Source organism: Cornus florida, unplaced genomic scaffold, assembly GCF_030987335.1.
Source record: "Cornus florida cultivar Cherokee Brave unplaced genomic scaffold, ASM3098733v1 CherokeeBrave_3.0.0_Hap2_Chr06, whole genome shotgun sequence".
NCBI lineage: Eukaryota > Viridiplantae > Streptophyta > Magnoliopsida > Cornales > Cornaceae > Cornus > Cornus florida.
In genome coordinates, this window is record NW_026775576.1 from 61,632,113 (window position 1) to 61,704,201 (window position 72,089).

Consider the following 72,089-nt stretch of genomic DNA (forward strand, 5'->3'; position numbering starts at 1 on the left):
CTCGGCGAACCAAGTATCTTCTTTCCCTAACCATTCTCATCGTGCATCAAATGAAACATGTATGACTTGTTCTAGTGTTCTTTATTCTACTTCTCATTGTCCTCATGGACAAGTGCAAAATGAACCTAATGAACAAGTCAATGCAGCTTTTGTGAACCAAGGGAACAATCCTTATAGTACTCACTATAATCCAAGTTTGAGGAATCATCTGAATTTCTCTTGGAAAAACCAAGGAGAGGGCTCAAACCCTTCCCAAAGCAGTTTTCAAGGGAAGTACATTCCACCTCCACTTCAAAACCAAGGATCCCAAGGTTATAGACCTTATCAATCACAAGGGAATCAATTTGCTAATTCTCATTTTCCCAACCAATCTTATTCCCAAGGTAATACAAGAAGTCTCGCCTTTGAAGAAAAAGTTTTGAATGCTTTAGGCACTTTAGAGGCTAACACTCAATTGCTTCATTCTCACTCTCAATCTATTGTGAAACTTGAAACCCAAGTAGGGCAAATAGCAAGCACTCTCAATGCAAAAGAGAAGGGAAAGATGCCTATGAATGCCCCACTTAAGCAACAATGTGCTGTGGAAACCCATTCCTCATCGGAAGGCCACACCATTGAACATGTTAATGCAGTGACTACCTTGCGGAGTGGTAGGATTGTGAACAATCAAGTTGGAATGTCCAATGAAGAGAGTGAACCGGTGCAACCTCAAGTTGTCACCCATCCCGTTTCGCATCCCATTCCTCATTCATTGCATATACATGATCTTGTAAATGAGAAAGTTTTTAAAAATGTGTTTGAAAAAGAAGTTTTGAAAAATGATGTTGAAAAAGTTTTGTTGAAAAATGATTTGGAACACAATGATTTGAAAACTTCTTGTGTTGAAGAAAGCTCAAAAGAAAATTCTAAAAAAGTGTTTGAACCAAAAGTCCCATTTCTGGATGCCTTAAAAGGATCCATTTTAAAAGACAAACAAAAGGCAAAAACCAATGAAATCATGGAAATGTTTAGGCAAGTGAAAGTTAATCTTCCACTATTGGATGCAATCAAGCAAATTCTGGCTTATGCCAAATTCTTGAAAGACTTGTGCGCCCAAAAGCGGAAGAACAAGAGCCAAGTACCAAGGAAAGTGGTTTTGACCGAGCAAGTAAGCTCAATTTTGCAACATAACACTCTTCTAAAGTTTAAGGACCCCGGTTCACCCACTACATCATGCATTATTGGTGATCATATCATTAACCGGGCGCTTCTTGACTTAGGAGCAAGTGTTAACCTTCTTCCATACTCGGTTTATGTCAAATTGGGCCTAGGTGAATTGAAACCGACGTCGGTAGTTTTACAACTTGCCGACCGATCCATTAAGAAGCCTAGGGCTATAATTGAGGATGTTTTGATTAAGATTGATAAATTCTTCTTCCCGGTTGATTTCATTGTCATCAACACGGAACCGGTCCCCAATCCTAAGAGCCAAATTCCCGTTATCCTTGGCCGTCCTTTCTTGGCAACCACTAATGCCAACATCAATTATAGGAGGGGGATAATGAAGATCTCATTTGGCTACATGAAGGTGAAGTTGAATATCTTTAATCCCACACCCAATTCATTTGACAAATATGAAGGAGAGGTTAATGTTGTAGATAAATGTCATGATCTTCAATGTCAAGAAAATAAGCTCTTGTGTAAGACCAAAACTTCCAAAGGATCATCTTCAACCTTGCATTCTCAAAATCTTGTTTCAAATTCTTGTTTTGAAAGGGCATGGAAGCCCAAAGGTTGTGATTGCATAGACAAAGGATCAAAAGTTTCTTTAGAACTTAATCCAACAAGGAGGGGATTCATTATAAGATCTTTGATCCGGGCTAAAAGAGTCCAATGTCTTGCTAGAGACGTTAAAGACAAGCAAAAGCATTTGTAGGGTGTCAAAACCCTATTCCTCCCTCATTTCTATCTTTCATTTCATTTCTTGCGAAGTCTAGATACTTGTTTTTGGTTCTTATATGCATTGAAAGGAAGTTTGGTGAGGATTGTATGAGCTTTCATGTCATTATTGAGCATTCTGTATAGTTTGATCGATCTCAAACCTGAGTTCGATCGACCGAACTCCATTCTGCATCCAACACTTGGAAAATTTTTCGACCTGTAGAAACCTGCATCCAAATCACCTCTCTGTCCCATTGTTCGAACTAACTCTTAGATCGATCAGGAGGCCTTCGATCGATCCAACTTCAAAGTTCGATCGATCTCATGATTCAATACTTAGAAAAATTTTGAGCTTGTATCAACTTGCATATTTCACCTCTCTGTCTCATCGATCGAAACATTCCAAGATCGATCTGAAAGTTCTTCGATAGATTTAACTTCCAAGTTCGATCGATCTCATGTTCCAACACTTAGCCAATTTTCTGAGCCAAAAACCTGTATATTTTTGCTCTCTGTCTGATCGATCGAACTCTTGTTTCGATCGATCTTAGTTCTCCATTTCATTATTTTGACTTTTCATATTTTCAAAAATCCAAAAATATTTTCATTTTTATTTAGTTTATTTTATGTTTTTTTTCAATAAAGTTTTCAAAAAGTTCATCAAAGTTCGATCAATCTCAGTTGAAGTTCGATCGATCGAACTCTATAGGGAATGTTTTTAAAAATAGAACCGAAGGTTTTCTAGATCGATCTCACCCTCTCTGCAAACCCTAACCCCCTTCTCCATCGCCATTGTGCCATCACCTCTCCCACCTTCGGTGAACCTTCCGGTGAGCATCTAAGCATCAATCTCTCTCTCTCCCTTCTCGGATTCATCTTCACTCTTCCACATCTCCACTTCTTTCATTATTTGAGGTACGATCCGAGAATATCCTTCATGATTTAAGCTTCAATCTTGTGCATACATGCTTTATATGTTGAATACATGCTATATACATGACAAAATCCTCCATTGTTGAAGTTTGAAGCATTTGTGTCTATATATATATATATGTGTATATAAGTGCATATATTTTTGATGATTTGATTCGATTTGGGAGTATGGGCTTTGAACAGTGGCTATGTTTGCTTGATTTGTTGTATTGATGGGCCCACAAACACGTTCGTGTGGGCCCCATGCTTCCAAAGTCACAAATCTGTGACCTTTGAGTTTTCATCATCATATAGTTCGATCAATCGAACTTGTATCTCAGATCGATCTTAAGAGATCGATCTTAAAAGATCGATCGAACTCATGTCCCCGATCGATCGAAGTTGTGAGATCGATCTCACTTATTTTCGATCGATCCAACTTTTGTGATCGATCTCACTTCTTTTTCTGATCGATCGAACTTCACAAATATCACACACAGACTTCATTTTTCACATCTTATGTTCATGTTATCTCATATATACCCAATGCTTGTGATATTCCACATTGGATGCATTTCATACTTACATTATTTAGCATGTTTCATATCCTGCCACTTGCATAGATTCATGTCATATTTGTTTTTTCTATTTTACTTGATATACATGTTTTTATAACGTGCTTAAAATTACTTATTCTGGCACTAACTCCCATTGCAAGTTTTTCTTTTTCTTTTTCTTTTTGCAGGCCATGGTAAAGAGGAAGACCGTTGGCAACAGGCAATACGGGCCCCACCGACATATTAGGCCATAGACAGAGGAGCCAACAGAGCCCTCTTATGCACAAGAGGAGCCAGCACAGGCTACCCCACCTCAGTCACCATCTCATGAGGCCGTGGATGACTATATACCATCTACCTCTGCGGCTCATCCTGCATTTACACCATCACCATCTCCACCGCATACTGGAGCTGAGCATTCACCTCAGCTAGCTCAACCTACTCAGCCAGCTCATCTAGAGCGTGATAGGCCCACGCCTCGATATACTCATATGACGGTCAACTATGAGTCAGTGACACGGCCTTTTTCTCTAGATCGGTGCTGACCCGATCCGCCTACCATGACATCATTCAGAAGGGCCTGGCCGTTATTCTTGCCCTCGTCACAGACCTGGTCTACCTGCGGCTGGTACGGTTGTTCTACTAGAACCTCCGACGGTACCACAGCCGAGCTAGTCATTTCTGTAGATGGCCATCCGATCACCATCACAGTGGACTCTCTAGCCCGCTCTTGCCGCTGTCCACACCGCTATCCTCCGGAGCTTCAGGACACATATCCGAGGCTATACAGGCCTTCTTATGCTAACATGGCGGTTTTTCTTACAGGTCACCATGCCAGTGGCGAGACCTTCGCCACCTGGACATTCCTTCCAGACGACCTATGGTTCACCGATTCCATTCTCTATCGAAACATATACATGGCCGGGCACAAGATTCAGAGGAGGGGCGATTATTTGATAGCCCTCTACGCCTTCTACACCGGGCACTGGGTGTCTATTCCCGCACTCATCTGGAGCGTGATAAGGAAGCTTTATGACGAGTACATCAGCAAGGAGACGCCCGGACGGGCTAAGTCTCTTCCATTCAGCCACCTCATTACCTAGATTCTCATAGACCAGTGCTATCCTATTCACCCTCGGGAGCACCCTGAGAGAGGTTCATGTCACTTCCTGAAGAAGGACTAGGACAAGAGCTACTGATCCATCATTACTCGCATGTAGGACCATGCAGTAGTGGCTGCAGTAGAGTTAGAGGAGGAGGAGGCCCAGGCAGAGGCACAGGCAGGCAGCAGCAGGTCCCGCAGCGGACGACGCACCAGTCGATCCAGCTACCGATCATATAGATATTGACTTGGAGTGCCCTACAGACGATACAGAGCAGTACTTCTAGCTAGGTCGCCTATTCACAAGCAGGAGCAGACTCAGGAGCTTTCTTCTGATTCATTTATGCCTGAGGCTTCAGATTGACCCCCGACTTTGGAGTATGGTTGCAGACGCTTGAGGATGTTGTTGTTGCCATACGAGCTGATCTCACAGCCCACAGAGCTGATTTTGCTGCCTTTCGCACGGATGTCGCGACTATGTTCTGAGATCTATCCAGAGATATCCACAGAGCCCGACCTGCCCGTCCTACCTCATCCTCCTGAGTTCCCAGTTCCTTCTATCTCATGATCCCTTTCTCCTATTGATACTTTACTTTTGTCACTGTACATTATTATTTTTACAGTCGGTCTGTCGGCTTTGATATTTTTGTTGTACTTGCACTTTATCTATTCTATATATCTATTTTTGCTATGGATGTCATATGATTATACTCTCATATCTGTATGTTTGACTCCATCAGGTGCATCACAGTGACTTCAGTGAGAGAGTGCTACCCAATTTTCAGGACCACCCTTATACCTCTCTCATTTCTTTATCTGTTTATCCCATTTACACTTGCATGTCCACTGTACACTAATTATCCCATTTTCTAATTTGATGAGTTTATCCAAGTGCCAATTTTCAGGACCACAGTTCATTCCAAGTTTGGGGGGGCCATGCTACCTACTTCGGATACTTCAGTCCCGATCATTCTATGCCTCAGTTGCACTGGTATACTCTTTCCTTTGTTCTCTTTGCACATTGAGGACATTGTGCCATTTAAGTTTGGGGGGAATGGTGCTTTACAGTGTTAGTTAGTTTTAAATTCAAAATTTTGAGAATGACTTGTGTAATTGACGGATATCTCTATGATTGGTCCATATCTAGCTATGATTTTGATCTTTTGAGGCCTATATTGCTTAAAATTTAAAAATTGCTTGACTTGAGAGTCCAATACTCCTTGTATGCCTTATGAATGCCATTTAGGAGTAAATTTTTTGAAAGATTGATATCTTGCTTGCATTTGTGGTCCACATCATCTTGATTTTGTTATTATTTTGAGATTCATTCTAGAATTCTACACTAGCACAGGCGCACACTAGCATTCATTAGTGGGGTACATGCTTTGTTGATTATTGAATTGGTTATATCCCAATTGGACTAGTAGTGCATTGAAAGCTTTCATTCTTGATTAAGGTGGATAACAACTCCTTTTCACTAAGTAGCAGGAATTCTAGCCTCATCAAGCATTGAACTTCTCGCGCCGAAAGGTGGAGGGCCCAAACTCTAGGTTAATAATTGAACTTGCTATTCAAAAAAAAAAAGAAGCAAAAGCAAAAGCAATAAAAAAGTGAGGACTTCTCCCAAAAGGTGAGAAGTGGGAAATGATTAGATGGTTGTTGTTTTGATTTGTAGCCTAGTTGATTTGAGCTTATAAGTCCGTAGGGGTGTTTAAACGCCTAATGCCCTAAAGCCATCTGGTTTGGGAGTCATTGACCCAACGCTCGACCTCATAAATCGCTAGAAAACTTAATAGATCAACACATTGTACCATACTTCCATCTTTGATCCTATAAAAAAAAAAAAAAAAATTCGAGTGAAAAGAATAAGTGCACCTAAAACAATAAAGCTTTAATAAAAGGTCCACTTTTTGTCTTGACGATCGGTACCAGATTTGTGTGCTAGTTTGAGGGTAAGGATGTGATTAATTCTTTAGTTGGCTAAGATAGTAACACATTTGATACCGGTCCACTCAAAAGGATTCTAGAGTTGTTTTGATTTGCATGATCATTTTCTTGATGTGTGGAGGACTATACTTGCTTGCTTAATGTTGAGATTTTGGGAGATTGCTTAGAAATGTTTGAAAAATTGCATACTTAAGGTAGTTTTCTCCCAATGCTTGTTTGCAACATTGGTACCTCTTTTGAAAAAATAAGCTTAATGTTTGCGGGTATCATTTCTGGAAACCCTCACGAGACTTCACTCGTCCAATAGGGTTAACCTAGGGGTTTAAAAGGCTTGTTGCATATGCTAAGTGCAATCGTGTTCTCGATGAAAGTGGCGTTATCCATTTATTGTTTTCTAGCTTATAGTTGTATAGTTGTTCATTTCATTCCTTTACTTTCTAGTTCATTGCTAGGGACTAGCAATATTTAAGTTTGGGGGTGTGATGAGCGCTGAAAAGTGCGTATTTAAACCCCTTAAGCTTAGGCATTCTAGTACCTTTATCTATCTTACTTTACCATTTTAGATTGATTTCGTATTATTTTCATTTTCAGGCACTTATCCCGAAAATAAGCTAACTCAGCCAAATAAGAGCTTAATTGAAGCAATTCTGGGATTAAACAAAGAAAGGAGCGAAGTTGAGAAAGAAGAAAGTAAAATAAAGCCAAAAGTGGGAACCAGCAAAGTTCGATCGATCCAATTTCAAGGTTCGATTGATCGAACAATGATCGATTTCAGTACTTCAAGATAGATCCAAGCCTTGGCCCAAAAGCATAAAGTCTAAAAGTGCGATCGATCGAACACCACCCTTCCATCGATCGAACACTTTTGTCCTTATTCAAATGATTGATCCTACCCACAACTGTACCACCCACTAACTACTTTTGTCCTTTTTCCAAAAATATCTCCCCAAAATATCTCGGATTTGTCTTTTCCCAAAAAGCTCAACTAGTTGGATCGATCTACCCTAAGTTCGATGGCTCTCAGCCAGTTCAATCGATCCAAGTCCAAAGTTCGATCGATCGAACTTCCTCTAGTGCGAAAAAGTTAAATTTCCATCTCATTGAAAGTTGTCTTCTATCCAATCATTAAGGAATATTGTGTGTACGACCCCAGCTCATTTTGGGTGTCATTTTGACCTACCTATATAAGGATAAGGATTGCTTTTTACAAGGGGAGCCAATATCATTTTCATATCATCTCTTGGAGAGCAAGCTTAGAGGAGAAGGAGGCTAGAGACGCCATTGGAGGTTCTTCATCAACAAGGAGCAGATTTCAACCATGGAGTTAGCCCTTGAGGGTTGGAGCAACATCACCATGAGTGGCTAGACATCCTCTTGGGGCTAGAGTTAGCCCCAAGCATGCTTTCTATATCTTAATCTTATGTATTATTGAGGGACTAGTGTTGTAATTAATGCTTTAACACTTTGATATATATAGATCTTGTTTATTCAATTATTTATGTGGTTTAATGCTTCCAGTTGATCATTTCATTCTATCCATATGTCTATGTATGTTAGAATAGATGTTAAAGTGCTTATCTCTAGATTTTGTGTTATTGATGCATGTCTATGTGTATTGATGCTATAGATTTGTAGATTGTCAAGACATAGTGTTTAAAAAAAATGCTCTTGTGATTTTCTTGATGGTTCATACTTATTCCTTGATGGATTGTGCCTTTCCTTTAGTTTATTTTCATGCTAGTAGTGTAGATGTAGTATAGTTGTAGTGTAGTGTTAAATGGGAGGACAATCCATGCTTGTTGTTTGATGATCCAAGCTTTTGAATGTAAGTAGCATATGTGTCTAACCTTGTATTGTATTTGGATTGTGAGCTTAATGAAAGGATTAATGACTTGTTTTGATCTATTGTACCTTTCACACGTTGTTTAGACAATATATGCTTCATTATTTCGATATATTGTGCCTTTCACATGATGTTTAGACAATACATGCTTAACTAGTCATCCTTGCTTGTTGAATCAACCAAACACTCACACACACCAATAGTGCAACACACCATTTGCCCTCATTAATCACTTGTCAATGGTATAGAAATGCATTACTTGGTGGTGATCTCTAAAGCCCAAGATTTTCTTACTTACTCTTAATTGCATTCTTTTGTTATCACTTAGTTTAATTTAGTTGTTATCTAATCAACCAACCAACCAATTGTCTGATCACTCGACCTATTATTCCTAATAGCGATTCCACGACCTTGTTCGATCCTCACAATCCCTTGCAACGATCCCTACTCGCTCTAGTTATATTTATAGTGAAAGGTAGTAGTGGCTTCTATAGATGTAAAACTCTTAGCCCTCGCCTTAAAACCCACACACTCTTAAACTTGACGGTAGGGCGACAGACCGGTCAGCACATGAATGGAACATGTTTGAGAAGAATTGGCAGACTATACGCGGATAGAAAGAGTGAGCGCGTGGCTTGAATAGAGATTAGAGGCCATAATTCATCAATTCTTGGACTGCCCACGCCATTTCTGGATTGACTTCAAAGCCATCTTGGATGACAAATTTAGCCTCGGTGGCAATAGGCCAATCCGCCCAATTTGGCGTGGGGGCTTCCCCAGAGGGTCCCTCGGAAGAATGAGCACGCTTTGAAAAGGTTTTGGGTGCCATTCGAATGAAGAAGTTGGCTCAAGCAATTTAACGAACACCTGGTGTACACAAAAATTAGGAAGAGAGACAAAAGGGGATTCGAGATGAGAAAATCCCAAAATTTTGACCTGCAATAGACAAACTACCACCTCTAAACAATCACCAATCCTCCAAATATGCAATCCCATCCTCCATTGATAAAAAATTTAGAGAAATATAGAGAAGAGAACATACCAACAATGGAAGAATCCAAACAGCCCCTTGTGCTTGGTGATGGAAGATGAGAAGAGATTAAGGGTGAGGAAGATGAATGTATGATGGGTAGAAGGATGATAGAGATGAGAGACGAGGAGATTGAGGTGGGAGATGAAGTTTAGAGGGTAAGGGAAAGAGTTGGGGCACAAAAATGAGAGAAAGAGGGAGTTATGATATGTTGAAATGGGCTTGCAATAGCCCATTTAAGGAAACAGCGAAGTTCAGCGGGTGCCCGCAGCCGCAGGGCGGGCACTCGCGGGTCCTGAAGAGCCTACTGCCCAAAATGGCAGGCGCTCGCTTTATTGAAGGGACTTTTAGCCTAACGGAGGCCGAGCAAGGGTCGAAAAATTCCTCAATTTGATTTTTAAGCTCCCATTAACCCCAGACACCTTGTAGAACTGTAGGAACGGGAATTGGCGCTCAAATGCAAGAGCAATATTATTGATGCCCAAATTTCCTATGATTGTTGGACTAGATGAGAAAAGTGCTGGAATGACCTTGAAAAATTCTGAAAATGGTACCGAGACCGTAAAATGACTAAGAAAACCACATGTGACTTTTGGAATGCAATTCGAGAAAATTCTGTAAGAAGTCACAGTTGGGCTATACTTAGCTAATTTCTAGAAAATTCTTGGCTAAGGCAACTTGAAGGAGAGGGAAGCTTGGAAGTTGAAAGAATTACTTCCCATGAGTACTAAATTTAACGTCGATAGCTAGACGACCAAGAGTTCGCATTAGTCCTCGTAAATTAGGTCCGTCAATAGGACTTTCTTCACTTTGTGAATTGGGACTATGCCATCAACATAAGGCTTAAGCCTTTGGCCATTAACCTTAAATAAAGATCCATCGGTAGGATCTTGGAGTTCAATTGTACCATAAGGAAAGATGGATGTGATGATATATGGACCATCCCACCGTGAACGAAGTTTACCGGGAAAGAGTCTCAATCTAGAATTGAAGAGCCAAACCTTTTGTCTAGGGGCAAAAGACTTGTTGACAATGTTCTTGTCATGAAAAGTTTTAGTCTTTACCTTATAGATTTTGGCGCTTTTATACGCATCATTTCAAATTTCCTAGAGCTAATTGAGCTGCAATTTACGATTAGAGCCGGCTTGTTTAAAATCAAAGTTGAACCTTTTTATGGCCCAATAAGCGCGGTACTCTAACTCGACCAGGAAATGACAAGCTTTGCCAAAGACAAGTCGATATGGCGACATGCCAATGGGCGTCTTATACGCTGTTCGGTAGGCCCAAAGTGCATCGTTTAGTCTCAATGACCAATATTTGCGGTCCGATCGAACCGTTTTTTCCAGGATATGCTTGATTTCCTGATTAGATACTTGCACTTGACCACTTATTTGAGGGTGGTAAGGTGTGGCAACCTTATGAATGACGGAGTATTTAAGGAGGACGGATTTGAGATAACGATTTCTAAAATGAGATCCGTCGTCACTGATGAGTGCTCGGGGAGTACCAAAACGACTAAAAATGTTCGATTGAATGAACTTGACCACAACTTTATGATCATTGGTTTTGGTAGCCTTGGCCTCAATCCACTTAGACACATAATCCACCGCTACAAGAATATACTCATAGCCATAAGAAGATGGAAATGGTCCCACAAAGTCGATCCCCCACACATTCAAAAATTTCTATGATTAAGATGGGAGTGAGGGGCATCATGTCTCTTTTAGACATGGAACTGAGCTTTTGGCAACGCTCACAAGATTTACAAAAATTTTAAGCATCCCGAAACAAGGAAGGCCAATAGAATCCGCTTTGAAGGACTTTGTCAGCGGTCTTCTTGGCACTAAAGTGACCCCCACAAGTAAGAGTGCGGCAGAAATTTAGGACACTTGTGAATTCATTTTCGGGAATTCATCTCCGGATGATTTGATCCGGGTAATACTTGAATAATTCCGGATCTTCCCAAAAGAAATGCTTGACTTGGGAGAAGAACCTGTCTTTCTCTTGTTTTGACCATTTGGAGGGAATTTTTCTCACTGTGAGGTAGTTGACAATATCTACGAACCATGGAAGATTTGAATGAGAAATCTGAACAGTTGCTCATCCGGAAAGGAATCGCGAACTGCGGCAAATTCAGAAGATTTCTCAATGAGCAAATGAGAGAAATGGTTGGCGACAACATTTTCTGTTCCTTTTTTATCCCAGATTTCAATGTCAAACTCTTGAAGTAAGAGTATCCATCGAATTTGGCAAGGTTTGGTCTCTTTTTTAGCTAGCAAATGCCTTAGAGCGGCATGGTTTGAAAAAATAATGACCTTGTATCCTAGAAGGTAAGAGCGGAATTTATCTAAGGCGTACACCACAGCTAGCAATTCTTTTTTAGTGGTGGTGTAATTTAACTAAGCATCAGAGAGAATCTTGCTAACATAATAGATAGCATACGGTAGCTTGTCCACACGCTGGTCCAAAACCGCACCTAATGCATAATCGGATGTATCACATATGATCTCAAATGGAAGAGACCAGTTGGGCGGTTTCATGATTGGGGCTGATGAGAGAAGAGTACGGAGCTTCTTGAAAGCTTCCAAATAGGCTTCATCAAAATTGAACGGAACATCCTTGGCAAGAAGATTACACAAGGGCCGAGAGATTTTGCTAAAATCTTTGATGAAACGGCGATAAAAGCCGGCATGACCAGGAAAGGAATGGATTTGTCGGACAGAATTTGGGGGAGGGAGATTAGAGATCAATTCGACTTTGGCCTTGTCGACCTCGATTCCCCTTTTAGAAATGACATGTCCTAGAACAATGCCTTCTTGGACCATAAAATGACTCTTTTCCCAACTTAGAATCAAATTTGTCTCCTTACATCGTTGAAGCACAAGGGATAGATTGTGGAGACAAGAGTCAAAGGAAGATCCAAAGATGGAAAAATCGTCCATGAACACTTCTAAGAACTTTTCAACCATATCAGAAAATATGGACATCATGCAACTTTGGAAAGTTGCCGGTGCATTGCATAACCTAAAGGGCACGCGCTTATATGAAAATATTCTAAAAGGACATGTGAGTGTAGTCTTCTCTTGATCTTGCGGATCAATTTCCACGTGGTTATAGCCAGAATAACCATCAAGGAAATAGTAGTAGCTTTAGCCAGCTAACCTCTCTAGGATTTGATTAATGAATGGGAGTGGGAAATGATCCTTCTTAGTGGTAGAATTTAGCTTCTGGTAATTAATGCGCACACGCCACCCGGTGGTGGTGTGTTATGGCACGAGCTCACCTGCTAAATTTTCAACAATGGTAAGACCGAATTTCTTGGGAACAACTTGAGTGGGGCTTACCCACTTGCTATTTGAGATGGGGTAGATGATTCTCGCATCTAGTAGCTTGATCACTTCTTTTATGACCATTTCCTTCATGTTGAGATTCAACCGGCACTGCACCTCTCTAGAAGGTTTAGCGTCGTCCTCCATATGAATGCGATGCATGCAAATAGAATGGTCGATTCCTTTCAAATCAGCCACTGTCCAGCCATTAGCTTCTTTGTGCTTTTGTAGCACCGCTAAAAGGCTGTTTTCTTAGTCCTTTAAAAGGTCTGATGCAATGATGACCGGAAGAGTTTTGTTTGCTCCATGAAACGCATACTTGAGGTGGATCGGGAGCGGCTTTAACTCAAGTTGTGGTGGAGATTTTAAGGAAAGGACCGAAGGAGTAGTGGACAGTTGAGGAAGTGGTTCTCTTAGCATTTTCCAAGGAGGAAAGTCCATGACAGCACCAATGTCAAGCAAAGAATTTACTTCTTAGATGGCTTGGTCAATTTCAAAGTTTGAGAAGTCGAAATGAGACATGCAAGTTTCAAGAGGATTTGTACTTAGAATGAAGGGGAGAGAGTCTTTGACCACTTCATCTATCACATCAACAAGAAAACAATCATCCTCATCGGAAGAATGTTGAGTTGCATGGAAGATATGCAGTTTGACTTGCATATTTCCAAAGGCGATGTCCATCACCCCAGTTCGGCAATTAATTGAAGCATTAGCCGTAGCTAAGAATGGCATACCGAGGATCACGGGAATATGCTTCTTTGGATCATGGACCGGTTCCGTGTCAAGAACCATAAAGTCTACCGGGAAGTAGAATTTATCCATTTTGATTATGACATCTTCAAGAATGCTTCGTGGGTGCTTGATCGATCTGTCGGTAAGCTGCAAGACCACATAGGTTGGTTTTAGATCTCCCAACCCAAGTTAGAAGTAAACTGAATATGGGATCAAGTTCACACTAGCTCCTAAGTCAAGGAGGGCCATCTTTATCTTGTTGTCGCCTATGACACACGAGATAGTTGGGGCACCCGGATCCTTATACTTTGAAGGAGCACTGTGTTGAATGATTGCACTCACATTTTTAGTTAATCTTACTTTTTTTGGCAAATGATTTTTGGAAGTGCGCTTCTGAGTGCACAAATCCTTGAGAAATTTTGTATAGGGAGGGATTTGCTTGATAGCATCCAAGACAGGCAAGTTAATCTTTACTTGTTTGAAGACTTCCCACATGTCTTGAATTTTACAATTTTTGTTCCCAAAATGTGTTGACCCTTGGAGACGTTGAGGAAACGGAGCCATAGGCTCATAAGAAATCTCCACATTTGGGGTAACAAGCTTGAAATTTTCAGCATTAGACTTTGGATTTACAGGAGTGAGATTTGGATTAGAAGAGCAGAGATTTGGATCTCTGGGAGGAAGAATTTTGTCATTGTTTCTTCCATTAACCTTATTGTCCACAACTCGACCACTCTGAAGGGTGGTGATTGCTTGGACTTGTTTATGAGTAGGCCCACTCAGAGGAGGGCTTCATCAATCACATGCATCCCTCTAGGATTCTCAAATGGTTGAGCGGGACGTTTCGCCTTATCTCTTTGAAGAAGTTGGTTCATTGAAGTAACTATTTGTCCTACTTGATTCTCAAGTTTAGCTATTGACTGAGTATGAGAATGAACCATTTGGAGAGTGGGCTACAATGATGTCAAAAGTTGCTTGTTGGATTCCAACATTTGCTTGTTTAGAGATTCCATCATTTGCTTGTTTGCAGCCTTTTGTCATCAGTTGGAAACACAGGAGGTTGATTAGAGACATTTGGATTATAAGGGGGACGGTAACTTGAAGAGGCCTGAAATTGCCTATTTTAAAATTGAGAAGAGGGCTGATTTTGATGCCTTTGATTTTGAAAATTTAAATTTTGTTGGGCGGGTTGCCTCCACGAGAAATTCGGATGATCTCTCCATACCGGATTATAGGTATTGGAATAAAGATTATTTCTGAGCCTAGAAAACATAGCATTTGCTTGCTCTTGATTGCTACTAGGAAATTGCTCCGGTGTGGGGCAATCTTCCGAGAGATGGAAAGGACTAGTGCATGATGCACACACCGCACTGGCTGAATTTTGAGACAAGGAAGGAGGGAGATGTGGTGCCATTAATTGATAAAATTTATGAGCTATGGCACCTACTTGAGAAGACTCTTCCCTCATTGTCTTCGGTTGACAAGGGTTGGTGTTCTTTGTATTGGTTGAGGTCGGAGCACTACGAGAATTACGTTGCAATGAGTTTTCACTCAAATTCTCAAGTAGGGTCTATGCCTCATCCGCACTTTTAGACATGAACATCCCTCCACATGATGAGTCAACCATGAATCTATAGGTGTCGGTTAAACCAACATAGAAAGCTTGCACCAATTGCCATTTTGGAATTAGGTGGTGCGGACATTTCCTAAGGAGATCTTGTAATCTTTCCCCAAGTCTCATGGAGTTGTTCCCCATCGCTTTATGAAAAGCTAAGAATGGAACACCTCATTAGGTTGGTTTTACTGACTGGATAATACTTTTTTAGAAATTCTTGTTACAATTGTGCCCATGTATTGATAGAATTTGCAGCAAGGGAGTTCAACCAATATTTTGCCCTATCTTTAAGGGGAATGGGAAGAGATGCAAATGGAAAACATTTTCAAGGAAGCCCCTCAGTTTGATGGTTGAACAAATTTCAAGGAACTCATCAAGGTGCTTATAGAGATCCTCATGTTCCAAGCCATGAAAGGAAGGAAGCATTTGAATTATACTAGATTTGATTTTATATTGGGCTGCATCGATGTTTGGCATCACTATGCAAGAAGGGGAGGCATAAGTTGTAGGGATAAAATGGTCCCTAAGGGTCATAGGAACAACATTTGGAATTTCATCCTTATTATTATTAATTCCCTCATTCCCAATATTTTCTTCATTATTAGCCATTGGATTAAGCTCAAGATCAAGTCCTCTTAAATTTTCAGATTCCCTAAGGTTTTTTCTAAGAGTTCTTTTAAGTGAATTTATATCAATTGGCACTTCAAGAGTAGGCAAGGATAGTGACCTACGGCCCAACATCAATAACACAATTCACAACAAACATAATATCCCTTCACCATCACATCCACATATGATGTTCCCGTTCTCCTCAATTATCAATCAAGACAGAAAAGTAAATGGCCACGACAAGGACTGATGTTTTGTAATATAGAGAAACAATAAATGGCCTCGACAAGGGTTTCACAATGTAACTATCTCTAATTTAACCACATGCAAGATATTCACAATTTTTGAAACTAGAATACTGAAAAACTTACCTGGAGTCCTCTAGACTTACGATATTTTCAATTCTCCCTTGGTAAGCCTTGTGTACCTAGAATCTCACAAGAACACTTAAAACACAGATTAATCGAAACCAATAAGAAAATATCCACAAGAACACAATATTCACAATCAAACCAAAGTTAATCTTTGAAACCTCGGTTACAAAACCATTTGCAATCCCTGGCAATGGCGCCAAAAAATTAATTGGGTCTCGTCGACTATCAATAATAATCAACCCTTTGCAATATCACAAATCATTGTAAAATAGGGCTATTGGACGGTTAAGTCGAACCACTGGGATTGTTAGTTTATGGCAACCAAGGTTGTAAAATCACTTTGAGTATGATAAAAAGGGGTATAGAGTTTTGGTTGGTTTGTTACTAGAATTAGGAATTAAAATTGCATAAAACAATAATTTGCTAGAAATTTAGAGGAAAAAAATCTAGGTAGAGAGAACTAGGGAAGTGAATTCACTACCTACCCTATAAACATACTAGAGAACGATTTACTTGGGATAACAACATAGACATATGACTATGGAATGCAACAACACACGATTGCTACATTACCTTCAAGAAATTCATGAAATCAATAGGCAAGAATAACCTATCAAAGTTTTACATGCTTTGACCACCTAAACTAAGTTGCAGCCTTAGACATGCCCACTAAGCTTTAGATTATCAATCCTTTAATCATATGATAAAAGCACGTGAAGTTAGAAATCAATAATAGTTTATCAAATGAAGGCCCTAAGCTATAGACTATCAAACTTCCTAAACATCATGCCATTAAACCATTCCACAACCTTATTTCCATTGTCACTATGAAAAAGTAAGCCATACAATCATGAGAAATTAGAATCTAAGACAAGACAATAGCTTCAATATAATCATTTATAGAGATTAGAATTCATTACATCAAAATGAATGCTCTAAATTGTGAAAAAAATCATAAATATATATTATTTCTCCCAAAATAAACCAAGACTAGAACTTGCTTACTAGAGAAGGCTTCATCACCTCCCTAGATAGGGAGTTAGTTGCCCATAGATGCAATAGAGGAAGGAGAAAGGATGAAGAACCCCTCCATTTTCGTGCTTAGAGCTCCAAGACACAAAAACCCCCTGACCTTATAATATTTCTCTCTCTAAAACTTACAAAAATGAGATATATGATAATACAAGCCTCAAGCCCCTTATCTAGCCAAAATATCCTCATTTTTCCTCCATTTTTTGTGGCTTAACAACCCTAGGAGAAATCAGGACCACGCAATGGGTTAAGGGGACAGCCTTGAAGGAAACAATGCAGACCTATACCCACTTGTCTGCAGATCGGCGGGCACCTGCAGACACGGGGCGGGCGCTCGCGCCTCTCTGGTCATTTTGGCAGGCGCCTGCGGGTTTCCGGCGGGCGCCCGCGAGTTTCCAGCCGGGGCCCGCGCCTTCATAGCTTTCGGCCCATTTTGGTGGGCGCCCGTGGGTTTCCGGCTGGCGCCCGTGGGTGCATGAAGTCTCGGCCCAAAACGGCGGGCACCCGTGGGTTTTTGGCGGTCGCCCGCACCTTGAAACTCATGCTTTGAACTTTTTACTCATGACTATTCTTGCGGCGGACCATCGATGTGATTTTTCTTCCTGGAACTTTTTGCATAGATCATCATGAGTTCCACGGATCATTAACTTGGCTAAAATTAATGTCCTTGGCAATGGCGTACTTTGATCTTCAAAACTTGTTAAAGCATCACTTTTGACTCTCTTTGGGGAACCAACCTGAAAATAGACCAAAGTATGCAATTAAAGCTAAAATATACAATATAATCTACTAATGGACTTAACTAATGCAAATAAGGGCGCTTGAATATGCAATATTCGGCGCTTATCAAAGTTCCCTAAGAAAGTGATGTCGAATGTCAATGTGCTTAGTCCTAGAATGCAAAACTGGATTCTTTGAAATATTTATTGTACTAGTGTTATCACAAAAGATAGCAATAGTACCTTGATCAACTCTATAATCCGGAAGCATCTATTTTATCCAAAGCAATTGCGTACAACAATTTCCAATAGCAATGTTACCATGAAACGAGATTAGTACCAATATAAAAGAATAAAGATAATAAAGATATGTAATTTTGCTTCTTGCTGTACCATGAAACGAGATTAGTACCAATATAGAAACTACCACCTAAAGTACTCTTTCTATCATCCTTGTTACCAGCCCAATCGTCATCAGTATAGCCTACAATCTCAGAGTTAATTAGACTCAGAAGAATAACGCAATCCATAATTCAATGTACTATTGACATAACGAATAATGCGCTTGACTGTAAGAATATGTTGTTCTTTAGGATCAGTTTGATACATAGCACAAACACCTACACTAAAAGAAATATCTGGCCTAATTGCTGCAAAATATAATAAGCTACCAATCATATTCCTATACAAGAAATGATTAACCTTGTTAGGGTCAGAGTCTCTATACAATTTGGATGAAGTACTCATAGGAGTTTGAATATACTTTGAATCTTTCATACCAAATTTCTTAACTAGCTCTATAGCATATTTTGATTAAGATATGAAAATCCCATCATCAAGTTGTTTCACTTGGAGACCTAGAAAGAAAGTCAGTTCACCAACCATGCTTATTTCAAAAGTATTACTCAAATCTTTAGAAAAATTATGAACAAGGTTATCACATGTAGCACCAAAAACAATATCACCCACATATATTTGAGCAACAAGAAAATCTTTTCCTTTCCTGAAAATAAACAATGTTTTATCTGCTCCTCCTCTTCTGAAGCCCTTGTGCATTAAGTAAGAAGTTAACTTCTCATACCATGCTCTAGGTGCTTACTTTAAACCATAAAGAGCCTTTTTAAGATGAAAAACAAAATCAGGATTATGTGGATCAATAAAACCTTTTGATTGTGTTACATAAACTTCTTCCCATAAAATACTATTTAAAAAAGCACTTTTTACATCCATTGGAAACAATTTGAATTTAAAGTAACATGCAAGAGCAAAAAGAAGTCGAATAGACTCAAGTCTAGCAACAGTTGCAAAAGTCTCATCAAAATCAATTCCTTTAACTTGAGTGTATCCTTGTGCCACTAATCTAACTTTATTCCTCATCACAAGACCATATTCATCAAGTTTATTTTTAAAGATCCATTTGGTCCTTATGATATTAACATCATTAGGTTGAGGCACTAATTCCCAAATATCATTCTTCACAAATTGAAGCAATTCTTCTTGTATAGCCATAAGCCAATCAGAACTTTGAAGAGCTTCATCAACATTCTTAGGTTCAAACTGAGCCATGTGATATAAGTGTCCTATGTCATCTACAATGCATGAATGTCCCGTATGATCACGGACTGTACTCCTAGTACCATGCTGATCCCATGGACCTATCACTTTATCAACTGGATGACTTGATCGAACTCTAAAACTGCTAGATGTGTCTAAAGATGGTGCAAGAATTCCTACAGGTTCATTAGTGGTGACCTCTAATTCCTCATCCTCGTCTTCTTCAACCTCTTCACCTTCTCCACCTAAATTCTTAACTCTTTATTCCTCATGAATTATAGGTTCTTTCTTTTCACTAACTTGCAATTTCAAAATTAGTTTCTTCTTCATCAAGTTGAGAAGAGTTTATCTTAGATTTTGTATCATCAAATACAACATTTATAGACTCTATGACCATTTTGGTTCTAAGATTAAAAACTCTATAAGTCCGACTTGTTTGTGGATAACCTAAAACTACTCTTTCATCACTTCTAGAGTCAAATTTTCCTCTGAGTTCCCTATCTCTAAGGATATAACATTTACTTCCAAAGACTCTAAAGTATTTAATAGTAGGCTTTCTATCATACCACAATTCATATGAAGTCTTTTTAGTTCTAAACCTAAGATAAACTCTATTTGGGATGTGACAAGCAATATGTACTGATTCAACCCAAAAGTGACTTGCTATTTTATTCTTATGAAGCATAGTACGTGCCATACCTGCAATTGCCCTATTTTTCCTTTCCACTACTCCATTTTGTTGTGGTGTTTTAGGTGCTGAAAATTCATGCTTTGATACCAAAATGTGAAAATAGAGTTACACGGAGTGCAAAAATAAGTAGTTAATTTTAATTGTGATTAACTCCTTTAATGACCTAGATCTGATTATTAGGTCAACTTGCCCAATTTGTGATTGATTAAATTATTTAAGCAATATGATCAATTTAAACATCCACAATCACAAATTTAAATACTATAAAGTAAAACAAGTAAAAGTTTAGAGAGATTGCACCAGGATTTTTAGCGAGGAAACCCCAATTAATAAAATACGTCAACTGTTTGCATGGGAAAAATCTCATGGACTATTCAATCTTAAGTAAACCAATCCACTATGTTTGAAACAAAGTATACCGAACTTTGACTCTAGCTCACACCTTATCGTTCTACGAAGCACCAATTGCTGACAATCCTCTGGCTTTGCGACTCCCCGTCCAATGAGATAGAGAATAACACTATTAAATCACTCATGAATATATGTGTATGCTCTCATAAATAAATTCAGAACAATCAGATTTGATTTTCTGAATTATCTCTCTCTAAAAAGCTTTCTCAAAATATAAAATTAATTTTCCCTAAAGCCATAAAATTAACCTATGTGTATGACAAGCCCCTCTGAAAATATGAAAAATTTCGTGCATAGGACTTGGAAAGATTTTGGATAAAAAAAGAAACAAACAGCAAAAAGGAAACTAAAATCCAAGTGGTGCTAGGAGACCTTGAACTGGTTTAGAGGGGCTGAACCGGTTCAAGAAGGCCAGTAAAGAATCCCTCGGATACTAGAACCGGTTCAGCCCACTTGAACCGGTTCAAGATGGTCAGTCTTAAAACTTAGGCAATTCTGCTGATATTGAACCTATTCGATAAATCTTGAACCAGTTCAAGATGGACAAAATGTAAAAACTTGTTCCGAACCTTTTAAAACCCTTCCTAAGGTTTCGTTTGGATACACAAGAGAGAAAAGAAATGAAAGGATTATGAGAGAAAAGAAAAGAAAAGAAAGGATAGTTATAATTTATATTCATGTTTGGATAGATAGGAGAAAAAAGAAAGGAATTGTCAATATTGTTGTTTGGATAACACAGAGGAGAGAAAAGAAGGGAAAGGATAATAATTGTGACGGCCTAAGTGTTTAAACCAGGTACGTCAGTGATGAACCGAAAGATGACCCGATAACGGATCCGGAATGCGGAAGCAAAAAATAAAACAATGGTCTCTAGAGATACAACATGGCTCTAAGACACCATTATGACCCTCAACGAAGTCACGGAACCCAAAGGAATCAAATGGGGAAGCAAAGTTTCAAAAATGAACAAAAATGAACCTAGGGGAAAAATCATCATTTCTAACTTAAAAGTAGGTGCCACCGAGCACACCATTGGAAAGACAACAAAAAATCAATGAACTTTGACTCAAAAATCACTTGATTCGGAGTCCGGATGAAGAAGATATGGCTAACGGAAGAAGAAGGGGTAAAACGGTCCAAAAGAGGCAACCCATGAACATCTAACCGGTTAGGAGACCTTCCTAACCAGTTAAAAGACCAAGAAACACAACCAAGACACTGCCCCAAGCCATCTAACCGGTTACGAGACCCCATCTAAACGTTTAGATGTGAAGGGGCAGTAAAGGTGCGACCCAAAAACCTGGCAGCATGGGTTTTTCCGGGAAAAATGGAAATTTGAGGGCCAAGATGACATTTTTTAGAAAAATACAAAGAAGATACCCCCCTCAAAATTGAGTTTTCTACATGACTCAAGGGGAAAATAAAAAATACGCAATGTGAAATGCCCAAAATGCCCTCCCAAGAAAACTGGTCCAGAGGGTCCAAAAAGCTGCTAAATTTAAAAACTGAGAGTTGAACTTCGGAAGCGATTTCTGATGTCAAGATGACATTTTCTGGAAAACTATAAAAAAGAAACCCCCCCTAAAATCATGTTTTCTATTCAACCATGTAAATAATGGAATTTATTTCCCAAATAAAATTCCCAAAATGCCCTTAAGTCAGAATATGCAACAAAAGTGAAAAATGAGTCCGTAAGAGGCTCATTTCACTAAAGAAGAAGCTTTTCCCAAAAACGACCATGCACGCAAATGTAACTTACCTAGTAAGATGTGCTACAATGGTCCATGGCCCAAAAATATGGCCGACACAAAATATGACCCCCCAACGGCCAAAATGACAAAATGAAGTTTGGAATGAAAACTTGAAACCTAAAATCATGAAATGATTTCGAAATGCCGTTTGACCCTTGGCCACACTTTATGCATGTTAAATGAATGCTAATGGAAGAAGTTCATACACAATGCACGCTCCGGTGCAAAATAACATACTAAAACGCATGGTTTTCCATATGTTCTCATTGAAGGCAAAAATTAACATCCATGACATAAATGTAATTTCAAAATGAGTTTGGCCATTGGCCTCATGTCATATACATAAAATAAGAATCAAAAAGTGTGCTTAGGCACACATTACAAGTCTAGAAGCAAATATACACATTTGAAATTTAAGGTTACAAATGGCTTTTCAAGCCAACCTTCACAAGAATTGAACCCTTCAAGTTCCCAAATCATCCAAGCATGGTGAGAATCTCTAATCTTGAATCCTGTACCTGAAATATGCCCCAGTATCGTAGGGGTGAGTAACATAAAGCTACTCGTAGGAAATGAGCATGCATTGACCTACGTTTTACAAGTTTGCATGATTAATTATTGTGGTTCATTCCACCTAACGTCTACGTCAAAGGTGAGACTCAAGGAGCATCATAGCTACCTAAGATAATTTCTAGCGTCAATCACCTCATTCATTCAATTTTAGCAATATAGGGTCATGCTTACACAAAGCAACAACATAGGAGCATGCTTACACAAAGCAACAAACATAGATTCTCAAAGTCATCAATTTGAAATCTAAAGAACGAAAACGACATAAGTGATCATGCCACCTAACGTCTATGTTCCAAATGAATCTATAGGATCATTCCTACTTTACATTTGAACAACACAACATGAATGTACTTGACAACATCAAAAGCTTATAATGATTCATTAAAATCATAAAACAAGAATGTACTTAACAACATTAAAAGCCCACAATGATTTATTAAAAATCATGAACATGAATGTACTTAACAACATTAAAATGATTTGTTAAAATCATAAAACATTGATGTACTTGGCAACATCAAAATCTACAAAGATCATAAAGCATGGATGTACTTAACAACATCAAAATCGCCGATTGCCAAAACCACAAGTTATAATATAAACATGATTGCTAACTTGGAATTGAATGCGAAAATAAATAATGGAAGACTTGGACATCTAGACCCGAAATTCTGCCGAGATCAATGGTTGTTCTGGGCACTAACCCGCAGGGAAAACCACCCTAAATGCACACTATCTCAATTGAGGAGAACTCATACCTCCCACACTAAAGCCGAACTTTAGCCATATCATAGTAACCATGTCCCAAGTGACTCCAAAATAAATAAGTTAACAACTTATATATATACGAAACCACATCCCATGCATAAGTAGTTTGTAACCACACAATACATGCTCTAAATCTACAACTACTATAGGATGACAAATGTCGAATCTTTAGAGCGCGATTCGTTACGCGCTATAATAACATCACATGTCGAATCTTCAGTGTGCTATTCGTTACACGCTATAACAAGATAATCCAATATTGAAACGTAATCTCATAAATTCATTACAAGTCTAAAGTCATGCTTTAGATATACAATCAACGTCAAACACATGATTTAAATCCATAATGCAATAAAAACGAAATTTAATCAAGTAACTAATTAATTCCTCTAAGTTGCAATTCTCAACCAAATGGCCTCAAATTACACATGTTAAACAACATAGCATGGTCATTGCATATACCAATTCCAAAACTTGATTAGGCCAATTGAATAACAAAATGGAATTTAATTAAATCATGATAATCAAATCCCTAAATTCTAAAACAACATAAAATGGTCCCATATTAACATATACTAATATACAAGTCCTAGTCATCTCAAATATCAAGTCAAAACTTAATTAAGCTAAAGGAACCATTAAATAGATTTTAATTAATCATTTTAATTAAAGTCTCTAGATTTTCATACTTATCCAAATGCTCTCAAATTTAAGTATGTTAAACAACATGCCTAGACTTAATTTAAAAGCATGCTATAAGTCAATTTCATGCAAGGTACATCCAAGTAAATTTAATCTTATACAAAGAATTAAATATTACTAATTTTCTAGATTTGATACAAGTCATGCAATCAAGTTGTACAATCATGGAAAACACCCCATACAACACATACAAAATCCTAAAACATCCCCTACCTCCATTTGAGATGAAATCTCAAATCCCCACCGAAATGAACGGCTCTGAATCCGACGAAACTTCAAGGTTTTGTCGGGGACAACACGATCTACATGAACCCCCAAGAAGCCCCATGAAAATCCAAACTTGACCTCAATCCCGAACTCGAGATTTGGTCAGAAATTGTTTCTAATAAGGGGGAAAGGTGCACGGCGTTAAGGCAAGCATTAAACGTTAAAGCCGAAGACTTTTCATCAAATAAAAGTGGATCAAATGAGGAGAGAGAAAGTGGCAGCCATGGGAGGGAGCTTGGCCGGCCATGGGAGAGGAAGAAGAAGAGGAAATCTGATTTTTTTGTTCTTAAGTCCCATATTTATAGTACGTCTCAAAAAGTGCCCCACCGGGTCCGGAAAAGTGGATTTTGAGTAAACGCGCTCAAATGGAAAAACTCCATGAACAAAAAAGATTCAAAATGAGAAAATATGAACAACAGAAGAAACGGTGTCAAAAACTGAGTCTCGTACAGAAAGTTATGCCCAAAACAAGTTTGGCACAAACCGGGGCCAGAAACCCTGAAACTGGAAAACATTGACCAGGAGGAAAATCTAAGAGTCCACGACTCAACAAAATGTGAAAATGAATCCCGTACAAGGATCCAGGCTCAAAACAAGGCATTGAGCAATAACTTTCATTAATTGCACAATGGCCCTTCCAAAAAGTGAAAACTGTGAAACTGCCCCAGAATGAAAATATCTTCCAAAAGATATTTTCTTAGATACCCCTGAAATAAAATATCTTCAAAAGATATTTACAAAAAACACCCCAAGAAAGGGAAATGTTTCCAAAGAACTTTGCACTTATGCCCCTATGGGCACTGGGAGCAACTAGAGTATTTTCTCACGAAAGTAAAGATACGTATATCATAGAAATCATTGAGAATGAAGATACGTGAAGTCAGAAACCAACTCCAAATACAAGAAGTGTGGTTATGCAAACAAAGTGACAATGAGGAAAGGACGAAATAGGGAAAAAGACAAAATAGGGAAAAGACAAAAAATGAATAGTGTCGAAAAATGAAAAATGCGAAACTGACTCGGTCCTCAAAGGAAGTTGTCAATCCACAGAAAAGAGTCTCGAAAATCACTCCAGAGCACTCAAGACGACATTAATCGACAAGAAACCAAACTCAGAAGGGAAAAGACAACAGAAAAAATTTATCCGAAAAATCCGGATCATTACAATAATGAAATTACCATCTTACCCTTTTTGATAGGGTTAGTAGGGAAAAGTCATTTCAACCTCCCTAATGCCTCCTCCATCTCTCTATTATCGTTCTCTCTTTCTAGATTGTTCCAAAAATCAAAATCCACATCTTTCAAGCTTGCCCCCCTTCTCTCTCTGCAACTACTAATTGGTATGTACGGGTTTTGTTTCTTAAATCAACTAACCTATTTCAGAGCTAAGAGAGGATCCTTTTGCTACTAGACAAGCAAAAAAAAAGCAGCGAGTTGAAAAACAGAAGAAGCATCAATTGCATAACTTGAAACAAGCTGCAAAAGTTAGGAATTCTTATTTGCTAACATGTCAAGACATTCGGCCCCAAGTTGCGTGGTCATTGTCCAAGAGTAATAATCCTGGGTTGCGCACTTATTGTTCATTTGTAGTATACATAACCCAAGGTTTTGCAGCTACCCTTTTGAGTCTATAATGAAGGAGATTGAGGGGCCTGAGTTGAGACCTCTGGTGAAGGAGTTGTATGCAACTTGTGGCAACCATGATTCGAATGAGAAGATTTACAAAGACAGGGGCAAGGTAGAAATTTAGGAATTAGATCTTACATGGATCGTCAAAGTGATTGCTTCGACTCCGACCACGAGTCTAATGTTAAGATCGACTTGGAACTTCACTCTGGCTCCGACTCTTGTTTTGCAACTTTCTCTCTCTCTCTTTGCAACTGCAAACTACATATATATATATATATATATATATATATATATATATATATATATATATTTCAGCCTCCCCAATAGCCTCCATCTCGTTCAGCCTCCCAGTCTCTCTCTGCAACTGTAAACTATATATATATATATATATATATATATATATATATAATCGGCTGCCCCTTCTTTTCCTCTCAAATCTTCTCAAAAGTGGGAGGATTTGATTTCACTGTGTAGGAGGGATTTGGAGGGATAGGCTATCCCTCCAAATCCTTCCCATCTTTCCTTTCTCTTTAAATCCCTCCATCCAAACACACTAAATACTATCCTTCCCTTTCTTTTCTTTCCAAATCCCTCCATCCAAACGGGGCCTAAATGTTCTCACTACCTCTCAAAACTTCTTAGAGTATTGTTCTCATTTTCTCGGAGTGTAGTAAATCATGAACACTTGAACTTCTTCAAATCTGCATCCGATCTCTGATCTTCAAAATTTTGAACCGAAAAATTACAACTCGATCGGACTTGTTTTGACAACGAAATTAGCCAATTACAATATATATATCTCACAAAAATTAGTGAGCATGCAGCTAATGTTTTAAGGAGATAGACCTAGCATCAGAGCATGTAGTTTATCAGAATTGGCTTATGAAGTCATCAATCTCAAGCTGGATGAGAAGCCAATTGGTGTTGCATATGACCCCTTTTTCACATTTGATAGTGGGAAGACGATGGAGTATGCAGCAATTGATGCTTATGCTTCATTCAAGATTAGGAAGAAGTTACATGGAAGACGACTTCAATGGGTTCAATTGTTCATTTTGATTGGTGTCATTTTCATTTGGTTCATGCTTGTAGGAACATTGTTCTTGTATGTTTCTCATTAGCTTCCTTTTGATTGAAACTAGTCTTTCATTATTTTTGTGGTGGATGGCATGAATTTTTTTGGAGCCCAAGGACAATTCTCTTTTGGACATCAATGAAGAATTCTAGTTTTTTGTTATTGACTCAATTCAATTCTTAAAAAAAAAAAAAAAAAAAAAAAAAAAAAAAAAAAAAAATTCTCATTAATTAATAAGAAAATGTTTAGAATTAGTTTTTTTTTTTTACAAGATAAAATTTTTAAAAGTTAGATTATTAGATGTAGAGAGTCAATCCGATACTTAAAGTTCATTAAAGGCACAAACCCACTGGCCCAAAGCCAAAGTTAAATTTGTCAAATTCCTTTTTAATCCACCTCAGCCACTTTTTTTTTTTTTTTTTTTTTTTGTAAAAAAAAAATGTTTTTTTTTTTTAGGTTGGTTTGCTTTAAGTTAAGCTATAAGAATAAAAATCTAGATCCAGAAGTCCACAGCTGCGTGTCCTCTACCTCTCCACGTCATCCCGCCGGCCGCACTCTATATTGGACACAGCTCTCTCAATCCAAAGGACCTAAAAGTCAAGTCAAGTAGTGCAACATCGATCACTACAAGAAAAAAGGGCTTCTACGAGGGGCCAAAAATGCCGTGGAAACCTATTCACGGCGCATTCTAGGCACTCGTGTACGAGGGTTCCGTAAATACTCAATTTTTTTTACGGGAAAAAATCTACCTCGTAGAAAAACAATAGATTCCCTGTAGAAAATAATTTCGTTTATATATATTAAATTTTATTTAATTAACCTACGAGGTGCCGAGTCATGCCGTAGAAAAGGCTTCTACAGCGAATTATAACTACCCGTAGAAAACTCACGACCGTAGAAAAGTTTTTTATGGCGAAGTGTAACTACCCGTAAATAATCTCATGAGGTACCAACGAATGCCGTAGAAAGTTTTCTACGGCAAGTTGTAACTACCAGTAAATAATTTGACGAGGTACAGAAATATGCCGTAGAAAATTTTTCTAAGGCGAATTTTAACTACCCGTAAATAATCTCACGAGGCATTGAAGCATGCAACAAAAAACTTTTCTACGGCAAATTTTAGGTACCCGTAAATAAGATAAACCATTCTCACGACTTGCCATGTACGTTGTAGAAAAGTTATTTAGGAGGATTTTCACTTATTTACGGTATTTCAAGCTCCCCGTAAATATAATATATATATATATATATTTATAAATAATGCACTTTCCCGTTAATCAACCATTACCTATAATTCACATCACTTTCAGCTATAATTCAATTCAAAAAACATACATATCCCATTAAATATATCAAAAGAGTTAAAACATTTTTACAATTCATCATTTATCAATGTTCCAAAACAGGAAGTACATCAATTTGTCAACAAAATCATCAATTTGATAAACCTTCTAGCACTTGAGTTTCAGTCTGCACTTGTCAAAAAACCACCTCATTGTACAAAATCCAAGAAAGTAGTTGCAAAATCCAAGAAAGTAGTTGCATAACACAAGTCTCAAATTCAGAATGCTAATAAAAAAGGGAAATAACAAGATTATTATTTATGGATCAAACACAAACATTTTGCTAAGAATTTTTTTCTTAGATCTGCCAAAAATAGTTCAAGGAGATAATTTTCCTTAATTGAATATTAGATTTTTGCAAGGATGTATGAGAACAAATAATATCATAATCTCTTTATATTCATGAGCACTACAATATCATAATATATAGTCTCTTTATCTCATGATTATGAGCAAATCTGAAACATTCTGAAGCAATTCTGAAACATTCTGTAACAAATCTAAAACATTGTAGGTTTTTGGTGCAACAATTATAAGCAAATCTAAAACTTTGAATACAAGTTAAGTCTTATATATATATATATATATTTATTATCTTAGTTTGCTGCTAGTTTAATTTATATATGTTTTCTTTTTATGTTCTATTTTAATAATTTTTCAGATTTCCGTTTTTAGGCTCACTACAAGAATTTTGAACAATAAGAACGGATTATTAGAGACAGTTTAAAAATCCTTTCAAAAAGGTAAAGTTTTTGGGACGTCTAAAGCTTATCTTCTGAACTCTTACTCCTTCACTCCTTTTCTTTGGTATTTTATTTCTTCTTTTTTGATACTTTGATACACACTCAAATTACAGGGAATAAGAAGAGGAAAAGTTTCGTTTAGAGAGGAAGTGCACAACCCCTTCCCTTTCCTTCCTTAACGCCGACACGTGTATTTGTAGATAATCGGCTGATTCTCCAACTTTTTGAAGGTAATCTTTCTAACCTTTTGAAGGATTTTTGTGTGTATTTTTATTTGGATGTCTCTGCGTGTTTTGCCTTCTATTTTTTGTGTATAACCCTAAGAAAAATAGTGAATTTTGTGTTCTGTACTCCTTTGGGTGATTTGAATGCTTATTAATTTCATTTGAGTGAATGATGTTGTGTTTATTCTAGTTTATCATGATTATAGGAAATTCTATATGATTTTCCCATTGGGATTATTGTTCTCTTAATTTGATGTTTCTAAGCAATTATCTTTTGTTGCAATTGTGAGTTTTCAGTACCATTTTCAAATCAAACACTCATTTTTCTCATGTAGAGCTGCAAAATAAGGGCACTCCTTAATAGATTTATTTATTTATTTATTTATTATTATTATTATTATTATTATTTATAATTTGTCTATATATTAAAAAAAGGAATATTCATAATCAAGAGGGGCATACAACATCCTACAAACAAGAACAAAACAAAGGAAAGCCATTACTGACAACTTAAGGGCAACTCAACGAAAAAAACATCAAGTAGCAGTAATTACTAATTCATTACATCCAAATCCCTTGCAATAAATTTTTTTAATTTGATATCCTCCAGAACCTTCTGACTGATATGAATTCATTTTGTTCCGTTCCAAGAATTCAAAGTAGGTTTTGTACTGATCCCATAAGATTGAAAAATTCTCTGAATTCTCCATTGATACGACTTGCTAATTTTTGAATTAATTCCCTTTCAATATCACAAACATTGACAAACATCCTATTGTTCCTCTCCTGCCATAAGTGATAAATTATAGCAAAGCAGATATTATTGTTAACAGGCCATGGTAATTTAAAATAGATAGTAACAACAGCAAAGATTTTATGAGACAAAAAGCAATCAAAGAAAAGGTGGGGAGTATCTCCTAATGCCTCTGCACAAAATGCACTTATCTTGATGGACCACACCCTTCGGCAATAGTAAATTTGTGATCTTCCCAAGTAATTCGATATTGACTATTAATTCTGGATTATTAATTGTTTGGAGTATATTGATTTTGAGTGTTGTTTTTGGAGTTCTTAGTTGTTATTTAAGTTAGAACAGGAATTTGGAACTAGGGATGGGATTTTTTCTATACTGGGTTAGAATCAGCTGATCTATTATTGTAGTTATTATTATTCAATTGTAATTTCTAGAATTATAAGTTGTTGTTTGGGGCCAACCCTCTCTGATAATCCAATTTTGATTATTAGCATGAAAAAAAAAAAAAAAAAAAAAAAAAGTCTTTATTTGATACTCTTGTTACTTTAGCTGTATTTCTTTTCAAAATCTCGTTTCATTTTATTCAGTGGTTGATTTTGGGCAATCCAATTTCAAGTGAAATCGAGGGAGTAAATTAATTTTTGACTAAAATGTTGCTAGTTGAAGGTATGTCACTACCTGTTCAATTTTTTCTTGTGGTGGTATTTAAAGGTTTCTCTAGGCTTTCTTTTTCTTTATGGAACCAGAGGAGGAAAATAGTATGCTACTTACCATGTTATATAATATTCTCACTTTTGATATTAATACATATTTGAATTTGAAATGTCTTAAGAATGCTGATTTTGTGATGCAGAGGCCTAACAACGTTTTTTTACAGCTCAACTTTTGTTATATCTGCATCTTATACAGTTGATTAAGTGATTAATAGTTGTGCTAAATTATTTACTTAGTCAAATGCACTTGGTATAGTTATTTTTAGATTACAAAAATTATTTTGACCCATGTACAGAAGTTTTTTTACAAAGCTAAAAACCCTAATGTTGAAGAGTTCTAGTGGATGTAATCCTCTTATTCTTCTTTCATTCCCATATGTTTTGACATGGGGCATCTGACCTATTCCTCATGCTATTGTCATGCCATGTTAGGCGAGTTTGGAGGCACAGGTATTAACACTATTGGGTGGGGGGGTTGGGTTCCATTTTGATATTTATGCAATCCGTTATTGTTTTACAAGCTTAGACTAACAAGTGTAAGAATACATGTTTGAGTTTGAGAGCAGTTATGTTGTGCATATAATGGCAAAAGTTTCTTCTATACCAAGTGTGCCTCTCCTAGTACTTTTGATTAATGGGAACCACACTGGCTAATGACCTTACACTGTGTCATTGTTTCTTATGGCATTATATTTGTTGTATGACACATCACCTATTCTCTGTTTAGTTCAACTTTTATGTTTGAGTTGTTTTGACATTTTATGTGTTTCAGTTACTTTAATTTGTGATGTTGGTGCATGTGGAAATAAGGTGTTTTGAGAATTTTTCAAGGTTAATTAGCAAGAGTGCATCATGGGAACTGGTGTAATATTGTGAAAATTTCATATATTTTCAAAACTTTACTGATTCTTTAGTTCATTGCATGAGAAGTTGTATTAGTATTCTTGCTTAGTGGACTTGTTTTTATTTATTTATTATTCTTATTATTATTTTTTATCTCAGATAATGGTGGAGGAATGACTCCTGACAAAATGCGTCAATGTATGTCTCTTGGATATTCTGCAAAAAGCAAATTAGCAAACACTATTGGTCAATGTGAGCTGCTCTTTCCTTGCTGAAAGGAAAAAAAAAAAAAAAATCACAATTTAATGATATCATTGATTGGATGTTATTATAAGTTTTCTTCACTACTATTATTGTTTATTTTTTCCCAGATGGAAATGGTTTTAAGACAAGTACTATGAGGCTTGGGCCAGACGTTATTGTTTTCTCATGATGTCATGGGAATGAGATAAGAAGGTAGGTGTTTTTTTATCTCATGTCCGCAACAATTATTGGTTTCTGTCATGATTATTTCCTATTAGTATTTGGAATGGTTATCAGCTTCCAAGTTCCCAAGAATAAATATCGTCAAGCTACATAATTGCTTGTGATATGATGGCATATATGCTTGATATACAGGATGGATACTTTATTATTTTTGTCATGGGCTTTTTGTCCAGCTGATTTATGTCTATATATATAAACATATATAGGGTCATAAATAATTAGAATATGTCTGCTCATTAGTATAGGGTCATAAATAATTAGAATATGGAGAAGTCATTCTCTAATTTACCTACAAATATTGTTCTCCAATTCAAGTAAAGGTATAAACAACATATTAACAACTTCTCCTCCACAACAATCAATCAAAACCTCCACATACGATGATCCCATACTCCCATGCTTTTAACATTTTAAAACAAGAAATAAAAATGACTTCCACACGGGCCGATGTACCAATAAGGTAATAAAGTTTAAGATACACCGCAAAATTGGTCACTTAAAGGCACGTGACCCCCCTAAGTATAAGTATAAAAAGCATTAAAATTGTGCAATCATAAAAATAGCTTAGTATTTGACATTTGTTGTAGACTAGAATCATAAAAATTCTGATTCTTCTACTCCTAATGAACTGGTGATAATCAATCATGTCAGGAAAAAATATTTCAAAAATATAATGCCAACAAATACATAAAAAATCAGATCGTATGACTAATTTAAGAAATATAATAACAAGTTAATGAATGACTAATTGACCTGAATAATTTTCACATATTTCTTAAACCAGAAAATTGGTTTGTTCTTGTTTTGACCTCATAAACCTCACTAAATAAGGTTTTCAGTTTAAAAAGCCTGTTGAGGGTGTGTTGTGAGTGCTGTGACTAAAATTCAACTGTTTCATTGCTATGTTCTTTATCTGTGTAATGGTAATTTGATATTACATGACTGAGAAAATCAAAAACAAAAGAATGTAGCTGAGAAATGACCATTCAGTCCCTAAGAACAGTGCAGCTCTAGAAATCAACCTGTGAATCTCACTTTGATCTGTAATTTGATATTACCTTGCTATAAACTGAGATATTACGATTTGAGCAACTGTAATATGTTAATTCAGTGGTGTGGGATCTATATCCAAGGAAGTCTAACCTCAAAATTACAGTTTTACCCTCAGCTTGTTTAGGTTTTGCAGAAACCTATTGTGAGCAGATTTTGGAACTGAATTTAATTTAATTATTGATTTGTTTATCATCTAAGCTTCTGTGTGTAGAAGATACAAGGTTATGAGAGGATGTACAAGGCCTGAGACATTGTAAATTGTCATTTATACCCTCTGATTTGAGGTATCACAGAAGCAGCAAAACTGAGTCTGTTATAAGTTGTTTGCTCCTTCATTCAAGCTCCAGTGTTTATATCCTTGCTTATACAAGGGTTTGGCACGAATTGACTTGAGAAGGATTGGGCTGAAGCCTCTCAGGGACACAAGTGAAGGGAAGAGGCAGAACTCTCTAAATGGAATATTCAAATATCTTGCTTTATTAAATAATTTGTTTAGGAAAACAAAAATATAATACATGTTTTTACTTCCACGAACAAATTTTCATAGCAAGGGCTTAGACCAAGTGATATCACCTCTTCCTGTTCAGGATTCCATATATTATGCTATATAGATACAGAAGATTGCGTAAATATATCATTATACATAACCAAGAGAAAAAAAAATTAAAATCTGGAATCTCATAAACATATAAAGTAGGAACACAATGGCATATAGATAAGGTACTTGGTACAGCAAAAGACGATAACTGATGAGTGCTGAAAAGTGCGTATTTAAACCCCTTAAGCTTAGGCATTCTAGTACCTTTATCTATCTTACTTTACCATTTTAGATTGATTTCGTATTATTTCCATTTTCAGGCACTTATCCCGAAAATAAGCTAACTCAGCCAAATAAGAGCAGAAATGAAGTAATTCTGGGATAAATCAAAGAAAGGAGCCAAATGGAAGTAAAAGAAAGAAAAAGGTAGAAATCAACATCTTCGATTGATCTCAGATCAAAGTTCGATCAATCTAACATGATCGATCTCAGCACTTCAATGTGGATCAGAGCCATGATGACATTTTCAAAGATCCCAAAAGTTCGATCGATCCAACATCATTCTTCGATCGATCGAACTGCTTTGTCCTTATCCAAATGATTGATCTTATCTAGTTGTACCACCCTACCAACCACTTTTGTCCTTTTCCCAAAAATATTTTCAAAATATCTCAGATTTGTCTTTATCCAAAAAGCGCCACCAGTGAAGATCAATCCAGCCTAAGTTCGATAGATCTCAGCCATGTTCGATCGATCCAAGTCCAAGGTTCGATCGATCAAACTTCCTCCAGTGCGAAAAAGTTAAATTTCCAGCTCATTGAAAGTTGTCCTTTATCCAATCATTGGGGAATATTTTGTGCACGACCCCAGCTCATTTTGGGTGTCATTTGACCTACCAATATAAGGATAAGGATTACTTTTTATAAGAGAGGACCTAATACCATAGGATATCATCTCATACCTTGTAAGAACTCTTGGAGAGCAAGCTTAGAGGAGGAAGAGGCTAGAGACACCATTGGAGACTCTTCATCAACCAAGGAGCAAATCTCTACCATGGAGTTAGCCCTTGAGGGTTGGAGAAGCACCACCATGAGTGGCTAGACATCCTCTTGGGGCTAGAGGTAGCCCTAAGCATGCTTTCTACATCTTGATTTTGTGTATTATTGAGGGATTAGTGTTGTAATACATGTTTTGACACTTTTATATATATAGATCTTGTTTATTCAATGATTTATGTGGTTTAATGCTTCTAATTGATCATTTCATTCTATCCATATATCTATGTATGGTAGAATAGATGTTCATGTGTTTGTCTCTATTTCTTGTGTTATTGATACATGTCTATGTGTATTAATGCCTTAGATCTAGAGATTGTCAAAACATTTTGCTTAAAAGAATGCTCTTGTGATTTTCTAGATGGTCCATGCTCATTTCTTGATGGATTGTGCCTCTCCCTTAGCTTAATTAGTTTAATTTCATGTCATTAGCTTAATTGTAGTGTCGTGGTAGCGTAGTTGTTAGATGGGAGGACATTCCATACTTGTTGTTTGATGTTCCATGCTTTTAAATGCAAGTAGCATATGTCTCTAACCTTGTGGTGTATTTGGCTTGTGAGCTTAATTAAATGATTAATGACTTGCTAGATATATTATGTTTTTCACATGCTATTTAGACAATATATACTTAATTGCTAGATATATTGTGCTTTTAACATGTTGATTAGACAATGTATGCTTAACTGGTCACCCTTGCTAATTGAATCAACCAAACACACACACATATCAATATTACAACACACATCTCCCTCATTAGTCACTAGTTAAGGGTGTAGAAAAGTATTGCTTGGTGGTGACCTCTAAACCCCAAGATCTCTCTCTCTCTTACTTACTCTTTATTGCATTCGATTATTTAGTTTAATTTGCTCTCTAGATTAATCAACCAACTAACCATTTGTTTGATCAATCGACCTACTAACCCTAAAAGCGATTTCACAACCAAATTCGACTCCAATCCCTTGGGACGATCCCTACTCACCCTAACTATATTTTTAGTAAAGGTAGTAGTGGCTTTTATAAATGTAAAACTTGGCCCTCGCCTTAATGCACACTCCTCTTAAGCTTGATGTGTGGTAGGACGACACAACCGCCGTCAGTTTTTGGCGCCATTGCCGGGGATTAGGCAACGTCGTATTTGTGGAATTCATTAGGAATTAGTACTCTTTTGATCGTGTCTTTACTTTGTTTTTTTTTTTTTTTTTCTTTTTGTTACTTATTGTGTTTGTTCATCTTTGACAAGGAACATTGAGCTAGGAGGCAAGCAAAAGAGTATTCAAGCAAAGGAGCTAAGCAAGCAAGGAAAAATACTAAAAATTTTAAAAAATTGCTAAGCTAAGCTTTAAATTTGGAGTTGAAGTGCTTTAGGACCTTTGTGAGGCTTTCTTTATTCAATCCCTTAGTTAAATCGTCAGCCCACGCGGAGGCTTGTTTTTAATTTCTTAGATAAATTGTGAGCCCGCATGGATCTTTCTTAATTGTTCTTTACATTATTGTTGTTAAAGCATAAAAGTATGGGTTAAGTGTTTGTGGAGGAAATTTCATTGAAATTATTGTGAAGTTGAAGTGTTTGTTCATTCATTGTGTTTATGTGTTTTTACATTGTGCATGCATGGTCGTAGATCACTAAGACCAACTCTTGTCCTTCTTGATTTGCATCTTGAATCCGTAGTTAGAAATCCTAGGGGAAGAGGAAGTTCTAGTTCTACCCGATCCATTATATCACTGGAAGGCCATACTGAAGAGAATGTAGAGGACCTTTGTCACACAGACCAACAAGGTATCCTTCATCCAAATGTGCATCATGAGAACATGCAAGCACCATTAGACATGCCTAGGCCATTCATTCACCAACCACAACAACAAGAAGGCCAAGTTCCATTTGGAATGCCAAGGCCAATGTATGTTCCACAACCTCCCATCATTCAAGGAAATCAAAATCAAGGTGCCCATGTTGCACCTCAAATTGCTAATTCTCCACTTACTTTAAGAGATCACTTTGTACCTAATGAATATAATGCACCAACATGCATTCAATTGCCACCATTTAGAGCACATCACTATGAAATTAAGCCACAAACCATTCAAATGCTTCCTAACTATCATGGACTTCCAAGTTAAGAACCTTACAAGCATTTGGATGAGTTTCTAGAAGTATGCTCCACCGTAAAATATACGGACATGCCGGAAGAGGTCTTAAGACTCAAACTTTTTCCATTCACCTTAAAAGACAAGGCAAAGTATTAGTTTAACAATCTTAGGCCTTTTTCAATCACTTCTTGGGTAGAAATGCAACAAGAGTTCATGAAAAAGTACTATCCGATTTCTAAGACCAATGCCATAAGAACCTCAATTCGAGAATTTTCACATGGAAATGGAGAAACATTTCATGAGGCATGGGAACGCTTTAATGAATTGCTTAGGAAGTGTCCACATCATGACATGCTCAAATGGCAATTAGTTCAATATTTCTTTGAGAGCTTATCGGACAATTACAAAGGCATGATTGATACTTCCATGGGTGGCTCATACATTGATAGGCATGAGGATGACGTGTGGCGTCCTTATGAGAACATGAGTGAAAATTCTTTGCATAGAACATTATCATCCAAGAATGGTAGAAATTCACAAGGTAGGAAGAGTGTTGGCTTACATCAAGTCGACCATTCAAATGAAATAGTCGCCGAAATAAAGTCTTTATCTCAAAGGTTTGATCAATTTTTGATTAACCAAAACTCGGCGAACCAAGTATCTTCCTTCTCTAACCATTCTCATCATGCATCAAATGAAACATATATGGCTTGTTCTAGTGTTCTTCATTCTACTTCCCATTGTCCTCACGGACAAGTGCAAAATGAACCTAATAAACAAGTCAATGCAACTTTTGTGAACCAAGGGAACAATCCTTATAGTACTCATTATAATCTAAGTTGGAGAAATCATCCGAACTTCTCTTGGAAAAACCAAGGAGAGGGCTCAAACCCTTCCCAAGGCAGTTTTCAAGGGAAGTACATTCCACCTCCACTTCAAAACCAAGGATCCCAAGGTTATAGACCTTATCAATAACAAGGGAATCAATTTGCTAACACTCATTTTCCCACCCAATCTTATTCCCAAGGAAATGCTAGAAGTCCCACCTTTGAAAAAAAAGTTTTGAATGCTTTGGGCACTTTTGAGGCTAACACACAATTACTTCATTCCCACTCTCAATCTATTGCGAAGTTAGAAACCCAATTAAGGCAAATAGCAAGCACTCTTAATGTAAGAGAGAAGGGAAAGATGCCTATTAATGCCCCACCTAAGCAACAATGTGTTGTGGAAACCCATTCCTCATCGGAAGGCCATACCATTGAACTTGTTAATGCGGTGACTACCTTGCGGAGTGGTAGGATTGTGGACAATCAAGTTGAAATGTCCAATGAAGAGAGTGAACCGGTGTAACCTCAAGTTTTCACCCGTCCTGTTTCACATCCCATTCCTCCTTCATTGCATATACATGATCTTGTGAATGAGAAAACTTCAAAATGTGATTTGAAGAATGATTTAAAGAAAGATTTGCCGATTAATGAATTTGAAAAGGGTTTGTTGAAAAATGATTTGAAATAAAGTGATATAAAAAATTCTTCTGTTGAAGACTTTTCAAAATGAAATGCTGAAGAAGTGTTTGAACCAAAAGTTTCATTTCCGGATGCCTTAAAAGGATCCATTTCAAAAGACAAGCAAAAGGCAAAAACAAATGAAATCATGGAAATGTTTAGGCAAGTGAAAGTCAATCTTCCACTTTTGGATGCAATCAAGCAAATTCTGGCTTATGCCAAATTCTTGAAAGACTTGTGCACCCAAAAGCAGAAGAACAAGAGCCAAGCATCAAGAAAAGTGGTTTTGACCGAGCAAGTAAGCTCAATTTTGCAACATAACACTTCACGAAAGTTTAAAGACCCCGGTTCACTTACTACTTCATGCATCATTGGTGATCATATCATTAATCGGGCGCTTCTTGACTTAGGAGCAAGTGTTAACCTTCTTCCATACTCGATTTATGTCAAATTGAGCCAAGGTGAATTGAAACCGACGTCGGTAGTTTTACAAATTGCTGATCAATCCATTAAGAAGCCTAGGGGTATAATTGAGGATGTATTGATTAAGATTGACAAATTCTTCTTCCCCGTTGACTTCGTTGTCACTGACACAGAACCGGTCCCCAATCCTAAGAGCCAAATTTCCGTTATCATTGGCTGTCCTTTCTTGGCAACCGCTAATGCCAACATCAATTGTAGGATGGGGATAATGAAGATCTCATTTGGCCACATGAAGGTGAAGTTGAATATCTTTGATCCCACACCCAATTCATTTGAAAAATATGAAGGAGAGGTTAATGTTGTAGACAAATGTTATGATCTTCAATGTCAAGGAAGTGAGCTTTTGTGTAAGACCAAAACTTCAAAAGGATCATCTTCAACCTTGCATTCTCAAATTGTTGTTTCAAATTCTTGCTTTCAAAGGGCATGGAAGCCTAAAGATTGTTCTTGCATTGACAAGCGAACAAAAGTTTCTTTTGAGCTTAATCCAACAAGTTCTTTAAAGAACCATTTGTTGGGTGGAGTTGAAAGCATCTATTACCCCAACAAGGAGGGGATGCATTACAAGATCTTTGATCTGGGCTAAAAAAGCCCAATGTCTTGCTAGAGACGTTAAAGACTAGCACGACATTTCGTAGGGTGTCAAAACCCTATTCCTCCCTCATTTCTATCTTAAATTTCATTTCTTGCGAAGTCTAGATATTAGCTTTGGGTTCATATGCATTGCTAGGAACTGTGATTAGAATTGCATGATTTTTATTTTGTGATTGAGCATTTTGCATAAGTTCGATCGATCTCAAATGAGAGTTCGATCGATCGAACTTCCACCTGCATCCAACACTTAGAAAAAATTTCGACCTGCATCCACCTGCATCCAAATCACCTCTCTATCCCATCGTTCGAACTAATTCTCAGATCGATCAGAAGACCTTAAATCGATCCAACTTCAAGGTTCGATCGATCTCGTGCTTTAACACTTACAAAATTTTGAGCCTACAAAAAACCTGCATATTTCAGCTCTCTGTCTCATCGATCGAAAATATTTTAAGATCGATCTAAAATTCTTCGTTCGATCCAACTTCAAAGTTTGATCGATCTGCAAGTTCTAACACTTAGCCAAATTTTTGAACCAAAAACCAGTATATTTTTGCTTTCTGTCTGATCGATCGAACATTTTGTTTAGATTGATCTCAGTTCTTCAATTCTCTATTTTGACCCTTGTTTGACTTTATTTGACTTTTTTTTTTTTTTTCAAAAATCAAAATATATTTTTGTTTTATTTTATTTTTCAAAAAAATCCAATATATATATTCTTTTTTTCAATTTTAATTTTTTATTTTTAATTTTAGTTTTTAATTTTTCAAAAATTTCAAAAAAAAAAATCCCAAAAATACTTTGAAGAGAGATCATCAAAGTTCGATTGATCTAAAATCTTAGTTCGATCGATCGAACTAATCGGGAAATGTTTTTAAAAATAGACCTGGAGGGTCTCAAGATCAATTTGTTAGATTGATCCAACCCTCTAAACCCTTGTCCCTCGTCCCTTATCGCCACTGCACTCACCCATCATCATTATCTTTTTCGGCGAACCTCCGGCGAGATCCCAACTTTGATTCTTTCTCTCTTCTCTCGGATTTGCATCACCATCTTCCTCTCATCTTCTCTCGCGACTAGAGGTAAGATCCGAGCCACATCTCATGATTTCAAGCCTCCACTTGTTCAATCTATGCTTTGAATGTTGAATCGATGTTATATTGATGATGAAATCCACCATTGACAAGCTTGAAGCATGTTTGTATATATGTGTATATATATGTTTATATATGTTTATATATTTTGAGTTTTGAATTAATTATGGGAGTATGGGCCATGCTAAGTGAGTAGGATTGATTGGATTTGTTGTGTTGATGGGCCCACAACCTTGTTCGTGTGGCCCCCATGCTTCCAAAGTCACAGATCTGTGACCTTTGAGTTTTCACCTTCGCGCAGTTCGATCGATTGAACTTCTATCTCAGATCGATCTTGAGAGATCGATCGAACTCATATCTCAAATCGATCAAAGTTTTAAGATCGATCTTAAACCTTTTTATGATCGATCGAACTTCACAGATCTCATATACAAACTTCATTCATCATATATTATGTTCATGCTATCTCATATATGCCCAATGCCTGTGATTTTCCACATTGGATGCATTTCATACTTACATTGTTTAGCATTTTCATATCTTGTAACTTGCATAGATTAACGTCATCTGTATATTTTGTTTATCTTATTTGACATGCATGTTTCTATTTTGTGCTTTCAATTCTTAATTCTGGCATTAACTCCCCTTGCAAGTTTTTAAATTATCTTTTAGGCTATGACAAAGCGCAAGACTGTTGTCAAGAGGCAACACAGGCCTCAAAGACATATCCGACCGAGGATAGAGGAGCCAGCAAAGCCCTCTCGTGTACAGGAGGAGCCCTTACAGCCTACTCCACCTCAGTCACTTGCTCATGAGGCTGAGGAGGATCATATTCCATCCACTTCTGTGGCTCAGCCTGCATTTACACCATCACCATCTCCATCACATGCTGGAGCTGAGCATTCACCAGTACCATCTCTACCACACCAGCCAGCTCAGCCAACTCGAGAGCGTGATAGGCCCGCGCCTAGATATGCGCATATGGCAGTGGACCATGAGTTGGTGTTCGACACAGGCTTTTTCTCCAGATCGGTGCTGACCCGATCAGCTTACCACGACATTATCCAAAGGGGCCTTGCAGCTATTCTTGCCCCCGGTTACTGATCCAGTTTACGCGCGGCTGGTACGGATGTTCTTCTAGAACTTCCGACCATCTTCGCGTACCACAGCAAAGCTGGTCACTACTATAGATGGCCATCAGATTACTATCACTATGGACTCTCTAGCCTGCTCATGCCATTGTCCACATAGATGCCCTCCGGAGCTACAGGAGCTATATCCGAGGCTATACAGGCCTTCTTATGCCGACATGGCAGTATTTCTTATAGGTCACCATGCCGATGGCGAGACTTTTGCCACCCGCACCTTTCTTCCAGATGACCTATGGTTCTTCGATTCTGTTCTTTTTCGGAATATATATATGGCCGGGCACAAGATCCAGCGGTGAGGAGACTATCTCATAGCCCTCTACGCATACTATACAGGCCACTGGGTATCTATCCCTGTGCCCATCTGGAGCGTGATGAGGAAGCTATTCGACGAGTATATCAGCAAGGAGAAGCTCGGAAGGGCTAAGTCTCTCCCTTTTGGCCACCTCATCACCCAGATACTTATTGACTAGCGCTACCATTTTCATCCTCAGGAGCACCCTGAGAGAGGTTCCTATCACTTCTTGAAGAAAGACTGGGACAAGAGCTACAATGCCATCATCACTAGACTGCAGGACCCCGTAGTAGTGGCTGTAGAGGAGCTTGAGGCTGAGGAGGCAGAGGCAGCAGCTTAGGCAGCAGCAGCAGATCCCGCAACGGACCATGTACCAGTAGGTCCAGCTGCCGAGCATATAGACATTGATTTGGAGGGACCTACAGATGACGCAGAGCAGCACTCTCCAGCCAGGTCGCCAGTACATGAGGAGTAGCAGACTCAGGAGCTTTCTTCTGATTCATCCATACCTGAGGCTCCTAGTCAGACCCCCGGCTTTGGAGAGCGTCTTCAAGCTTTTGAGGATACAGTGGTTGCTATCAGAGCTGATACTGCTGCCATTCAAGCCGATGTTGTAGCCAACCGAGCTGATTTTGCTACATTCCGCATGGATGTTATGATTGCACTCCGAGACTTATCTCGCGATATCCGCGGAGCTCGCCCTGCTCGACCTGCCTCGTCCACCTGAGACTCCCAGTTCTTCTATCTTTTTATACTCTACCTCTGTGCTCTATACTTCATTTTTTTCACTGTATATTATTTGCAGCCGGTCTGTTGACTTTGATCTTTTGATGTACTCTATACTTTATTTTCTTTATATATGTTTTTGTTATAGATGTCATCTGTTATATTCTTATATTTGTATATTTGACTCTATCAGGTGCATCACAATGACTACAGTGAAAGAGAATGCTATACAATTTTCAAGACCACCCTTATACCCCTCTCACTGTTTTATTTCATTTACACTTGCATGTCCACTATGCACTGATTATCCCTTTTTGTTATCTGATGAGTTTATCCGAGTGCCAAATTTCAGGACCACAGTGAATCCCAAGTTTGGGGGGGCTATGCCACCTACTTCGGATACTTTAGTCCCGATTATTCTTTGCCTTAATTGCACTGGTATACTCTTTCCTTTTATTCTCTTTACACATTGAGGACATTGTGCCATTTAAGTTTAGGGGTAATGGTGTACTTTACAGTGTTAGCTTTAAACTTCACAATTTTGAGCATGCCTTGTGTATTTGAGAGATTTTCTATGATTGGTCCATATCTAGCTATGATTTTGATCTTTTGAGGACTATATTGCTTAAAATTTAAAAATTGCTTGACTTGAAAGTTCAATACTCCTTGTATGCCTTATGGATGCCATTTAGGAGTAAATTTTTCGAAAGATTGATATTTTGCTTGCATTTGTGGTCCGCATCATCTTAATTTTGTGATTGTTTTGAGATTCATTCTAGGATTCTACACTAGCACCGGCGCATACTAGCATTCATTTGTGGGGTACATGCTTTGTTGATTATTGAATTGGTTATATCCCAATTGGACTAGTAGTGCATTGAAAGCTTTCGTTCTTGATAAAGGTGGATAACAACCCCTTTTCACTAAGTAGCCGGGATTCTAGCCTCATCAAGTACTGAATTTCTCGCGCCGAAAGGTGGAAGGCCCAAACTCTAGGTTAATAATTGAACTTGCTTGAAAAAAAAAAAAAAAAAAAAAAAAGAAAGTTGCAAAAGTAATAAAAAGTGAGGACTTCTCCCAAAGGTGAGAAGTGGGAAATGATTAGATAGAGGTTGTCTTGATTTGTAACCTAGTTGATTTGAGCTTGTAAGTCCGTAGGGGTGTTTAAACACCTAGTGTCCTAAAGCTGTCTGGTTTGGGAGTCATTGACCTAACGCTCGACCTCATGAATCGCTAGAAAGTTTAATAGATCAACACATTGCACAATGCTTCCATCTTTGATCCAATAAATATATACATAATAATCATAATAATAATAATAATAGATCGAGTGAAAAGAATAAGCGCACCTAGAACAATAAAGCTTTAATAAAAGGTCCACTTTTTGTCTTGATGATCGGTACTAGATTTGTGTGCTAGTTTGAGGGTAAGGATGTGATTAATTATTTAGTTGGCTAAGATAGCAACATATTTGATGCCGGTCCACTCAAAAGAATTCTAGAGTTGTTTTGATTTGTATGATCATTTTCTTGATGTGTGGAGGACCATACTGGCTTGCTTGATGTTGAGATTTTGGGAGATTGCTCGGAAATGTTTGAAACATTGCATACTTGAGGTAGTTTTCTTTCAATGCTTGTTTGCAATATTGGTACCTATTTTGAAAGAATAAGCTTAACGTTTGTGGGTACCATTTCTGGAAACTCTCACGAGACTTCACTCATCCACTAGGGGTAACCTAGGGGTTTAAAAGGCTTGTTGCATATGCTAAGTGCAATCGTGTTCCCTATGAAAGTGGCGTTATCCATTCATTGTTTTCTAGTTCATAGTTGTATAGTTGTTCATTTCATTCGTTTACTTTATAGTTCATTGCTAGGGACTAGCAATATTTAAGTTTGGGGGTGTGATGAGCACTGAAAAGTGCGTATTTAAACCCCTTAAGTTTAGGCATTCTAGTACTTTTATCTATTTTACTTTACCGTTTTAGATTGAATTCGTATTATTTCCATTTTCAGGCACTTATCCCGAAAATAAGCTAACTCAGCCAAATAAGAACAGAAATGAAGCAATTCTGGAATAAATCAAAGAAAGGAGCCAAGTGGAAGCAAAAGGAAGAAAAGGGTAGAAATCAACATCTTCGATCGATCTCAGATCAAAGTTTGATCGATCCAACATGATCGATCTCAGCACTTCAACATGGATCAGAGCCATGATGACATTTTCAGAGATCCCAAAAGTTCAATCGATCCAACATCATTCTTCATTCGATCGAACTGCTTTGTTTTTATCCAAATGATTGATCTTATCTAGTTGTACCACCCTACCAACCACTTTTGTCCTTTTCCTAAAAATATTTTCAAAATATCTCAAATTTGTCTTTATCCAAAAAGCGCCACCAGTGAGGATCGATCCAGCCTAAGTTCGATAGATCTTAGCCATATTCGATCGATCCAAGTCCAAGGTTCGTTCGATCGAACTTCCTCTAGTGCGAAAAAGTTAAATTTCTAGCTCATTGAAAGTTGTCCTTTATCCAATCATTGGGGAATATTTTGTGTACGACCTCAACTCATTTTGGGTGTCATTTGATCTACCTATATAAGGATAAGGATTACTTTTTACAAGAGAGGACCTAATACCATAGGATATCATCTCATACCTTGTAAGAACTCTCGGAGAGCAAGCTTAGAGGAGGAGGAGGCTAGAGACACAATTGGAGACTCTTCATCAACCAAGGAGCAAATCTCTACCATGTAGTTAGCCCTTGAGGGTTGGAGAAGCACCACCATGAGTGGCTAGACATCCTCTTGGGGCTAGAGTTAGCCCCAAGCATGCTTTCTACATCTTAATTTTGTGTATTATTGAGAGATTAGTGTTGTAATACATGTTTTGACACTATTATATATATAGATCTTTTTTATTCAATGATTTATGTGGTTTAATGCTTCTAATTGATCATTTCATTCTATCCATATGTTTATGTATGATAGAATAAATGTTCATGTGTTTGTCTCTATTTCTTGTGTTATTGATGCATGTCTATGTGTATTAATGCCTTGGATCTAGAGATTGTCAAAACATTGTGCTTAAAAGAATGCTCTTGTGATTTTCTAGATGGTCCATGCTCATTTCTTGATGGATTATGCCTCTCCCTTAGCTTAATTAGTTTAATTTCATGTCATTAGCTTAATTATAATGTAGTGGTAGCATGGTTGTTAGATAGGAGGACAATCCATGCTTGTTGTTTGATGTTCCATACTTTTAAATACAAGTAGCATATGTTTCTAACCTTGTGGTGTATTTGGCTTGTGAGCTTAATGAAAGGATTAATGACTTGCAAGATATATTGTGTTTTTCATATGCTATTTAGACAATATATACTTAATTGCTAGATATATTGTGTTTTTCACATGTTGATTAGACAATGTATGCTTAATTGGTCACCCTTGCTAATTGAATCAACCAAACACACACACACACACATCAATATTGCAACACACATTTCCCTCTTTAGTCACTAGTTAAGGGTGTAGAAAAGTATTGCTCAGTGGTGACCTCTAAACCCCAAGATCTCTCTCTTTCTTACTTACTCTTTATTGCATTCAATTATTTAGTTTAATTTGCTCTTTAGTATAATCAACCAACCAACCATTTGTTTGATCATTCGACCTACTAACCCTAATAGCGATTCCACAACCAAATTCGACTCCAATCCCTTGGGACGATCCCTAGTCACCCTAACTATATTTTTAGTGAAAGTAGTAGTGGCTTTTATAAATGTAAAACTTGGCCCTCGCCTTAATACACACTCCTCTTAAGCTTGATGTGTGGTAGGACGACACAACTGTCGTCAACAACTTTACCCAAGGAAAGAGGAAAAAGAAGAACTTACTAACCTATCCTCAGTTGGTAATAACTGTTCAAGAAAGTGAAAACAACCATGTAAAGTGGACTACATCTGCACACTAACACCAAAAATTAGCAAATGAAAGAACAACAAACAAGCATAACTTTTCATTAGTTCCTAAGTTCTTCCAAATCTGTAATTTCACTTGCAATAAATCTACAATTTCACTTTCAATTTTGAAACCCTATAATATATATTTGCATAAAAAAAAATAAAAAAAATAAAGGTCATGAGCTTAGTTGGAACCTAATATGGTAAAACCTTATTTGTTGACAAATTGCCACTCTTGAGATTTTACTCATTTTTAAAAAAAATTAGTAACTAGAATTTTTTAAGTAGTTTTGCCTACAAGTCAACCCAAAAACATAACTATCAACAATGATGGGAAGACATAATTGTTGATAGCAGCATTTAAGAAGTCCCAATCACTGGCAAATGCTTAAGTTTTTTAAGACTTATGTGTAGCTAGGCCAGCAATGTATTTGGAAGTGAACAAATAAACGAATAGAAGTACCTCTTCTACAATAAGGGTAATGTTGGGATGAGTTTGTAAAGCACACTCTAATGTAATGTGTGAAGTAGCACGTCCCATAAGCCGTACAGCTGCAAACAATTACAGATTTAAATATCACATTTGCTTAGACTCTATGAAAAAAGCAAAAATGTAAATCGCACAAAAAAGAGTGAAAAAAATAAAGAGTTGAAAGGATAATAAATTCCTGTTAAAAAATACTGAAAATAACAGATTATGGATAGCTTAGCATGAAAAATTATCAATGTCAAGAGAAAGCAAGTACGAAATGTTAAGAATCAAGAATTTATATGTTCACAGAATGAGCTGTGCTGAAATGAAAATTATGAGATATAAGTCTGTTTAGACAAGAAAAAATAAAATTTGAGATTTATGCATCCTTGAGAAGGCACAGATGGTAAGGAATAGTATGATAAGCAAAAGTTGGATGAGAAAGTTTCAACATATACAATAAAGATCAATGACTAAGACTAGAGAATTATGTTGCTTATGTTGACAAACTATAGGAACAACAAGAAGAAAAAAAAATTGCAAGGCTTGGATTTATGAGGAAACATGGCAGACATATATTCAATATGGCATTGCCCAAATAAATGATTGAATAAGCTTTATGTAGCCTACTCCCTACATGTTTTTATTTATTACAGAAACCACGTCGGGCTGGAATCCAAGACATTTAGGTTGGACACTGCAGCCAGATACCACTCACACTACTAGCTTGGAACTTAATTATAAGGGTAATTGCATGTTCATTTGTTCCAATTCCAAAAACATATTTGGGGCATTTCACTCAAGAATTTGGAGGGGGGAAAAAAAATATGACACAGAAACCAGAATGTAGGGAAATCAATGAACTGGATGATTCTGTATCTAATATGGATATAAAAAAAAAAATGCATGCAAAACTGGAAAATAAGGGATTTTCACAACAACAAAAAAAAAAAACAAATTGATTATTTAGCACCGTATAAGTTACAATAGTCACAAGGAGATTTAGTCTCCAAAAAAAAAAAAAAAAAAAATTAAATTCAATAAAACACTCTTAATCAAAAAATCAAAACTAATAGATACATATATAGAAAGAGATAGACGAACCCTGATTTTTTGCTGCAAATTGATGTGTATAGCCGTCTGAAATTCGAAGAAATTGTGGCTCCAAATGGTTGTTTCTCGTGTCCAAACCAGAGAGAGAACTTGAATAGAGAGGCGAACTAGAGAGATAACTCGAATAGGGAGACTATATCGAATCTACAACATCATCTTGTCTGCATCTTTTTCATCTAAAGAGAGAGAGCAGAGAGATAAAACTAGGGCTTCGACGCGACAGAAAGAGCAGAGAAAGAAAGCTAGGGCTTAGACGAGAGAGAGAGAGCAGAGAGAGAAAGCTAGGGCTTAGATGCAAGAGAGAGAGCAGAGAGAGAAAGCGGGCTTTGACGCGAGAAAGAGAGAACAGAGAGAGAAATCTAGGGCTTAGACGAGAGAGAGAGAGAGAGGAGAGAGCGGAGTTGTGTAGAGTTGGACGGTTGACAAATACTACATCGTTTCATAAGGTAAGGTAAGACTAATTTTTCATTATGTTTTCTATTAAAAATAATTATTTATTTGGCGCTAAGTTAATTCCCGCCAGCGGCACGAAGGGGGGAAAATTTTATTTTGTAAAATAGTATTGTTTATCTACGGGAAAAAAAAAAAAAAAAGCCTCCTTAAATGTGAAACTTATTTACGGGACAAAAAAGTCGTCACGGGCTTTTAATACATCGTAAAAAAAATTGGCGCTAAATTTCCCGCCAACGGCACGGAGGGGGGAAATTTTTTTTGGCTTTAAATGTTTTTTACCTTATCTACAGGGCAAAAAAGGCGCCTTAAATGTAAAATTTATTCACGGCCCCTTCAATACATGGTAAAAGAACTTAAGTTTATTTTTATATATATATATTTTTAACTAATTTTATTAATTGGTTATTTACAGGAAAAAAAAAAGGCCTTAAATGAGTGATTTCATCTTGAAAATTTATTAGTTGATTTTTTTTCTTTTTTCTTTTTTTTTTTTTGTTGGAGATGGAGATTGGATTTCATGAAAGTAATCACAGTGATTTCTTAGATTTAGTGATCGTTGAGCATGTAACCGAGCTTGTCAAAACACTACTGATCGGAGCTCGAATTAGGCTAGGCCAAGCTCGCCTGAGCACGAGTTGAGGCTGGCATGGTTCCGTTCATTTCCTGTCCTTTAGAGGAGGAGACTAGTATGTACTCAAAAGAGTTCAATTCTATTTTAACAGTAAAGAATGAAACTTTAGGAGGAAGATTTTAGCCAAAAAGTCAAATACTTTTCCTGTTTCCATTTACTAGACCTCAAACACTCGAATTGCTGGGTTGAGTAATGTTTTTTAGGGCCTTTAAAGTAATCACAGAAGAGTATTTAGAAATTGACAGAGTGAGGGCTATACATAAATTAGAAGACAAAAATAAATAATTTACTTTACACAAAAGTTAATTATATTTAGTTTATTGTTATATATATATATATATATATATATATATATATATATATGCAAAAGATATATATGCAAAAGATATATATATGCAAAATGGATCGATAGATTAAAGATTATAAGTAAAACTGAAACAAGGTCGGTTTGAACAGACTTACAGAAAACTTTCTTTATTTAATTGTCCAGGCTATTACAGAGAAATATTACAAAAGAGAGAAAAAAAAATTGAAAGATACATTGAAGGGAAACATTGCCCTCTATTTATACATAAAATGGACTTGAAATTAATATTTTGAAGTCCGCATAGTGCATGGGGTCGTGTGCTCGAATAATACAGTCGGTCGGCCCACCACTAAGTGCTGTCTCCTTATCGGATGGAAAGTAGACATCTGATGAAGGAAATACTGTTGAATCAAAGACTTTTTTTTTTTTTTTTTTTTTTTTTTTTTCAGACAAGTTCTTTGTCTTCTTCTGTCGGCAGGATAAGAGGAATCTTTACTTTTTGGGTGGATTCATCTTGTCCTTCAAATGTCCTGTGAGAGAGTCCCAATAGTCTGCTATTGAAATCTCGTCTTCAGAATTCAGATCTTCATTGGGATCTTGTGCATAACCTGCTAGACAAGAAAACTGATTTCCGTCTTGACTGGTCTGGCTAGAGACTGATACCATGGATGCATCATCCCTTCCTGTAGGGGTAGAGGATTCAAAAGATTTAACAAATTTATTCCTCATAAAATCCATGCATTTAACCATTAAATCAGCTTCGGTAATTAATGGTTGTTGTTTTCTGATCATATCTTTAACAAGTTCAAATGGGTTAAAGATTTCAGGTTCGGGAATAGTTAACTTTGGAATCTTATCCATATATTCCATTGTTTTCTTTCTGATCTGATGGAGGAGGGCTTGGATAGGTTCTTGAGTCATGCCTGACCACCATCTGTAATAAAAGATCCTCTGGAGGACCGGTAACTTGTCAGTGGTATAACCACATTGGAAATCCCATTTCCAAATCCAAGGGATTCCAAATTCAGTAAAGAACAATAGGGTGGATTTCTCTACAGGAATATTATCCTGTCCTCGTAATTGAGGATGAAATTGTTGCCATGGCAAATATAATTGACTGATTGATTCTGGCAACATATCCAGATCAGGGCCAAATATAGCCCACCAGGGTATAACCCAGTTTGGGAAATCAGCCTTGACTGATTGAGGGCATATCTTGAGGAACCAAGAATGCTTATGCTTCGGATTTTGATAAAAGAACGAATATGTCCAAGCTGAGATATAATCCCAATAATTATAACTGTGACCATAGGATATTTTCCTTGGCAAATTTGGATTTAATCCCCAGTCACTAGGCCGTATAAGCCTCTTAAAGATAGCTTTACTATAAGTAAGAGGACTATCTTTGGAGTTCGGAAATTGCTTCGTGTGGTTGATTTCCACAGAGGAAGTTTCAGTAAGGATGGCTTCATAGATATATCTATGGCGACCATCTGGTGCAGCATATTGTTGAGTTTGGAAATATCTGGATTTTACTTCCCAAGGATCTGGCATCCATTGCTCATCTTGAGAATCCAGTACCAATACTGTTTGAATATACCTTTGATTAGGTATCCATGGAGTTTCTTGTTCAAGAACCTCTTTCATGGTTGGTTTCTGTTGGTGTTGCTGGGAACTACTGCTTCCTTTAGAAGGAGTTTTGAGCAGATCAGCAACATGCTCCAAATATGGAAACTGATCATTAGTGAGTGGTATAACCACTTTGGCCTTAGCCTTGTTTTTGCCACGAGCCTTTGGAGTATTACCCCGGCCCTGCCCATGGGGGGGCTGATTCATGAACCCTGCAAGAATTCACGAGTTAGAAAATCAGGTAAAGAATTAGAACTGCCTTTAATATATTCGATAGAAAAATCAAAAGCAGATAAATCAGCTTGCCAACCAGCAAATATCTGTTTGGAAACTAAATTCTTGACATCTTTTTCCAGTACTTGTTTAGCAGCACTACAATCAATGCGTAACAAGAATTTCTGATTGATTAAATCATCTTGGAATTTATAAATGCATTTAACCAAAGAAAGAATTTCCTTTTTTATGGTTGAATAATTTAATTGTGCATTTTTCCAAGTTCCTGAAGTGAAGCGAACAAGCTCCTCTGTTCCTGTATTTGGATTTTTCTGTTTAAGAATACCACCGTATCTGATATTGGAGGCATCTGTTTCCACAATTTTGAACCATGAAGAATTGGCTAGAGCTAAGCAAGGAATTTGTTTGGCTCTGAGTTTAATCTTCTGGACTGCTTTGGTGTGATCCAACGTCCATGGGGAAGGAGATTTCCTTAACCTGGTGTACAAAATTGCGGTGTCCTGTGCAAGATTTCTGTAGTGACCTCGAATATAATTCAAGCTACCCAGAAATCTTTGAAGTTGAGTTTTATCCTTGATTTCATCTGGAAATTTAGAAGCAAACTCAATACTGCGATTAATAGGTCTAATTTTCCCATCACAAATTTCATGACCAAGAAATCGGACCTTAGTTAAAAACAATTTTAGTTTAGGAGCAGAAACTACTAAACCACTTCGGTAAATGACATCTTTGAAAATTTTCAAGTGTTTATAATGCTGATCGATTGATTTTGAGTATATGAGAATATCATCAATATAAACAATAGAAAATTCGGTAAACGGATTAAATATGTCATTCAAAATATGTTGAAATTCTGAAGGGGCATTTTTTAACCCAAATGGCATTACTGTCCATTCATACTGTCCGAAAGGTACACAAAAGGCTGTTTTGTACCTGTCTTCTTCTGCAATCTGTACCTGGTAATATCCAGATTTAAGATCAAATTTCGAAAAGATTACCGCAGATTGTAACCTATCTAACAGATCTTTGATGTTGGGAATTGGGTATCGGATCCAACTTAAAGCAAGATTAAGTGGCCGATAATCAATAACCAATCGAGGAATTCCTCGTTCTTTTTCAGCATTTTTATTGACATAAAAAGCACTGTAACTCCAGGAGGAGTAGCTAGTAGTGACAAGCTTCTTAGCCATTAAAGAGCTGATTTCAGTTTTACATAATTCCAAGTAGTCAGCCTTCATGTGGCTGGGACTAGCTTTAGAAGGAATCATGCTATCAGTAAACCCCTTTACATAGGGTAAAGAAACAATATGCTTCTTTCTAGCCCAAAAAGCATTAGGAATCTCACTACAGATTTCTTTTAGAAAGTTCTGCCGTAGTGACTCAATTTTCTTTTGCTCAATGGGTTGTACCAATCTTTGATTAATTGCTAAGGAGGATACCTCCTTTTGCAAATAATTCAGTTGCTTTTCCTTAAAGATAATGTTATCTTTAAGAGCATTGATATGCTTATTTACTGGTGGGGTCAGAAACTGGAAAGTAATTGTCTGACCATGTAAATTAGAGCATATTCCATGAGAATCAATTTTCTCAATTGGCATAATCAAAGCTAAAAAGGGAGTGCCCAAAATAACTTGTTGTGCCAAGTTTCTGATGAGTAAGAAAGTAGATGGTAGACAAATACCTTATTTACAAATAAAAACATGATTTAGTTTATACTTAATCTGCATCTTACCTCCACTTGCACTGGTAATACCTTGAGTGGTTTTCTCAAAATATTGAGTAGGTACCAATCCTTCCTGTATGCAGTTCATGTCTGCACCACTATCAACTAAGGCAATTGCATTAGTGATTGTGTACTCCTGATTAATTACCAAATTGATAGAAATATACCATTTTTGGTAAGTAACTTGATTCAAGAGTTGAAGATAATTATTTCCTTCTGCTGGAGGGACTTCATCATTGGATGATGCAGATGGAATTGCAGATTTTGCTTTTAAAAGAGTAATTTCCAAATCCATCGTAGTCTGACGAGACTTTAATTGACGAATTTCTTCTTTTAAAAGATTAATCTCCATTCTGAGATCAGGGAGACTGGCGGGACGAGAATTTTGTCCTTGGTGTTTTAATCTGCGTAGAACTTCTTTCATGCTGTAATGATTCTCTGCTCGCAGAAAATCGGGATTATCCATATCCTCATTAGATTTTGCCAGAGCAGAACCTATTTCAAAGACTTTTATCTTGATTTGAGGATCCTGGATATGATCTATAAGATCTAATAAGGATTGTTGAGTCGAAGTCAAAACATTTAAGCTTAACCCATTCATCTCAACAATTGCCTTATAATAATCATCATGCGAAGGATTACAGGGACATCTAGGGTTTTCAATCTCTGCTTCAGAGGAAGAAGAAGACTGTAATTCCATGACGACATTTCCGTAATCACTTGATGATTCTGATTCAGAAGAACTAGTATTAAGTAACAATTTACTTAATTGAAGTCTCAGTTCCTCTTCTATGTGAAGACTACTGAGTTTCTCCTTAGTTCTGCATTTGTTTGCATAGTGGCCAATACGTCCACATTTGAAACATTTAGCCTCAGCTTTGGGCTTTCCTTTACCCTTTACTTTAGGAGTATATTTCCTTTTAGGCTTAGTGTACTGTCTAGAATTATCCTTTTCTTTTGAATAATTCTTTTGTCTAGAATACTTCCTTTTATAAGGTTTTTCAACCTTATTTCTTTTCCTAGGTTTAGGATAAGATAAGGGAGTCTGGTAGGCAAATTGATCACAAAATTCACCTACTTCCTTTCGACCAGTTAATCTTTGGGATTTTAACTGGGATTGTAACTTCAGATCATTACAGAGAGCTAGACCTTCCTGGATTACGATGTTGACTAATCCACCATAGGTATAGTTTCTGTAAGGGATAGAGATACCATTATTCATATCTCTAAGCTTTTTCCTGATTCTTTCAGCAAAAAAGGTTGGTAAACCATCTACAAATTTGGCTTTCCAGTGCTCATGATTTGCATCATTGAGTTGGAGAACCTTTGCCAAGAATACATCTTTATACCACCGGAAATGAGTTAAAGATGGACATCTTAGATTTTGTAGAAGTTCACGACTCCTTTCACTATTAGCACCTTCAGGGCCAACAAAATGTTGGATAATGGTGGTAATGAGTGTGTAAACCGCATCAGGAGCAGGGCCTGATTGTTGAGTAGCTTCATCTTTAACAATCTTGGTAGCAGAAAAGATTTCAGCTTTCTGAATGTCAGTGAGAACATTATCCCACCATCCTTTAAGGATTCCTGTAAAACCAGCAACGACAAACTTAGCAATGGTTGGGTCAGTATTGTTGTTGATTTTACAAACTTGGCTATACATCAATATTTGATGAATAACCTCGTAAATCTGATAATCAGATTTGCCATCTATGTTCCATTCATAAATGGTCTTGCCATGAAAAGATTTCTGTGTATGAAAATAATCTTCTTCATACAAGATATCTTGAGGTGTGGGTCTGGGATAATAATATCGACTCGGAGCAGGGGCTGTATTAGAGTGGATATTCTTATCATAGACAATTCTGTTGAACTCAGGCATCTGAGTAAAATCATTTTGGACTACCTCAATATGAGGGAACACATTTTCAGAATCAGAACCAATTTCAGATTCATCATGGGATAAAGTCTGTATTTTGAGTCCTTGAATTTTCTGAGTAAGAAAAGTAAGAAATTCTTCATTCTTCTTAGGAATGGAGATTAATCTTTTAAAAGAAGAAATTCGTCAATTAAAGTCTCGTCAGACTACGATGGATTTGGAAATTACTCTTTTAAAAGCAAAATCTGCAATTCCATCTGCATCATCCAATGATGAAGTCCCTCCAGCAGAAGGAAATAATTATCTTCAACTCTTGAATCAAGTTACTTACCAAAAATGGTATATTTCTATCAATTTGGTAATTAATCAGGAGTACACAATCACTAATGCAATTGCATTAGTTGATAGTGGTGCAGACATGAACTGCATACAGGAAGGATTGGTTCCTACTCAATATTTTGAGAAAACCACTCAAGGTCTTACCAGTGCAAGTGGAGGTAAGATGCAGATTAAGTATAAACTAAATCATATTTTTATTTGTAAAGAAGGTATTTGTCTACCATCTACTTTCTTACTCATCAGAAACTTGGCACAACAAGTTATTTTGGGCACTCCCTTTTTAGCTTTGATTATGCCAATTGAGAAAATTGATTCTCATGAAATATGCTCTAATTTACATGGTCAGACAATTACTTTCCAGTTTCTGACCCCACAAGTAAATAAGCATATCAATGCTCTTAAAGATAACATTATCTTTAAGGAAAAGCAACTGAATTATTTGCAAAAGGAGGTATCCTCCTTAGCAATTAATCAAAGATTGGTACAACCCATTGAGCAAAAGAAAATTGAGTCACTACGGCAGAACTTTCTAAAAGAAATCTGTAGTGAGATTCCTAATGCTTTTTGGGCCAGAAAGAAGCATATTGTTTCTTTACCCTATGTAAAGGGGTTTACTGATAGCATGATTCCTTCTAAAGCTAGTCCCAGCCACATGAAGGCTGACTACTTGGAATTATGTAAAACTGAAATCAGCTCTTTAATGGCTAAGAAGCTTGTCACTACTAGCTACTCCTCCTGGAGTTGCAGAGCTTTTTATGTCAATAAAAATGCTGAAAAAGAACGAGGAATTCCTCGATTGGTTATTGATTATCGGCCACTTAATCTTGCTTTAAGTTGGATCCGATACCCAATTCCCAACATCAAAGATCTGTTAGATAGGTTACAATCTGCGGTAATCTTTTCGAAATTTGATCTTAAATCTGGATATTACCAGGTACAGATTGCAGAAGAAGACAGGTACAAAACAGCCTTTTGTGTACCTTTCGGACAGTATGAATGGACAGTAATCCCATTTGGGTTAAAAAATGCCCCTTCAGAATTTCAACATATTTTGAATGACATATTTAATCCGTTTACCGAATTTTCTATTGTTTATATTGATGATATTCTCATATACTCAAAATCAATCGATCAGCATTATAAACACTTGAAAATTTTCAAAAATGTCATTTACCGAAGTGGTTTAGTAGTTTCTGCTCCTAAACTAAAATTGTTTTTAACTAAGGTCCGATTTCTTGGTCATGAAATTTGTGATGGGAAAATTAGACCTATTAATCGCAGTATTGAGTTTGCTTCTAAATTTCCAGATGAAATCAAGGATAAAACTCAACTTCAAAGATTTCTGGGTAGCTTGAATTATATTCGAGGTCACTACAGAAATCTTGCACAGGACACCGCAATTTTGTACACCAGGTTAAGGAAATCTCCTTCCCCATGGACGTTGGATCACACCAAAGCAGTCCAGAAGATTAAACTCAGAGCCAAACAAATTCCTTGCTTAGCTCTAGCCAATTCTTCATGGTTCAAAATTGTGGAAACAGATGCCTCCAATATCGGATACGGTGGTATTCTTAAACAGAAAAATCCAAATACAGGAACAGAGGAGCTTGTTCGCTTCACTTCAGGAACTTGGAAAAATGCACAATTAAATTATTCAACCATAAAAAAGGAAATTCTTTCTTTGGTTAAATGCATTTATAAATTCCAAGATGATTTAATCAATCAGAAATTCTTGTTACGCATTGATTGTAGTGCTGCTAAACAAGTACTGGAAAAAGATGTCAAGAATTTAGTTTCCAAACAGATATTTGCTGGTTGGCAAGCTGATTTATCTGCTTTTGATTTTTCTATCGAATATATTAAAGGCAGTTCTAATTCTTTACCTGATTTTCTAACTCGTGAATTCTTGCAGGGTTCATGAATCAGCCCCCCCATGGGCAGGGCCGGGGTAATACTCCAAAGGCTCGTGGCAAAAACAAGGCTAAGGCCAAAGTGGTTATACCACTCACTGATGATCAGTTTCCATATTTGGAGCATGTTGCTGATCTGCTCAAAACTCCTTCTAAAGGAAGCAGTAGTTCCCAGCAACACCAACAGAAACCAACCATGAAAGAGGTTCTTGAACAAGAAACTCCATGGATACCTAATCAAAGGTATATTCAAACAGTATTGGTACTGGATTCTCAAGATGAGCAATGGATGCCAGATCCTTGGGAAGTAAAATCCAGATATTTCCAAACTCAACAATATGCTGCACCAGATGGTCGCCATAGATATATCTATGAATCCATCCTTACTGAAACTTCCTCTGTGGAAATCAACCACACGAAGCAATTTCCGAACTCCAAAGATAGTCCTCTTACTTATAGTAAAGCTATCTTTAAGAGGCTTATACGGCCTAGTGACTGGGGATTAAATCCAAATTTGCCAAGGAAAATATCCTATGGTCACAGTTATAATTATTGGGATTATATCTCAGCTTGGACATATTCGTTCTTTTATCAAAATCCGAAGCATAAGCATTCTTGGTTCCTCAAGATATGCCCTCAATCAGTCAAGGCTGATTTCCCAAACTGGGTTATACCCTGGTGGGCTATATTTGGCCCTGATCTGGATATGTTGCCAGAATCAATCAGTCAATTATATTTGCCATGGCAACAATTTCATCCTCAATTACGAGGACAGGATAATATTCCTGTAGGGAAATCCACCCTATTGTTCTTTACTGAATTTGGAATCCCTTGGATTTGGAAATGGGATTTCCAATGTGGTTATACCACTGACAAGTTACCGGTCCTCCAGAGGATCTTTTATTACAGATGGTGGTCAGGCATGACTCAAGAACCTATCCAAGCCCTCCTCCATCAGATCAGAAAGAAAACAATGGAATATATGGATAAGATTCCAAAGTTAACTATTCCCGAACCTGAAATCTTTAACCCATTTGAACTTGTTAAAGATATGATCAGAAAACAACAACCATTAATTACCGAAGCTGATTTAATGGTTAAATGCATGGATTTTATGAGGAATAAATTTGTTAAATCTTTTGAATCCTCTACCCCTACAGGAAGGGATGATGCATCCATGGTATCAGTCTCTAGCCAGACCAGTCAAGACGGAAATCAGTTTTCTTGTCTAGCAGGTTATGCACAAGATCCCAATGAAGATCTGAATTCTGAAGACGAGATTTCAATAGCAGACTATTGGGACTCTCTCACAGGACATTTGAAGGACAAGATGAATCCACCCAAAAAGTAAAGATTCCTCTTATCCTGCCGACAGAAGAAGACAAAGAACTTGTCTGAAAAAAAAAAAAAAAAAAAAAAAAAAAAGTCTTTGATTCAACAGTATTTCCTTCATCAGATGTCTACTTTCCATCCGATAAGGAGACAGCACTTAGTGGTGGGCCGACCGACTGTATTATTCGAGCACACGACCCCATGCACTATGCGGACTTCAAAATATTAATTTCAAGTCCATTTTATGTATAAATAGAGGGCAATGTTTCCCTTCAATGTATCTTTCAATTTTCTTTTCTCTCTTTTGTAATATTTCTCTGTAATAGCCTGGACAATTAAATAAAGAAAGTTTTCTGTAAGTCTGTTCAAACCGACCTTGTTTCAGTTTTACTTATAATCTTTAATCTATCGATCCATTTTGCATATATATATCTTTTGCATATATATTATGAGAAATGTCCTTTTTAGTAGCATTACAGGACGGATCAATTATTCGAGGTTGGCTATAAGCCTTGGTTTCCACTTTAGAACCACTGTCAGGGTCAATTCTTTTCAGAATTAAATGTTCAGGGGGAGGATGGACAGAGTGGAAAACCTTATCTTCAGATGTGGTCCATGGTTTGAGAAAATCATCCAATATGTTAATATTAACAAGAGAATGATTGGTCATGTAGAACCAAGAAACAAAAGGTATAACCATTTTGCGTTCTTGTAGAAAATCATAAAATTGGGTTTTAAAAAGTTGTAATTGATTTTTATCAAAACTTTTGAAATACCAACTTCTGAATTCTTTATATTGATCCTGTTGAAATTCAGTATTAATGGCAATTCTATCAGGGACAAAATCCATTAAAACTAATATTCATGAGGGTCATTGATGTCTGTGGGATCTTCAAACTGATCCCTAACAGATTCATTTCCGATTCCCATTTCAGATGGAGTTGGGCTGAATTCAATTCCAAATTGGCGACGAGACATACCTATTGGAGCTTTCTCGTAGACTCCTCTTGGAATTTGATTCGGAGATTGTTGTATTCCTTTCAGCTTGAGCTTGGAATCAACTGCTTCAGGGAGTCCTTCCTTACGGTAATCTGACGAGATCGAATGTCGAGAAGGAGGACAAGAAACATGATAAGGAAGATGACTTCCTTTAGATGATGTAGATCTGGATAGATCTATGGATTTTCTGAAATTCAGAAAAACATCACCATCTTGATCCTGAATAACACAGTCTAAGCTATGATTAGCAATTGGCTGTGCTGGAACTGCATTAGAAATCGTCCAGTGTTCAGGAAATGTTATCTCACTCCAAGGAATCATCCTTTTTGTGGCAACATTGGATGTGTACATGTTGGTATCCCATAACGCGGTTACTCCTTTAGAGTCTTTGCGTATGACTTTGGGACACATAGTATCAAGTACTTTGTAATGGATGCGATAAATAACACTTATCACTTCCGATCCAGGTAAGTAATCATATCCATAAGTCTGAACCCGAAGACTAACTGCCTCATAGATATTTTTATCTGTTAAAGATAAATTCAGACTAGGATAGACATTAAAATAAATCGGTCCATGACATAGACTGGTTTCCAGCGCACCCATCAAGGAAGGGTGAAATTTCAGACATCGAGCATCCCTAAGGGTTGCTTGAATACATGCATCCATACCTAACAAGGTTAAAGGTTTAAAAGCAATTTGGATTAAACCTATATGGATGTACTTATATTTATGCATGTGCCTCTGAAGGTCACGGGAAGACAATAACTTAATTATTGTATCCTTGGTGCTTAATTGCATGGTCTGTTCCATGGTCTTGATAGTCCATAGATCAGCTAAATTAAGCATTCCGATTTTGTAAATGCTTTTTGCACTTACTGGAGGAATAGTCCATCTGTTCAATTTATTTTGAACATTGGTCCATTCCACTACTTCAGTATTTTTTACCAGTTCTGAGTCCTGGTTGTCCTGTAGTCCTGAAGAAGAGGACGAAGATGGTTTTAACATGTCTGTTAATTATTGTTAATGCTTTAAGGTCTGAGCAGTCTAAATATTATAATATTATATAGTGAACAGTAAGTTACTATTCTGTCGTCGTTCTGCTTAAGAGAGATTCTATTACTCGTCTGTCAACGATTTACTGGAAACAATACCCTACGTAGCAATTTAATGCAAAAACGGGTTAAACATTCCAACGCGACTTTTGGACGACCCATAATTGAATCTGGGATAAACATAATTTGGACAGAATAATATTCATATTGTTCAGTACATAATTACGATAATAATCATGCTACCAGAACCTAAAAAAGCATTAACAATAAGAATTTAAGCCATCATGGCTCTGATACCAAAAAGCTATGCAAGAGATATATATATGCAAAAGATATATATGCAAAAGATATATATATGCAAAATGGATCGATAGATTAAAGATTATAAGTAAAACTGAAACAAGGTCGGTTTGAACAGACTTACAGAAAACTTTCTTTATTTAATTGTCCAGGCTATTACAGAGAAATATTACAAAAGAGAGAAAAGAAAATTGAAAGATACATTGAAGGGAAACATTGCCCTCTATTTATACATAAAATGGACTTGAAATTAATATTTTGAAGTCCGCATAGTGCATGGGGTCGTGTGCTCGAATAATACAGTCGGTCGGCCCACCACTAAGTGCTGTCTCCTTATCGGATGGAAAGTAGACATCTGATGAAGGAAATACTGTTGAAACAAAGACTTCTTTTTTTTTTTTTTTTTCAGACAAGTTCTTTGTCTTCTTCTGTCGGCAGGATAAGAGGAATCTTTACTTTTTGGGTGGATTCATCTTGTCCTTCAAATGTCCTGTGAGAGAGTCCCAATAGTCTGCTATTGAAATCTCGTCTTCAGAATTCAGATCTTCATTGGGATCTTGTGCATAACCTACTAGACAAGAAAACTGATTTCCGTCTTGACTGGTCTGGCTAGAGACTGATACCATGGATGCATCATCCCTTCCTGTAGGGGTAGAGGATTCAAAAGATTTAACAAATTTATTCCTCATAAAATCCATGCATTTAACCATTAAATCAGCTTCGGTAATTAATGGTTGTTGTTTTCTGATCATATCTTTAACAAGTTCAAATGGGTTAAAGATTTCAGGTTCGGGAATAGTTAACTTTGGAATCTTATCCATATATTCCATTGTTTTCTTTCTGATCTGATGGAGGAGGGCTTGGATAGGTTCTTGAGTCATGCCTGACCACCATCTGTAATAAAAGATCCTCTGGAGGACCGGTAACTTGTCAGTGGTATAACCACATTGGAAATCCCATTTCCAAATCCAAGGGATTCCAAATTCAGTAAAGAACAATAGGGTGGATTTCTCTACAGGAATATTATCCTGTCCTCGTAATTGAGGATGAAATTGTTGCCATGGCAAATATAATTGACTGATTGATTCTGGCAACATATCCAGATCAGGGCCAAATATAGCCCACCAGGGTATAACCCAGTTTGGGAAATCAGCCTTGACTGATTGAGGGCATATCTTGAGGAACCAAGAATGCTTATGCTTCGGATTTTGATAAAAGAACGAATATGTCCAAGCTGAGATATAATCCCAATAATTATAACTGTGACCATAGGATATTTTCCTTGGCAAATTTGGATTTAATCCCCAGTCACTAGGCCGTATAAGCCTCTTAAAGATAGCTTTACTATAAGTAAGAGGACTATCTTTGGAGTTCGGAAATTGCTTCGTGTGGTTGATTTCCACAGAGGAAGTTTCAGTAAGGATGGCTTCATAGATATATCTATGGCGACCATCTGGTGCAGCATATTGTTGAGTTTGGAAATATCTGGATTTTACTTCCCAAGGATCTGGCATCCATTGCTCATCTTGAGAATCCAGTACCAATACTGTTTGAATATACCTTTGATTAGGTATCCATGGAGTTTCTTGTTCAAGAACCTCTTTCATGGTTGGTTTCTGTTGGTGTTGCTGGGAACTACTGTTGCCTTTAGAAGGAGTTTTGAGCAGATCAGCAACATGCTCCAAATATGGAAACTGATCATCAGTGAGTGGTATAACCACTTTGGCCTTAGCCTTGTTTTTGCCACGAGCCTTTGGAGTATTACCCCGGCCCTGCCCATGGGGGGGCTGATTCATGAACCCTGCAAGAATTCACGAGTTAGAAAATCAGGTAAAGAATTAGAACTGCCTTTAATATATTTGATAGAAAAATCAAAGGCAGATAAATCAGCTTGCCAACCAGCAAATATCTGTTTGGAAACTAAATTCTTGACATCTTTTTCCAGTACTTGTTTAGCAGCACTACAATCAATGCGTAACAAGAATTTCTGATTGATTAAATCATCTTGGAATTTATAAATGCATTTAACCAAAGAAAGAATTTCCTTTTTTATGGTTGAATAATTTAATTGTGCATTTTTCCAAGTTCCTGAAGTGAAGCGAACAAGCTCCTCTGTTCCTGTATTTGGATTTTTCTGTTTAAGAATACCACCGTATCCGATATTGGAGGCATCTGTTTCCACAATTTTGAACCATGAAGAATTGGCTAGAGCTAAGTAAGGAATTTGTTTGGCTCTGAGTTTAATCTTCTGGACTGCTTTGGTGTGATCCAACGTCCATGGGGAAGGAGATTTCCTTAACCTGGTGTACAAAATTGCGGTGTCCTGTGCAAGATTTCTGTAGTGACCTCGAATATAATTCAAGCTACCCAGAAATCTTTGAAGTTGAGTTTTATCCTTGATTTCATCTGGAAATTTAGAAGCAAACTCAATACTGCGATTAATAGGTCTAATTTTCCCATCACAAATTTCATGACCAAGAAATCGGACCTTAGTTAAAAACAATTTTAGTTTAGGAGCAGAAACTACTAAACCACTTCGGTAAATGACATCTTTGAAAATTTTCAAGTGTTTATAATGCTGATCGATTGATTTTGAGTATATGAGAATATCATCAATATAAACAATAGAAAATTCGGTAAACGGATTAAATATGTCATTCAAAATATGTTGAAATTCTGAAGGGGCATTTTTTAACCCAAATGGCATTACTGTCCATTCATACTGTCCGAAAGGTACACAAAAGGCTGTTTTGTACCTGTCTTCTTCTGCAATCTGTACCTGGTAATATCCAGATTTAAGATCAAATTTCGAAAAGATTACCGCAGATTGTAACCTATCTAACAGATCTTTGATGTTGGGAATTGGGTATCGGATCCAACTTAAAGCAAGATTAAGTGGCCGATAATCAATAACCAATCGAGGAATTCCTCGTTCTTTTTCAGCATTTTTATTGACATAAAAAGCTCTGCAACTCCAGGAGGAGTAGCTAGTAGTGACAAGCTTCTTAGCCATTAAAGAGCTGATTTCAGTTTTACATAATTCCAAGTAGTCAGCCTTCATGTGGCTGGGACTAGCTTTAGAAGGAATCATGCTATCAGTAAACCCCTTTACATAGGGTAAAGAAACAATATGCTTCTTTCTGGCCCAACAAGCATTAGGAATCTCACTACAGATTTCTTTTAGAAAGTTCTGCCGTAGTGACTCAATTTTCTTTTGCTCAATGGGTTGTACCAATCTTTGATTAATTGCTAAGGAGGATACCTCCTTTTGCAAATAATTCAGTTGCTTTTCCTTAAAGATAATGTTATCTTTAAGAGCATTGATATGCTTATTTACTGGTGGGGTCAGAAACTGGAAAGTAATTGTCTGACCATGTAAATTAGAGCATATTCCATGAGAATCAATTTTCTCAATTGGCATAATCAAAGCTAAAAAGGGAGTGCCCAAAATAACTTGTTGTGCCAAGTTTCTGATGAGTAAGAAAGTAGATGGTAGACAAATACCTTCTTTACAAATAAAAACATGATTTAGTTTATACTTAATCTGCATCTTACCTCCACTTGCACTGGTAAGACCTTGAGTGGTTTTCTCAAAATATTGAGTAGGAACCAATCCTTCCTGTATGCAGTTCATGTCTGCACCACTATCAACTAAGGCAATTGCATTAGTGATTGTGTACTCCTGATTAATTACCAAATTGATAGAAATATACCATTTTTGGTAAGTAACTTGATTCAAGAGTTGAAGATAATTATTTCCTTCTGCTGGAGGGACTTCATCATTGGATGATGCAGATGGAATTGCAGATTTTGCTTTTAAAAGAGTAATTTCCAAATCCATCGTAGTCTGACGAGACTTTAATTGACGAATTTCTTCTTTTAAAAGATTAATCTCCATTCTGAGATCAGGGAGACTGGCGGGACGAGAATTTTGTCCTTGGTGTTTTAATCTGCGTAGAACTTCTTTCATGCTGTAATGATTCTCTGCTCGCAGAAAATCGGGATTATCCATATCCTCATTAGATTTTGCCAGAGCAGAACCTATTTCAAAGACTTTTATCTTGATTTGAGGATCCTGGATATGATCTATAAGATCTAATAAGGATTGTTGAGTCGAAGTCAAAACATTTAAGCTTAACCCATTCATCTCAACAATTGCCTTATAATAATCATCATGCGAAGGATTACAGGGACATCTAGGGTTTTCATTCTCTGCTTCAGAGGAAGAAGAAGACTGTAATTCCATGACGACATTTCCGTAATCACTTGATGATTCTGATTCAGAAGAACTAGTATTAAGTAACAATTTACTTAATTGAAGTCTCAGTTCCTCTTCTATGTGAAGACTACTGAGTTTCTCCTTAGTTCTGCATTTGTTTGCATAGTGGCCAATACGTCCACATTTGAAACATTTAGCCTCAGCTTTGGGCTTTCCTTTACCCTTTGCTTTAGGAGTATATTTCCTTTTAGGCTTAGTGTACTGTCTAGAATTATCCTTTTCTTTTGAATAATTCTTTTGTCTAGAATACTTCCTTTTATAAGGTTTTTCAACCTTATTTCTTTTCCTAGGTTTAGGATAAGATAAGGGAGTCTGGTAGGCAAATTGATCACAAAATTCACCTACTTCCTTTCGACCAGTTAATCTTTGGGATTTTAACTGGGATTGTAACTTCAGATCATTACAGAGAGCTAGACCTTCCTGGATTACGATGTTGACTAATCCACCATAGGTATAGTTTCTGTAAGGGATAGAGATACCATTATTCATATCTCTAAGCTTTTTCCTGATTCTTTCAGCAAAAAAGGTTGGTAAACCATCTACAAATTTGGCTTTCCAGTGCTCATGATTTGCATCATTGAGTTGGAGAACCTTTGCCAAGAATACATCTTTATACCACCGGAAATGAGTTAAAGATGGACATCTTAGATTTTGTAGAAGTTCACGACTCCTTTCACTATTAGCACCTTCAGGGCCAACAAAATGTTGGATAATGGTGGTAATGAGTGTGTAAACCGCATCAGGAGCAGGGCCTGATTGTTGAGTAGCTTCATCTTTAACAATCTTGGTAGCAGAAAAGATTTCAGCTTTCTGAATGTCAGTGAGAACATTATCCCACCATCCTTTAAGGATTCCTGTAAAACCAGTAACGACAAACTTAGCAATGGTTGGGTCAGTATTGTTGTTGATTTTACAAACTTGGCTATACATCAATATTTGATGAATAACCTCGTAAATCTGATAATCAGATTTGCCATCTATGTTCCATTCATAAATGGTCTTGCCATGAAAAGATTTCTGTGTATGAAAATAATCTTCTTCATACAAGATATCTTGAGGTGTGGGTCTGGGATAATAATATCGACTCGGAGCAGGGGCTGTATTAGAGTGGATATTCTTATCATAGACAATTCTGTTGAACTCAGGCATCTGAGTAAAATCATTTTGGACTACCTCAATATGAGGGAACACATTTTCAGAATCAGAACCAATTTCAGATTCATCATGGGATAAAGTCTGTATTTTGAGTCCTTGAATTTTCTGAGTAAGAAGAGTAAGAAATTCTTCATTCTTCTTAGGATGTGTCAAATTGAAGCCTTGAACTTCAATTGCAGGTTTCACCAATGCTTTGGATAAGGTAGCTTCTGGAGGAGAAGTTTTCACAGAAATACACTTAGTATTAATTGTATTTAATACCGTGTCTATTCCTGTTTCAATTCTCCCAAGCTGGGACCCTATCGTTTGTAAGCAAACATTAGTATAATTGTTCTGCCTGTAAACATGAGAAATGTCCTTTTTAGTAGCATTACAGGACGGATCAATTATTCGAGGTTGGCTATAAGCCTTGGTTTCCACTTTAGAACCACTGTCAGGGTCAATTCTTTTCAGAATTAAATGTTCAGGGGGAGGATGGACAGAGTGGAAAACCTTATCTTCAGATGTGGTCCATGGTTTGAGAAAATCATCCAATATGTTAATATTAACAAGAGAATGATTGGTCATGTAGAACCAAGAAACAAAAGGTATAACCATTTTGCGTTCTTGTAGAAAATCATAAAATTGGGTTTTAAAAAGTTGTAATTGATTTTTATCAAAACTTTTGAAATACCAACTTCTGAATTCTTTATATTGATCCTGTTGAAATTCAGTATTAATGGCAATTCTATCAGGGACAAAATCCATTAAAACTAATATTCATGAGGGTCATTGATGTCTGTGGGATCTTCAAACTGATCCCTAACAGATTCATTTCCGATTCCCATTTCAGATGGAGTTGGGCTGAATTCAATTCCAAATTGGCGACGAGACATACCTATTGGAGCTTTCTCGTAGACTCCTCTTGGAATTTGATTCGGAGATTGTTGTATTCCTTTCAGCTTGAGCTTGGAATCAACTGCTTCAGGGAGTCCTTCCTTACGGTAATCTGACGAGATCGAATGTCGAGAAGGAGGACAAGAAACATGATAAGGAAGATGACTTCCTTTAGATGATGTAGATCTGGATAGATCTATGGATTTTCTGAAATTCAGAAAAACATCACCATCTTGATCCTGAATAACACAGTCTAAGCTATGATTAGCAATTGGCTGTGCTGGAACTGCATTAGAAATCGTCCAGTGTTCAGGAAATGTTATCTCACTCCAAGGAATCATCCTTTTTGTGGCAACATTGGATGTGTACATGTTGGTATCCCATAACGCAGTTACTCCTTTAGAGTCTTTGCGTATGACATTGGGACACATAGTATCAAGTACTTTGTAATGGATGCGATAAATAACACTTATCACTTCCGATCCAGGTAAGTAATCATATCCATAAGTCTGAACCCGAAGACTAACTGCCTCATAGATATTTTTATCTGTTAAAGATAAATTCAGACTAGGATAGACATTAAAATAAACCGGTCCATGACATAGACTGGTTTCCAGCGCACCCATCAAGGAAGGGTGAAATTTCAGACATCGAGCATCCCTAAGGGTTGCTTGAATACAGGCATCCATACCTAACAAGGTTAAAGGTTTAAAAGCAATTTGGATTAAACCTATATGGATGTACTTATATTTATGCATGTGCCTCTGAAGGTCACGGGAAGACAATAACTTAATTATTGTATCCTTGGTGCTTAATTGCATGGTCTGTTCCATGGTCTTGATAGTCCATAGATCAGCTAAATTAAGCATTCCGATTTTGTAAATGCTTTTTGCACTTACTGGAGGAATAGTCCATCTGTTCAATTTATTTTGAACATTGGTCCATTCCACTACTTCAGTATTTTTTACCAGTTCTGAGTCCTGGTTGTCCTGTAGTCCTGAAGAAGAGGACGAAGATGGTTTTAACATGTCTGTTAATTATTGTTAATGCTTTAAGGTCTGAGCAGTCTAAATATTATAATATTATATAGTGAACAGTAAGTTACTATTCTGTCGTCGTTCTGCTTAAGAGAGATTCTATTACTCGTCTGTCAACGATTTACTGGAAACAATACCCTACGTAGCAATTTAATGCAAAAACGGGTTAAACATTCCAACGCGACTTTTGGACGACCCATAATTGAATCTGGGATAAACATAATTTGGACAGAATAATATTCATATTGTTCAGTACATAATTACGATAATAATCATGCTACCAGAACCTAAAAAAGCATTAACAATAAGAATTTAAGCCATCAAGGCTCTGATACCAAAAGAATTATTCAAAAGAAAAGGATAATTCTAGACAGTACACTAAGCCTAAAAGGAAATATACTCCTAAAGCAAAGGGTAAAGGAAAGCCCAAAGCTGAGGCTAAATGTTTCAAATGTGGACGTATTGGCCACTATGCAAACAAATGCAGAACTAAGGAGAAACTCAGTAGTCTTCACATAGAAGAGGAACTGAGACTTCAATTAAGTAAATTGTTACTTAATACTAGTTCTTCTGAATCAGAATCATCAAGTGATTACGGAAATGTCGTCATGGAATTACAGTCTTCTTCTTCCTCTGAAGCAGAGATTGAAAACCCTAGATGTCCCTGTAATCCTTCGCATGATGATTATTATAAGGCAATTGTTGAGATGAATGGGTTAAGCTTAAATGTTTTGACTTCGACTCAACAATCCTTATTAGATCTTATAGATCATATCCAGGATCCTCAAATCAAGATAAAAGTCTTTGAAATAGGTTCTGCTCTGGCAAAATCTAATGAGGATATGGATAATCCCGATTTTCTGCGAGCAGAGAATCATTACAGCATGAAAGAAGTTCTACGCAGATTAGAACACCAAGGACAAAATTCTCGTCCCGCCAGTCTCCCTGATCTCAGAATGGAGATTAATCTTTTAAAAGAAGAAATTCGTCAATTAAAGTCTCGTCAGACTACGATGGATTTGGAAATTACTCTTTTAAAAGCAAAATCTGCAATTCCATCTGCATCATCCAATGATGAAGTCCCTCCAGCAGAAGGAAATAATTATCTTCAACCCTTGAATCAAGTTACTTACCAAAAATGGTATATTTCTATCAATTTGGTAATTAATCAGGAGTACACAATCACTAATGCAATTGCCTTAGTTGATAGTGGTGCAGACATGAACTGCATACAGGAAGGATTGGTTCCTACTCAATATTTTGAGAAAACCACTCAAGGTCTTACCAGTGCAAGTGGAGGTAAGATGCAGATTAAGTATAAACTAAATCATGTTTTTATTTGTAAAGAAGGTATTTGTCTACCATCTACTTTCTTACTCATCAGAAACTTGGCACAACAAGTTATTTTGGGCACTCCCTTTTTAGCTTTGATTATGCCAATTGAGAAAATTGATTGTCATGGAATATGCTCTAATTTACATGGTCAGACAATTACTTTCCAGTTTCTGACCCCACCAGTAAATAAGCATATCAATGCTCTTAAAGATAACATTATCTTTAAGGAAAAGCAACTGAATTATTTGCAAAAGGAGGTATCCTCCTTAGCAATTAATCAAAGATTGGTACAACCCATTGAGCAAAAGAAAATTGAGTCACTACGGCAGAACTTTCTAAAAGAAATCTGTAGTGAGATTCCTAATGCTTTTTGGGCCAGAAAGAAGCATATTGTTTCTTTACCCTATGTAAAGGGGTTTACTGATAGCATGATTCCTTCTAAAGCTAGTCCCAGCCACATGAAGGCTGACTACTTGGAATTATGTAAAACTGAAATCAGCTCTTTAATGGCTAAGAAGCTTGTCACTACTAGCTACTCCTCCTGGAGTTGCAGAGCTTTTTATGTCAATAAAAATGCTGAAAAAGAACGAGGAATTCCTCGATTGGTTATTGATTATCGGCCACTTAATCTTGCTTTAAGTTGGATCCGATACCCAATTCCCAACATCAAAGATCTGTTAGATAGGTTACAATCTGCGGTAATCTTTTCGAAATTTGATCTTAAATCTGGATATTACCAGGTACAGATTGCAGAAGAAGACAGGTACAAAACAGCCTTTTGTGTACCTTTCGGACAGTATGAATGGACAGTAATGCCATTTGGGTTAAAAAATGCCCCTTCAGAATTTCAACATATTTTGAATGACATATTTAATCCGTTTACCGAATTTTCTATTGTTTATATTGATGATATTCTCATATACTCAAAATCAATCGATCAGCATTATAAACACTTGAAAATTTTCAAAGATGTCATTTACCGAAGTGGTTTAGTAGTTTCTGCTCCTAAACTAAAATTGTTTTTAACTAAGGTCCGATTTCTTGGTCATGAAATTTGTGATGGGAAAATTAGACCTATTAATCGCAGTATTGAGTTTGCTTCTAAATTTCCAGATGAAATCAAGGATAAAACTCAACTTCAAAGATTTCTGGGTAGCTTGAATTATATTCGAGGTCACTACAGAAATCTTGCACAGGACACCGCAATTTTGTACACCAGGTTAAGGAAATCTCCTTCCCCATGGACGTTGGATCACACCAAAGCAGTCCAGAAGATTAAACTCAGAGCCAAACAAATTCCTTGCTTAGCTCTAGCCAATTCTTCATGGTTCAAAATTGTGGAAACAGATGCCTCCAATATCGGATACGGTGGTATTCTTAAACAGAAAAATCCAAATACAGGAACAGAGGAGCTTGTTCGCTTCACTTCAGGAACTTGGAAAAATGCACAATTAAATTATTCAACCATAAAAAAGGAAATTCTTTCTTTGGTTAAATGCATTTATAAATTCCAAGATGATTTAATCAATCAGAAATTCTTGTTACGCATTGATTGTAGTGCTGCTAAACAAGTACTGGAAAAAGATGTCAAGAATTTAGTTTCCAAACAGATATTTGCTGGTTGGCAAGCTGATTTATCTGCTTTTGATTTTTCTATCGAATATATTAAAGGCAGTTCCCTTGACTGATTGAGGGCATATCTTGAGGAACCAAGAATGCTTATGTTTCGGATTTTGATAAAAGAACGAATATGTCCAAGCTGAGATATAATCCCAATAATTATAACTGTGACCATAGGATATTTTCCTTGGCAAATTATATATATATATATATATATATATATATATATATATTTGTAATTTTTGAAAATAGGTTAATTTTTGGGCTTATTTTCAGTTACCTTTATTTTTTTTTATGCTTTTAGTTTCCTTTAGGGTTTTTCTCTATTATAAATACAAATTAATAATATTTCAAATTGTTTTATAATTTATATCTGAACCTGGTGGATTCAATGTTATCATTTGTTCTTTCTGCCCGTTCGGCATACTAAAATAATAGTTTTAAGAAAACTACAAATGATACTTTGTTGAAATTGATCCTTTACTCAGTTTTTAAATGAGTATTTTAAAACACTATCAAATTTTCAGTTTTCTGTTATATTATTGTTAAAAATACTAAACTAAGCATACCCTACAGTCTGTTTTTCTGATAGTTCAATTCAGTAGTTCCTAAATAGATAGAATAATGATTGT

At 36.9% G+C, this 72,089-nt stretch overlaps 1 long non-coding RNA gene and 1 pseudogene across 3 annotated transcripts; both read right to left on the reverse strand.

The window, feature by feature from the left end:
- Positions 1-22,394: 22,394 nt before the first annotated feature.
- On the reverse strand, positions 22,395-48,780 carry LOC132311680 (uncharacterized). Of its 3 annotated transcripts, none has more exons than XR_009483078.1 (4): positions 48,356-48,779; positions 47,243-47,331; positions 46,718-46,779; positions 22,395-22,646 (listed from the first exon to the last, which is right to left on the reverse strand). It is a non-coding gene; the product is annotated as an uncharacterized LOC132311680 (long non-coding RNA). The 3 variants fall into 3 exon arrangements; XR_009483080.1 differs by lacking the exon at positions 22,395-22,646 and adding an exon at positions 29,893-30,238 and having other exon boundaries at positions 48,356-48,780; XR_009483079.1 differs by lacking the exon at positions 46,718-46,779 and having other exon boundaries at positions 48,356-48,776.
- Positions 37,237-37,335, reverse strand: LOC132315230 (small nucleolar RNA R71; annotated as a pseudogene).
- Positions 48,781-72,089: the final 23,309 nt, after the last annotated feature.